Here is a 72,089-nt window from a genome sequence, read left to right as displayed (position 1 = left end):
ATCCTTTTGCTTGTATAAACTAGAGCTAAATTCATGTTTGTCTTAAGTATACCTCCTGTTCACAAAGGGCAAAGTGACGTTTCCTCCCACAGTGACGTGACGGACAAGAAGCAAATGCCTGTTAAGAGAAAGACTGGACTCACAACAACACAACTATTTAATTAACTCGGCCTGCTAGACAAAGGGACACGACAGCATAAGCTTTATGGAGACGGAGCCGCGGCGTAAGCTCCACTAACGACGCCACTTAACAAGAGTCTCTTGGCAGAAAGCAAAGCGCTCGAGCTGCTCCTCGTGAAGATCAGGACAGGGATTGAGTCGGATGTTAAAGTGCTCCACCCTCTCCTCGTGGGAACTGTTACAGGCCTGATGGGAACGGGGAAGACACTATCTTCATTCAGATCCAATCAAGACCAAGGATACTCCTCCAGACGCTGTTGACATATAATCTACAAACACTTGAAACTTGAGATGGTGAACGTGGAGCAGCTGCCCAGGGTGTAAAGCATCTCACTGAAAGACACACGACTGTTTTTCTCTTTGAATGTGCAGCTCTCAGATGAAGCATAACTTAAAAGTAATTACAGCTCCTTATAAGAATGGCTCTCAGAGTGGTTACCTCCACCAAGGCCCAACGCCTCATTCTGAAACCACATTTAAATCTGCTGGATTCAGATGCTGATTTTGATCTGCAGCGAAAATGCAAACACTTGAAGATATTGGTCCCCTAAATATGCCATATTTTTTGAAGATGAAGATGTCAGATCATGCCCTTGCAACCTTGCAATGATAAAGAAATCCACCCCAAAAAGTAATGGGTTCTTCCGTGGGCCCTGACCCATCCGTCCACCAGGTTTCGTGGAAATCTGTTATGTGGTTTTTCCATAATCCTGCTCACAAACACAGACACACAATAACCAAGCTAAAAAAAGGACAGGGTGAAAACATAACTAAAGGACACTCGGTTTTATATCACACACTGTTCTCAAAGGTCAAAATGGAAAACAGGAACATATAAGAAACAAGGAAGAATGTCTTTCTTCTGGAAATCCAGATATCAGTCAAACAGCTCAGATGAAACTGACCTGGCACATACAGCACAGGTTGATTTTGTCCCTGATACAACAGAAATAATCTTGTTAACAACTTGACCCAGTCTTCAGAACCACATCCACACTGAAGCAGACGAACCCTGAAAACCTCTTTTTATCTCTTGACCTTCAATCTGCTCTAATCTTTTTTTTTCTCACTGCTGAAAACTGACATTTTCCAAGGCGTCCTCAGGAGGTTCGGCTTTTCAAAGGTTCTCACACACGAGTCTCATCCTTTCACAGACAGGTTAGTGTTTCCACTTCTTCACTAATGAGCTAGTGTGTTAAAACAGGTGCACTGTTATTAACACATTCTCTCTGTGCTTCTACACAAAGAGGGGAAAGGTTAAGTAGTAATCTGTCATGTCATTCTCGTCCTTTTACAGCTTTGTAAACGGCACGAAACAAAACTCGTTACACATATAACCTGTTCTTTGTATTTCCTTAACATGAGGAAACGTTTTCCAGCCCCCTGGCAAAAACACTCAGGAATAAAAAAGAGGCGTCACACACGTAGGAGACACCGACAAAGCAACGACGTGGAAAGAAAACGAGATTGTCGATTAAGCTGTAAACAAAAACGACTATTCCCGTGTGCTGCCTCCTGGATACCAGGCGCCATCTCTAATCTGAGTGTTCTGCACATGTTCCTGTTGTTGTGAACACGTCTGACCCTGACATACTCCAGGTGCGTTCTGAGTGAAAAGCAAACTCTGGTAAAAAGCCTGGACCCAATAACACAGAAATCTTACAGAGAACCGCTTCCGTTTAAAAGCCGGCTGATAATGAAAGATGAACTGAAAGATGCTGAACTGCTCTGCTGCTATCTGGTTATTTATATTCCCCACATTTCATATGAGGAGTAAATCTTCCCCGGGAGGTGGAGGCCAGGACGATAAGTCCGGCGGCCGAGCTTTGAAGTGGTTTGTGAGGTCGTGTGAGCGGGTGGAGTGCATGTGTGTGTGCGATCACAGAGGTGGAGAGAGAGAGAGAGAGGAGACTGAAACTTGACCCCACTGACACTCGCCTCTGGACCACAGCAGAAAACGGATCGGGCTGACTCAGAATCTGTGGTTTGCTGCTGAAGCTGCCGTTCTGCCCTTCCACACGCCGACCCCCGTGCACGACCTGAGCTTTCAGCCACACACAGCATCAGCACTTCTCAAAGCTGCTGTGCACACGCATGTTACATGTGATCTCACCTCACACCACGGCAGCTCCCTGCGTAGATGGAGACAAACACGCATTAACACAAAATGCAGAGGCTTCGCAGCAACGGGGCAATTTTCCTATCGCGTCCTTGCTCACGTGTTCCCGTCACTCAAACCCTGTCACAATGGCGTTGAGCTCAGCTTCCCCCCCCCCCCCCCCCCCCCCCCGTGTCTCGTGCTGTAGAGTGCACCCACTGCAGCATCACACCTCGAACACAATCACAATCATTTCCTCAAACGATCCACTTCAGCAGTAAAAGCACAAAAAGCCCCGGATGCGTTGCTCCCATTTAGCAGCCATTAGCACGCCCCGCACTTACAGACTGTGGGATGCGGCGAGAGACGACATCTCAAGGTGAGCGGCACCTTAACTGAGGCAGAGAGCGTGATGAGAAAGTGTTGTACTCACTGAAGAGACCCTGAGGAGGAAAAGGGCACCTGCCACTTCAGGTAAGAGCGGAGAGGTGAGGAGTGAAGGAGGTCGTGGCTCTGAGTGGATCGGGGGGTTAAAGGGTCAGCACCGCCTCCACAAACCAGGGGAGGATGAGGAGCATCTCAGGAGATCCTCTGGGTGAATGACTGAGGGTCTCCGGGCCTTCTCCAGTTGGGCCCCTAGCTTAAAGTCAGCAGAAAGTCTGAAGGAACTGATGTGTGAACGCAGCAGGATCACCACGAGCGTGTTGATGAGGTTTCTAACACGCGACCGAAGCAGATAATCCATGTGCTGTTAGCGAACACACGTGACCTCCACCGAGGAATTCATACGCTGCTGCTCCAGCCCTCACCTGAACGCTTCAGAGTTCTGAGGAGAATCTCCGGTAGTGTTTAGCAGGAGTGAAAGGTAAACTTCACAGAAAGAGTCCCGACCCAACTCTCCAGACGTCAGGTCATGGGGTCATGTCTGAAAACGTCTCTATGGTATATAAAGACTAGAGCTGAGCAATAAAACAATATCAATAATCATCTGTAGACATATTGCTTATTGTGAAGTGAGGAGATATAACACATCATTCACTTAGTACAAATATGTTGCTGTTTATCAAGTGTTCGAGTAAAAACCTGTATTTAAACGTGAAAATAAATAATAATGTGACATTTATCATGATATTTATCGTTAACCGCTGATCTGAAACTATCGCCCGGCCCAAATAACAACACACATGTTGTGAGTGTCTGAAATAAGTATCACATGTTCTCAAAGAGATAAAACAACAGAAACACAATGAAGAAACTCTTTAAGGATAAATAACTTTGGCGTGTAGAGAAGTGTAATCATGTATTTTAAGGGGTTAAGGTGCTGAGCTGGTTCCCATCACTGCAGACAGCTGTGGTCACATGAAGCTACAAGAAGCACGAGACAGAAAGGCTACATTACCCAGAGATTCTGAGGAGAAAGTAGCTTTAACTCTTTTGCTTCTTGTTGTAGTTCTACTCTGATCACTAGTGATGTTCTTCTTCACAAGACTGAACCTGATCTGAGCCTTTTTCTGATCGAACTTTAAACCTGAAGGTCAGCAGAGCAGCAGCAGCAGCAGATGGGTTTTTCCTTACTGTGAGATCCGGGACTTCCTCTGCGGTCACTCGGAGGAAGATCTGCGAACTGCACCCGGTGTCCCGACATGTCCGGTGAACACTTCTCGGGTCACGGCTCCGGGAGGCGCACCGTGCCGCGGGCTGCTCTGCTCCGGGGGCTGGTCCCAGGAAATCCGGTTAACTTCCGAGCCTCTCACCGCGGGTGGAGGTAACCGCCTCACCTCGCCTCGCTGCCCGCCACGCTGCTCTGCTCACACCGGCGAGGAGCGTCCGTCACCTCCGCCCACTGTGAGGTGTTGACAGCCGGGAGTGAGTGTGTGTGAGCCGGGTCTGACACTGCGGTACCTGCCCCCTCCCTCCCCAGCGCTGTTCCACCAGAGAGGAGCAGGGGGAGGCTCTTTCCCTCCCCCATCACTCCTCCACCCCCCCCACCACGATACATGAAAACTACAAACTTTATTTCTCACGTCCACATGACCGCAGAATGACGTCACCACTACAGAGCTTTCATAGCTAATAAAGTTATTTAAAAAGAGATAAATCATAACTTTTAAAAAGTTTATTAAAAAAAAAAGAGGAATTGATTATAAATATAGATTATTAAATATAGATCTATTAAAAATAGATTATTCATAACTGTAAACAAAACTGTAAAAAAGAGATGAATAATAACTAATAAAGTTTATTTTAAAATGGAGATGAAGAATCACAGCAATAAAGTGTATTGTTTTGATAGGAGATAAATAATCGTTGTAATCAGATGTATATTTAAAAAAGGGATAAATCATAACTGTAATAAAGTTTATTTGAAAACTTGTTGAGATTCTATGCACAGTGTCCCGCCAGCAGATCCATTATTTAATATCTAACACCTACTCAACACCAGGGAACTTATAAGTCTAATTTAAAAAAAAAATCTATTTTATGAAATTTAAATTACAATTTTCCAGCATCCACTTAAAATCGAATCTGGAACATCTCATATTATAACTTCAGAAGTCTGAGCTCTGTGCATCTCATTTACTTCTGTGGGTTCAATAATAAACCGAGGTTGAATCAGATTGGAGAAAAAAAAATAGTAAATATAAAGTTCTCTTATGATACAGTAACGTTGATCAAGAGTATATGGGGGGCTACAACGCCACCTAATGGAAGAACAGTGCAACGTTTTCATAAGGAATCCAAGAGAGTGGAGGAGGAGAAGGAAGAGGCGGAGGAGGAGGAGGAGGAGGAGGAGGAGAAGGAGGAGGAGGAGGAGGAGGGGCACAAATATGTCAACAAAATACAGTTCACACAGTTTGATACACAGATGTTAGACTGTTCTCTTTACACCACCATGTTTTATAGTTTTTCTCTTTAGCACTTACCCATACATATCTATTTAACTAGCATATGTCAAATATCCCTTAAAATACAATTCTTAAATATATATTTTTCTCAAAGATTCACAAATCTGGTGGAACAAATAAAGTGAAATTACAAATAAAGAACAAAACTGTAATTATATAACAACAAGAGGTGAAACTGTACACATATAGTCTGGCTATATGAGTAATCAGTGACATATTTAAAATCTTCATGGAGGACTGAGCACACGCTCTTATTGCTAATATGTCTTTTAGTATCTAACTTCACTGTTTCGAGGGGTTATTCCATTATTTATGTATTCTTTATATATTAATTGTGTGATTTGATTGATTCAACTTGTTTTGATCCTGTTTAAAATGTGTAAAGCACTTTGCAGCTTTGTTTTGACAAGTGCTTTACAAGTTAGACTACTACTAAATTAACTCCTGATTAAGCTGTCTCCCATTCATTTGATAAAAGACAGAAACCAAACAGAATGAATGTATTAACTACAGGGACTTTTCAACTGAGACACAGCACAGGTCCTTTCTAATCTCCTTGTCCTCCTGGACCTCAGCCACTGAATACACTGAGCTGTGTGATCTGAAGGGAGGCTGCAGGCTCCAGGGTCACTGCATCCAATAGACTCCATCACTTTACCCTTTGTGACAGCAGGAGAGGAGGAGGACGAGTGCCCCACACATGACCTCATCTCGGCTTTGATCTAACTTATTAGACGGATTCCATCAGGGCTACATATGACGCACCAGGAACAACAGCTGATGTTATCATGATGACAATATCTTGGAATGTAGGGGAAGCAAGTGAAAACATTGCAAATCAGTTTTCTTCAAAACTTTATTTTGAAATTGTTTTGTCAGATGCCTTTTAAGAAGTGTAACCATAGAAAAAAACAGAACCCCTTGGAAAAATGAAACTCTCCGAACTAGTCTGACAGGACGTTTGTGCAAAAGAGAGCAGCTAAGAATGCAAACCAAGTGTCTCGGTACTTGAAAGGTTTTGGCGATGGCATCACAAAGCAAAGGAAATATAGAAAAATAACTGTTCTATAAATATAAATACTATAGACTCACTAGCACATGTACAGAAACAGTATTAACTCATGTTAGCATGATCCACACCATCAAGGACAAGCTCGCACACTTTCAAAACACAACTTAATCAATTAATCACAACTTCCACTAATCTCTCAGCGTTGGCATTGACAGAATCCAGAGTATGTGCACTGCACTTCCTTCCTCTCACAATATAAATCTTATAAAAGTCATTTTAAGTATATGTAAAACTAGGCAGGATCGAAGTTACAGCAGATTTCTATCACGCAACCCCATTTTGCTCAATGTACATTTTGGACAAGGAGGCAGCCATCGACTTTGCCAGCTCCTCGTCTCTTTTCCTCTGCATCTGAGAGTGTCTGCACCAGTCCTCGTACTCCGGGTTGGAGACACGTCTGTCCAGGAGGACGTCGTAGTGACCGTTGCTGAGCCAACTCAGCCAGAAGGCGGGTTTGGAGGTGTCCTCCTCACCGAGATAGTGCACCATGGTGGAGACGGTGGGGCTCTCCAGGCTCCCCCCTGTTGTCAGGTGGACGTTGACGTTCAGCATCTGGCTCATGGCGAGGAGCTCGGGGTAGCCGGCCCAGGCCCCATCCTGTGCTGCGTTGATGAGGAACTCGCCTACGTCACCTTCGATGATGGGGTTGAACTCGTCCAAGTGGTCGGCGATGTGATGGACGGTCTGCTCCCTGAGCTCCTTGTGCCTCGTCTGGTCCCCGTACGTGGCCTTGCACACAGCTCTGTACAGACAGTTGCCATCTGGAATGATCTGGTACCTGTATTTGTTCCTCTCCTGGAGGTACTTGTTCTGTCTCTCCACCTCAGCCATGTACCGAGTCACTTTGTCGTTGACCTCCCCTCTGTCTTGGCCTCTCTGTGGAGTAGACTCCTGCAGGACGCTGAGCTCGAAGGCCCGTCTGTCCTCTGACCCCGGATCTGCTTTGCCAACGCTCACATCATGGAGGTCTACCTCTGCTCTGTCTCCAGGCTGAGCTGCTGTGGATGGGACTGGCTCTGCTTCGTGTGAGGAGGCCCATCCATTGGTTCTGGTGGGAACATCAGTCACAGAAACCTCACCGTCCCCACTGGAACACTGTTCCATTATGGACCCACAGGTGTTGCTGCTGGGGAACATGTCAGGGAACATCCCCTCTGTCTCGTTTCTCAGCTGATCCATCAAGTCCACCATCACATCGCTGTCCCTGCAGAGGATGCTGCCCCCCCGCTGGGAGCTGGGGGGTTTGTTTTTGTTCTCCCTCGTCACATGGACGGGCACAGACCTCTCCGAGCCGTCGGGTCTGCGGATCAGTATCTCGGCGGTGGACGTGAAGTAGATCGGCCTCATGGATGACGCCTCGAAGCAGGAGAAGGCGGGCATGTTTGCGGAAGGAGCGCTTCCTCTCTCTGGATCCCCGCTGGCCGCTGAAGGGGCGTCTGGCTCGGGTGCTGCTGGTCGCTCGGTGTCCTTCGCTCCGCTCGGTCGCTCGGACGCCGCGGTCAAAGTTATGGTGAGTTTGCGCGACGACCTCGGGTAGTGTGTGAGCGCACTGTTGTACAGCTGCATTTTCACCGACGCCTTTATACCGAGATGACAACAAGGGCTAAAAATACGCGGCGTGTCATCAACAACAGCAAAGTTGTATGGAAGGTTTCCATGGTCCTGGTTCCTGTCACCACCGACGCTCAGCGGACCCTTTGGGCTCCTTGCGTCATCTGGATTCGGGGTCCTCCCTAATTTTAGACCTTCAGGACTGAAACAGGAGCCCGTCTGTGTTTTCACTGTCAAGTCACACAACAGGACACAGACACTGCTTCTGTTCAAAGGCTTTCACAATAAAACTGGTTAAAGGTCCAGTGTGGAAGACTCAGGTGACAGGGATCTAATGGCAGAAATTGATAATAAAATAATCCTAGAGATGTTTTCACTGAATTGTACAAGTTCTTGTTATTTTCTTTACCTTACAATGAGCATCTTTGTATTAACATCTGGAGTGGGTCCTCTCTACGGAGGCCGCCATGTTTGTTTACAGTAGCCCAGACTGGACAAACTAAACCCCCTATTGAGTTTGTATGACGACTGAAGGCTGCCAAAGGTTCTCCTTCGTGTTCGGAAGGGGAGGGTGAGGTGAGGGGTGTTCAGCCCACTGGACCTTTAAATAACACAAATAATACACTTTATTTATACAGCACTTTTCAAAACAAAGTTCTTTACAAAATCAAAACAAGATCAAATATGACAGGAAACAGGTAAATAAAACGGTTAGTAATATAAAATCAAAACCAAATAAGACCCCCAACACTTAAGTTATGGTTTATAGTCAAATGAAACAGAAAGGACATTTTGGAATGTAAGCCACCTGCAGATGACTGGGACATAACTTCAGTTGTCCAACTTTTCTGTACACAGTCAATTCTGACAGGATGACACAGAAACTGCATCGGTTGAAAGGCTTTCAAAATAAAATATTTTCTTGAAGTTTCTTAAAAAATACAAATGTACCCCAGTGGTGGGTTTGAATATGTGAATTATTGAATAATTGTCAACCTATATATTTTTTTAAACAGAAACAAATCCTATATTTTGTGGCCCAGCTCATCATCTAATGTATAATATATTACATGTATTATTCAGATTTAGGGTCCAGATAAAATAAAACAGAATGAAATACATACCATACCAAAAGCAAATATATTTCTATGTATATTTCTTTGTTATATATTTGTATATTATATTCATACATTTCAGTTATTATTTAGAATTAGGTGAAATAAATAATAATAACTATCACTATGACAGATAACACACAGTCTGGAGGCTGAAACTGGCTGATATTGACTTGATGGTAACACCAGGCTGTGGCTGTGGCTGCTGAGGATGCCTGAATTACTCATATCTCTATTTTTAAATCATTGTCTGACAGGTTCAACTTGTCCGGTGTGAAAAGGTCAAACCACTTCTGTATGCCCAATGACTCAAAATAGACTTTACGTCGGCGGCTATATATAAAGTTATGATGAAAAATGATACGCGGATCTGACATGACAACCCACTGACAGGTGAAGAGAAACACATTGATCCTGTCGTTACTGCGCTGTGTTCTGCTGGGAAACCTCTGGCCCAGTCATTCACCTCGATGTTCCTCTGACACCTACTCTAACATTGCTGAACAAGCGAACACGCCGACCTCAACGAGCATCTGTGGGAGGTTTCACATTCGTAGAGGCCTCACCATGAAGCCCTCTGGGCCCAAATGATCTGTTGCCACACACCACAGGAAAAACCCCATCAGGCAGGTGGTTTAAATGTGGCTGATCCGGTGTAAAGTTTAGATTTTCTGTGGTTGGATGCCTATTTGAATTTCTACTGACTTTATCACTTGCCTATACTGAAATATAACAACATGGGGCCTTTTGGTGACGTTTGTAAATAGTAATCCTTTGAGATTTTATCATGTTTTTTTAGAACATGGTGAAAATCCCTTGTGTTGAAGGTCCTCTGAACAAGCGTGATGTTAAGTCAGCTACTGTCGGTTGTTATCGAGGATCATCAACAGATATTAGCTCAATATTTGCCTGTTTTATCACAAGATAAGCTGATCAGATCTGCTTGATACACATGGATGAGAAATGTAATCATTTGTCACATGTTAAGTTAACACAAGGTCAACGGTACAATGAAAAGTGATACAGGTCAGCTCAGCTATGAGAGAAATGTCATAAAAATTATGAAATAGAGCTCAATATAAAATAAAGGTTATAGCTGTGTATAAAGCTAAACACATTTCATAATGAAATTTTATAAGGAACTATTTCTCTTGAGAAAAGCCTTAACTAAATTGGCCTTCTACAGATTAAACTGGCAATATTGCGTGTGGCCACTAGAGGGGACGCAACTACCACACTGTTCTGTTTATTTGAACTGCAGTACCACATGTGCACACCCGGAGGCGACATTTACCTTCAGGCAAAAGAGAAACAAACGCTCGCCTGGAACAAATGCATTCAAAAAAAAGAAAAGAAAAACGTTGCTCCAGCAGCTGTCGCAGGGTTGCGCACAGAATACAAATGAAGGCATTGATCGCTTCCTTCACCGAGCTGTTGTCTTCACAAACCTGGGCTGGTGCACTAACCTCCAGCTGAGCTCCACATCCCCACTGGGTGCATGGTGTAATTCACACGTTTGTGATAGATTAAAGCCATATCACTTAAAATAACGATGATTTAAAAACGATTCATTATGAATATAGAATCAGGGGGACGTGCTCCAGTGTGGTACTACAGCAGAATGAGCGATGTGACAGTCGGTGTGTGCAGAGGTGCAGCCTTTGTAGTAATAATAATAATAACATTGAATCCTTATTGGCCAAACACAACATTATAATGATGTATGTTTCTTTTATTTATAGCACATAGCGTCACCAGATGCTATTCTACAGAGCTGGAGCATTAATGTAACAATAAAAAAAAGCGCTGACACAAAATGCGCCAAAATGCTACACAAGAGGAGATCAAAGCCACAAGATGCAACAATGTAGCTAATTCCTGCAAAATGTCACAGACGCATCCTGTTGCGATGTTGTTGTGATTTTTCCCCGCGGTGATCATTTGTAGCTGGAGGACGTCACCACGAGGTCCGCAGTGCTCCCCGCGCGTCCACCAGCCTGTTGTTGTTGTTGTTATGGTTGATATTGTTGATATTGGGAATGCACGCATAAACATCAAAGCGCCACAATGTAACCGTTGTGTTGTTGTTATTTGTGTTGTATTTATTCTGCAGCAGGGGCGTAGATTAGCTGCTCGGTTTCCATGTCAGTGGAACAAACCATGCTGATGTCAGAGATTTCTCCCCGCGCGGTGGGAGGATCTCTCTCTCTCTATCCCTCCCCTCCCTCCCTCTCTCTCTCTCTCTCTCTCTCTCTATCTCGCTCTCTGTGCGTTGAGTCACGCAGCTGTCAAAGATAGCTGTCACCCACTTCCACGATCAAACACGCAGTCAATGAGGAAAAAGGCGCTTTGAGTCGCAGAGATCTCAGGTGACCCCCCCCCCCCCCTCTCTCCACCACCTCCACCTCAAACAACACCTCCTTCCTCCTCAAGTCTGCAAACAGGAGAAGAGAGAGCGGAGGAAACACACGGGGAGAAGAAAAAAAAAGAAAAGAAAGGAAGAAAGAAAGAAAGAAGAGGAGTTTTTCATGAATACGGATTTTTTCTCGGGATACGCGCCGTGGGGAGATTTATTCGGAGACAACAGGACAAACACGGGAGACTGTTTTCTTCTGCGCTTGAGGACAAAAGTGGACATGAAGACGAAAAAGGGTAAGAGATGCTTTTCGGGATTGAGAAATAAGATGCTTTATAAATAGACGGATTCAGCCGTTCCCCCCTCGCAAGCGAACCACGCAGCCTATTGTTTCCTTCCCCAGACGTGACAGGGGGCTTTTTTCTTCCTGCCATGTGCTGGCGCGATGTCAAAAGTCCACAAAGATGCGTTTTTGCGTTATCGCTTCGTATTTAATCCCACGTAGGTTTTTTCGTGTGCCACTTTCTGACACCACAACACAGCGCGGCGTCGCCATGCGTGTTTTTATTCCTCCGCGTCACCGTGTAATTAGGTTAACTTTAAAGGCAACGCTATAAAAATAAAAGCCCTACTTCAAACCACACCGAAGCTTCCTGTTTCTTTTTTTATTTACTCTGAAGCTGAGAATGCGACATTAGTTTCGACATTTCAGGGGGAAAAGTTGAAACAAGTTGAAGTGGAGGATTCGAATGTTACATCCTCTTGAAAACGATGCATTGTGTTGTTTTTTTAAACATTCGAACGCACGGAGCGTTTAAAAGGCTTTAAAATCCAAAAGTAGGCTAATGTTCATCCTGACCTCATTGTGGGAAGTTGCCTTGTTACATTCGCGGACCTCGTGGTGCAGCTCACACACGCACACACACACAGACACACAAAAGAAAAACCCTCGTACAAGTTGTGCAAACTCCCCAAAACGTCACCCTCTCATGGTTTAAACTCTTATTTCTGGCTCCACCACTGAGCGGTGACATTTCCGAGGGACCCGGTTTGCTGGGGAATGCGCAGTTTACGCGTAGAAACTTTAGGATTGCGCACAAAGAAGCACGCAGCCCTGGGTTCTTTTGTTTAGTCTGGAGACGCTGATTTGCAACAGGTCTCCCCTCCCCCCCTCCGCCTCTCTCCAGCCTACGTAATTACCTCATCCTGTTGGGAACTTTCTTACTCCTTTCCCACAGCTCGCTGCTACAGGGGTTTGTTCATTTGATGTCCACACAGTATTTTTTAGTGTTTCTGCAGTTTCCCTTATTGGCTCCTGTATTAGTGGACTGCTGCTGGTTGTGTTGTTCATGAGGGAAATAATATATAATCTTCAAAAACCTGTGTTTCTTCATTCTCCAGTGGAAGATCGAATGTCTGGTGTCAGTTCAACTCCTTATTGTCTGTGACATGTAATATCATAATCGGCTGAGAACAGAAGGAGGGCAAACTCAAATCTGATCACAGTTTGGGTTTTTACAAACACTTTATTTTATTTCCCCTGAATCTGGTTTGATGATTATCAGTAGGGTTTTTGAAAATTTAGAATTTTTTTTATTATCTGCCATGTGTCTGTTCTTCAAAACAAACCCCCCCTCCCTCGCCGGATGGTTCAGGCCGGTGTAGTTCACTGTACTCGGAGCAATGCAAGGTGTGCTCGCTGTCTGTGAGGTCGACCCGGCTCGTATTTGTCGAGGCAGGTTTTATAACTGACACAGCATCAGACCAGCCTTTGTGACGTCTAGCCCTCCATCCCTCCCTCCCTCCCTCGCTCCCTCACTCCCTCCTCCTCCTCCTCGCTCCCTCCCTCGCTCCTTATATGAATCACATGGCTGAACTTGACAGCTTGCTTCTGACACATCAGCTGCCTCCCAGACAGCTTGCGTTTGGGTAAAAGCGGCTGCGGCAGATTTGCTGGGTGACTGACATACACGATGGCACACCATCCTCCTTTTGTCCTGCTCTCACACACCCCTCCTCTTCACTCGGGCTTTGCCTGCGCAGGTTTGGTGATGCTGTCGGGGAGCGAGACGGACGACGAGGACAGCGTGGACGCCCCCCTGGACCTGTCGTCCAGCACGGGGGGCAGCGGGAAGAGGAAGCGACGAGGCAATCTGCCCAAGGAGTCGGTGCAGATCCTCAGGGACTGGCTGTATGAGCACCGCTACAACGCTTACCCCTCGGAGCTGGAGAAAGCCCTCCTGTCCAAGCAGACTCAACTCTCCACACTGCAGGTATGCTGACAGATATTAAAGATTACCACACACCTCCACCGCCTGGAGCTTGAATAGATCATTGTAGAAGTCCAAAGGAAGCAAGTGTCAGATTGATTGAATCATTTCCTGCCCGGATGGCAAACCAAACATGACACACAGTGAAGTGAAGGTCATCCCAACCAGCTCGATGTGGCAACATTAAAGTGCATGAGACAGCGTGAGTGAGTAAACTCGCTCCCTGTGTGTTTGTGGGCTTGGCTGAGCCACTCGGACAGGAATTTCCCTCCCTCCAGCCCCTTTCCATCCCAGCTGTCTGGGAACAATGCAGAGTCATTTACATAGTTAGAGCTACAAGGCTCCCTGAGCCAGTTACAACTAGCCTGCTGGACGGCAGAGACAAGAAGGAAGATGACCACGATTACAGCTTTGACCAAAGAGATGAGTTTCATTGGAAGCTGTTTAAAATACAGGATTAAGAAAACCAAACTGGATGTGATGTTTAGCTTCTCCCAGCTTGAGCTGTGATTATCATCTAGTGTAAATCTCGGGGGTCTGTGTTTTCATTTCTGCAGAGCTGAAATGATAAACAGGAAACGTTAATGGTGTGAAATATGTGGTCTCTGGTGGGTGCTGGTGTTTCTTTGTGGTTCCTCCATTTAGAACACAGGTGCAAACTGCACCTGGAGATAAGTGTACCAGCAGATTTGACTTTAAATTGCAAGGCAGAACGTAAACGAGCCACGTGATGCTGCTTCCTCAATAACTCAGCATGTGTCTGTGTCTTTTCCAGGTGTGCAACTGGTTCATTAACGCTCGGCGGCGACTTCTCCCAGAGATGCTGAGGAAAGACGGCAAAGATCCAAACCAGTTTACCATATCGAGAAAAGGCAGCAAGGCCGGCGACAGCTTCTCCGACAGCTCCCAGTCCCCGAAGCACGGCAGCCCCGCGGCCGCCATGGACGAGGGCTACGACAAACGCGCCCTCCACCCCTCCAGCTTCGAACAGGCCATGCCCGGCGTCCTGAGGAAGGCGGCGTCCCCCTCCATGCCCTCTCCCACCTCCTCGTGCCCCTCTCCGGGGCTCGTGCCCACCCGCCCCTCCGTCATCTGTCACACCACTGTCAGCGCGGCGATGCAGGCGAGCCCGACGAGCCCGACGGCCTCCCAGCCCTCGGTGCCCGGAATGAACTGCGACAGGGCGGCGGAGCTTCTGCAGTCGGCCCAGGCGCTGCTCAGGTGCCAGGATGAGGGGCTGGGCAGCCAGCCACACACCACCACCACCACCACCATCCTCAGCAGCAGCAGCATGGAGGGCAACCTGAGCCCCCGCAGCGGGCTCTTCAACACCCCGCCCCCCACCCCTCCAGACCTCACACAAGACTTCAGCGGCTTCCAGCTCCTGGTGGACGTGGCCCTGAAACGAGCTGCAGAGATGGAGCTTCAAGCCAAACAGCTGGTCTCCTAAAGGGAGAGGGTGACAGAAGAGGAAGAGTGAGGAAGAAGAGGAGGAGGCGGCGACGGAGACTGACTTTTGTGTCTCCACTATGGAACTCCTCCGAGTCCGAGTGACTCGTCTGCACGCAACACAGAACAAATCCACATGAAAGCCTGATCATTTCTATTTTTGGTATACCAATCAAATTGATGAGGATTGTTTTTTTTATTGAAAAAAGAAACCAACTGTATTGAGGTGCCTTGGCTGTACGTCGTTTATTCATTTCATATACATGTGTGTATGTATCTACATGTGTATCTTATTTGCACACAGGGACCAAAAATGTTAGCAGAGAAAAATGCTGCCTGTCTTATGTCTTTTTCCATGATACTGTATATCATCGTAGAGAGAGCTATAGAATCACGACCCCCCCCCCTCCTCGTTTCACGGGCCAATCGGAAGGATTGGTCGCATCCAGACACGTTTTTCTTTTGACTGTTTTCACATTTCAGAGATCAGTTTCTCGATTGGTCTGCCTCATTCGTTTGCACACTAAAGGCAGAGGAAGGTCATCTCAGTGTCTTAAACATACTTTTGCTCTTGGCATCTAGGACAAACGTATTCACTACTGTAGTAAATGTTATGTGTTTTCATGAGTTTAGTTTTGATTTTGTAATTTTTTACTTTTAGCTACTTTTAAAAGGAAAAAGAAACGTCAATGCTCTTTTCTTTTCTTTTTTTTTTACTCTTTATTTCCACCGAGGGATGTTTCAGATGACCAGTGTAGCAGGTTCATAGTCTGAACCTTCATCCCATCACTCAGCGAAAAACGACGGCCAGTGGACTGATGAATTTAAAACACTACAGATGTCTTTTCTGCATTTGCTGTTTGACAACCGGACAAAGGCAGCATCTTTTTTGAAATCACCAAAAACAACCATTTTCATGTATAATAGGACCATTTGTATAGTTAATGTGACACGATGCCCAATGATGTGATTTCTTTTCATACTGTGCAATGTTTGTGGCAAGTAGGGGTCACATGGGATTCAAATAAAGTTTTGTTTTTCTACATCTCAGAATCGGATAGTTTTTATTTGTTTTGTTAACCTCACAGCGGATCACTGAAATCTGACACACATCCATACACAAGCTCAATTCCTGTAAATCCTGTCAAACTTTGGGAAGATCCCAGATTTATCCCTGGAGGATCAGAAGCAGGACGGGAATAGGCTGTCCTTCCACGGGCCGCGGCTACTGGCATTCAGAGGCATTCCTGTGTGCAAGAGGTTTACAACAGCTCCCTCCAATTAGCATAATCCTGCATAAATTAACACCGGCAAACAGCAGACGTCAACGGTTTCTTGCCAGCAGGGTTGTGTGCGTCTCCGTGGAGTCGATGGAAGGCTGCTCAGAACTGAGCGAGCTGCTTCCTTCTGGTCCCAAAGCTTCTCTGCAGATCTCCATACGATGGGTGGTGTGTATTTGCTGAGGCAGCAATTTACAAGGAATAGAAATAGTAATTTTTTTTCTATTAAAATTGCTTTCAGTACTAGATATACTCTGTTGGGACCAGAGTTGGAATGAATTGGAGTCTATTTACTCAGGTACTTTAATTAAGTTCATGTTCAATTGATGCCACTGATACATTTTCTGTTGTACATTTTAGTCTAACAGATTTATTCTAATTTAAAACTAAGTTGTATTATTACAGATTCAATAAATAGTATATAAAATACATGCATCAGCACCTTCTTGACCAATCACAGCAGTCAAGTGAAGAACTCCAAAGACAGATGTACTTTATTGATCCCAAACCGGCAAATTCCTGAATAGCATTTTCCATAATAACAAGCGGGTGGACTTTGTAAATTTGTATTGATGTTGTCGTCAATAAAACATTTGCATATAATGTCATTTTTAGAATGTGTTTAATGCAAAACTTACTTCAACTCTAATATATTCAAATTGAGGTTTCTATGTAAGAAGAGTTGTGAACGCTTCTTCCTCCACTGGTGGGGACGGTTGGTTTTCAACTTTCTGAGGCTGGAGCATTTCCCCAGCTGGTCACTACCAAATGTTCAGAATGCATTTGAGTTTTCAACCTTTTGACAGATGATGCTTAAAGTGACGAGTCATATGGTGGGGGGGTCAGGTCCAATCAGGAAGATGTAATCACCCATAAGGTTTAAACAGACCTCCAGGCGCACAGTGGGCAGTTGCAGCCCACCATGGTAGCCCGTGTGCAGGATGAACTGACCCAGGGTCAGGCCTTACACAAAGCTGAAACCTACCCCCCCCTTTCACCCCTTTTCACCCACCCCTAAACCCTGTCCGCTGAGGTCAGTGTGTGCCTCCCCTCAGCCTGACTGATGTGTGAATGACAAATCACCAGGAGCTGCGTGTACAGCAGCGTTGAGGCTAAACCGAGGCCAGAAGAGCCGACTAATTATGGGGAGCCGCCCCTGCGGAAGGGAAATGCCCTTAAAAACACACCACGCCGGCCTGTAATCTCTTTAATTATATTCCAATTGAAAACACATGTGGAGGCAGGAAAGAAACCAACACAACAAAATTATGGCAATGATATATATGTATATATATATATATGTTTTAATGCTGATAAGAGCTCATACACGTGCCATAACATCAACAGTGTAATAACATTAATTACAAAATGTATATCTGCTTAATATGTCATTTGATTGGGTTCTTTTTTAGCTTACATTTACATAGGGAAACATTCATGTATGTACAAATGTTTATTTGAATGTTCTCTTTATTATAACTACATCACGAGTCGCCAGGTTTGCTGGAGTGTCTTTAGAGTTTAGCCACAATCCAACATTCTGGTTTCTAACTCCCCTGCTATACCAGGAGCATTATATTGATATGTTAATATAATAAAACATAAATAAGAAATGAAATCATTTGACAGTTTAATTCAAATACAAGTTCCAAAGTAAAAAAAAGAGAGAAAATCTTCATCTACATTATATGGCATTCAAGTTTGAACTATTACTTTTATGCACCCTCTCTAAAATGTACCAAGTAAAGGAAATACAAATCCAACTGTACGTTTACTTCATCACTGGAGTTCCTTCACAAACAAATCAATGAAATCTTCAGGCTGCGTTCAATAGGGGACAAATAGCAGGGATATAGCCTTTATCTATAATTATCCAATGGCACGAAACTCTGTCAGATCGATACAGGCTCACACCCCAAAGTCCTGCTGTAGTCTGGCATCAGAACATGTACGTGATTCAGGATTGTCTCCGTGTTCGAGCAGTGGACAGAAATACCTTGTTACGCTGAAGTGAGCAGGGCCCAGGTGTTCAAAAAACATGGCGTGGAGACTATTTCCTTTATTTAAGAACGTGGCCTGTCTTCAGGAGCGGTAGGGGGGGGGGGGGGGGTTATGTACAGTAAGAGAAAAGAAGCCATGGGTCACATACAGTCACATGAGGTCAGTCGCACACGCTCCTATCCTCAGTCTCACACAGTCTCACATACACAACACACATGCACACTCACTCCTTCCCCTGAGACTGCTGTTGTGCTCAACTATCATATTAGAAATTAAGGCTGATCACTGAAACAGAAATAAAAAAAAAAAGAAAGAAGGTGCCTGTCATGCTGAACACACAGAAAACATAAACACAGTAGAAGGGCCTTGTTGTCAGTGCATAATCATAATCACAATGTCAAGAAACAGTCATTGTTCTTCTAATCAATAAATTAAACATGAATACAAAATATTAGAAATTGTGTTTTTCTTTTGTATATGACCTCAAAATAATTGCTTCATTTGGAGGCAGAGATAGTGCACACACAGTGAGGAGGAAATAGTCCCTTTTCAGTCCTTCAGTCCATAAATCTCTCTTGTTTAAAAACCACATAGTAAAATATAGTACAACTACCAGTATTGTACCAAATATCAGTATTTTTTTAGCTGTCGCAACACGAGGAGCTCGAATGCAACGTGAGAAACGAGTAAACCGGTAAAAAATAAATAAAATAAGGACATAAATATCGGTTACCTTGTGTCGGCATGCAGGTCAGGTCGTTATACGCTTTGTCCTTTATACAAACGTGTGGCTCAGTTTAAAATGAGACAGGACGTATGGTCTGTTTACAGGTCGTCCATTCCGCTACCTTATCGGTCACAACCCGGGGCCGTGCAGCTCCAGAAAAGTAGGAAGCACTTTTTGTTAAATGAAGTTCGGAATCAGAAACGGACGCTCGAAAAACCACTGATTAGCTTTTTGTGGTGTTTTTAAGACGGTGAAATGCGGAGCTTCAAAAATCTGCTCCTTCGCCTCACCTGGAGGGGGGGAAACACGCCCTGACCCTTGACCTTTCCTACCGGGGTCGACCTCCTGCCACCGGAAAAGACCCATTTTCAGACAGATGGTGAACTGTGTCACTATAATTGCCTTGTCAGCTCTTTTCAACGAGGTTCTGCCCTGATGTTTACCCTCACTATACAAAACAAAACTATATTTTTCAGAATCAGAATCATGGGATTTTGTAAAAAAATAAATAAAATCAACTTAATAAATATATAAAATAAGAGTTCATGGGTCTGTTCTCTCTTGTGTGTGTTTGCATGTGTTAACAAACACACACACACACTCCTCGTGCACGTGCATGCTTCCTCCACGTTTCCCTGTAACACATATTGACGTGAAGCATTTCTGCTGTGCTACACCTGGCTCACTTATGTAACATCAGGTCACTTTGAAGAAAGAAAAGGATCCATAAAGAGACTTCTTTGGGAGTGAAGGGCCCGGGCGGAGGTACAGGAGGAAAGAGGGAGTGCTACATCAAGGCTGGGAGGAGGAAACGAGGACGGGGGGGGGGGGGGGGGCAGATAAATAAATAAATAAATATTGTAAATATACATTTGCCTGCGTCCTGACTGACGACCCCACAGTGATCTGGGAAGTCCGCAAATAATAGGATTATGTAGCGTTAGCACCCTAGCCTTACCATTCAGTGCTATTGTGTGTGTGGGACAGTGTGTGTCTGTGTGTGTGTTTGTCTCATAGTCTGGTCTGAGCCTCTGGGATATAAATCTCGATACTGTCTGCGCTCTCGGTGGCGGAGCTCTGCCGAACCGACGCAGCCCGTTTGGCAGCTAGCAGGCGTTTGCGAGCCTCCAGACGCTGGCGCTCATTGCTCTCCAGCGAGCGGTCCCTAGCCAGGGGAGGGTGGCCCTTCTGGGGCTTCTTTGGCACGGGAGGGGGCATCCTTCTCTCCTGGACAGGAATGACAAATAGTCTTAATGACACAGTGAGGAGCAACACAACTGCAGCCAGTTGGCGTATGGGTTAGAGAGAGCACCGGAGCTGTCTGCGGCGATATGGCGGAGCATGCATTTGTCTGAATGAGGTTATGGTTCACAGTGGCGGCCATTTGTGTGGGGTAAGAGAGCGCGGTGGAGGCCATTGCGTGAGGTAAAAGCGGCCATTGGAGAAGGACAGGCCCCAACGGTGCATGGCAGGTAGAGAGGTTTCTCAAAAGCAGCTCACTGTCGGCAACAAGACAAAACAAAACACACAAACACAGGTGGTGACGTCAGGCAGGCAACATGACAGTACACAACACACATGTGCATGTTACAACAAAGCTTCACCGTGAATCACTGGGACTCGCAGTAACAGTACAGAAGCAGCAGATCACATGCAGGTTAGTGAAGCCATTCAAAAAGCAGAACTAAGAGTTGGTGACTTCTCATCATTTAAAATGGAGGTTTCATGGATCTGGTTCTTGTCACGTGGGTCCGCACCTGGATTTCCGGGGGCGACAGAGGTTTCCAGTTGTTGGCTTTGAGTTGGTGGAGTTCGTCAAACTTCAGGCTGATGTTCTCGATGGACAGCTGGAGCATGTCCCAGAAACCGGCCAGGTCCTGGGAGACGGGCCGCGGGTGTGCGTTCGGGTTCTGGTACAAAGCAATTGAACAAATACACACACGTACACAAACACAAGATGTTCAAATATGTATCACACATTTATAATAATTCAGTTTGACAGCAGGATCGGCTCTAACGTAAGTGAAATGCACACAAAGTTATTGAGAATTCAAATGACACAAACTTATTTTTCAATAAATCAGGCACAATATTCTAAATTTGGAATCTAGGCTCGTATCCAGATTATTATGCAACACGTGAGATATTTTGACGAGAAAATAGAAGAATAAACATCTGCAGAAATAGGTTATAAGCTGCTTCAACACAAACAGTGTAAAAAAATCCCTGTTTCTCAGGCTCTAGTTTCCACACTGCAAGGTTTATATTTGAATGTCAGAGACAGTGAGGGTGAGCAGGAGCACACTCCACGCTAGATGCATAGTAAATGAGCACAGGCCTGTCAGACTGATTTGTGCAGGATGATGTCAGTGTTGGGGGTGGGGGGGTTGGGGGGGGGGACTGGGGCTGGGGCTGGGACCAGCATGCAGAGGATGAGGTGACACATACCAGATTCTCCTCACACAGCTCCCGGAACTGCTGGAACTTGTGGGACATCAGGAGCTGGGCACTCCCCACTGCACTGCGGATCTTCCCCAGGACTGCAGAAAGACGCAGACACACATGCATGCACGCACACGCACACACACACACACAGAATTCACAATGCAATTACTCACAGAACCGCACACTGCCGGCATGTTGCACCGCTAACAGAGAGGGTGCATTAGTAATGCAACAGAGACTGGTGTGCTAGAATCCTCTTTCATACATGGGGATCATTAAGGGAAGTAAAATTATGACTGAAATACGTCTTGGCTGCTAAAAGTGTCTTTTAAGAATCTAATGTTTTATTTCTGTCACGATAGCAGCTCGGCCGACTGATATATGAGCGAAAACAAGGCAGTGCTGCAGAACCCGACTCCGCCAGTCAGTCTTATTGACTCATATCCCTGTGAGAGGAACTGTCAATGCATGCATTAGTCAACATGAAGAGAATGGGATCAGAAAACGAGAGGGGGAGTAATGAATCTGCACTACAGACACAACCCCTAAGGAGGTGTGTGGGTGTGTGTGTGTGTGTCTGTGGTAGCCTGAGATCTGGGAAAACATAACCTTGAGACAGCCAGCCTGCTCTGCACGTTCTGTGAGAGAATATCTTGCCTGGAACCATAACAACACACTGGCTGCATACGTAATGACATTTTCAGTAAGACATGAAATCAGCTGTGCGGTAAGGACAGGTACAAATGCACTGCCTGCTGCCTGAGGCCTGCTCGCTCCATCTGGTGTGTGCATGTGAGTAAAACATATTTAGACCTGTGCATACAGACATGTGCTGCTGCTGCTGTGTGTTGCATTAAAATCCAATTGCTGCCTGTGAGGAGCACTGAGAGGAACCCCTTCACTGTGTGTGTGAGATCATTATATGTATCTAGAGGCCAGCAGCGGCCTTTAGATAAGTATGCACGGTATGTCTCTGGAGGCCAGAGGGCTTGAGACAGGAACAAGAGGCTATTGTGGTCCAGAGGAGAGGAGAGGGGAGAATAGACCTGATATCACAACAGACTTTCTTGTCTTCGTATCTTCAATATCTTTGGATTTAAATCCTGTGATCCAACTCACTCTCATCGGACAGCTCATTCTCCACCTCGTCCTGCTCCATCTGTCGACACCAGCCCTCCATGCGCTCCGTCTCCGCGTGCAGCAGCTTGAGGAACCAGCGGCCGTCGCGGGGGCACACAAACCGGCCGACGGCCTCCAAGTTGTCCGTCTCCGGCTCGGCCACGCTGTCCATCCAGGGGTCCGGGGGGGGCAGGATGGACGGGTCGAACCCCACGTCCCCGTAGTCGTCCCCGGCGCAGGCGTGGTAGTGGTTCCCCGAGCCTTGGATGCTGACGGTGGAGCTGGCATTGTCACGGGAGTGCTGGCGCGGCATGGTGGCACAGTGGCGAGGCGGCAGCTCGGGGGGGTCGTCGGGGTCGTCGAGGTCGGCCTGCACGGCCGTGGTTACACTGTTGGACCGGGTCATCCTGCGGTAACTGGGAGAGGAGGCAGGAGGAACAAAGATGTTTTGTTATGCTGATTTGATGCAGTGAATGATTACACATACTCATATTGTGCGGTAATAACAGATCTTTCCCTTTCGCAGTCATTCTGTTTGCTCCCTCTTCTCGGTGGTGCACCCAGTGTGAAACATTGAAATGATCACAGCGATCTCCTCACTGATAGTGATGACAACCTTTTGTAGTGCGGAGCGGCCTTTCAGCGTGTGTGTTGTGTCACCTGGCTCATTCAGGAGCAGCAGAGTGTGCAGCCGTCCACAAAACTCTGCTTTGTACGCACACAAAACGCACACATGTACACACACCTGGGAAGCTTCCCTCCAGCTTGGTGTGCCATGTTGCATTTGGCCCAGAGGCAGTGTGACAACTGCTGGGGCAGCGTTTGGCAGGTCCCTCCAAAACACACACACACACACACACGCTTACTCTCATGTGCAGAGATTAAATCAACACACACACATTTGGCTGCGTCCCCCCTGTAATGAATGGGTCGCCAGAGGGATGCGGGAACTGGTATGGAGGGGGGGGGGCTAGCTTCACAGCGATTGGACGAACCTGAAATGTCTAATCAGAGCCAGATTTCAACTCAAAGTGGTGAAAACAACAAATCATTTATTAATAACTACAAAAATGAACCAGAGAATCGCTGACTCAGAAAAAAACACTGAAAACATTGCAGCAAAAATGCACAGCAGCTACAAAGATGCACATTTGAACTCAGCACACAAGACCTCATGCAAACTTTGAAAATCTGGTGCACCAAGCATGCAGTATCCTCTGAAAAGCCAAGTCTGGGTTTAGGTTTCAACATCCGACTCTCTGTTTGCAACAGGCTGCAAATCAGTGAGCAGAAACAACTTCTCCACGCCAGATAAACGACCCATTAGCTGCACCGACAAACATGCGGACTATCCTGAGGCTGACCTGCCTGCAGCGTGACACACACACAAATGATCACAGCCCCGGCGAGCCTGCTTCAGCTCATCTCCGGACGCACGCTCTTCCTCCTCGCCGCTGCCCATTCATCTCTAACCTCCCTTTTCTCTCATTCATCTCTCCTCTTCCGTGAACACGAGAAGAAAAGGGAGAGGGAGAGCAAGAGAGAGAGAGAGAGAGAGAGCGAGAGAGAGAGAGAAAGAACAAGGGAGTGGCTTCGGGGAGATCAAACAAGAGTGTGTGTACGCTTTATGTGTACGTGCCGGCAGCCCGCAAGTGTGTGTGTGTGTGTGTGTGTGTGTGTGTGTGTTTGTGTGAAGAGCAGTTAAAGAGTAACTCCTCCGAGCAGGTGTTCAGCTCTAATGACCTCAGCCTGCTTTCTATCAGCCCAGCTAACAACTTCCTGCAGGGGCAGAGACGGGCAAGGCCAAACACAGCCCAGACAGAAAGACAGACATATCAAAAGGCACGAGGCAGAAAGAACAAGGAAGGTCCTCGAGAGCAAAGTCGACGTGTGGGGAGAGAAGAAAACTGAAATATGAGGAAGGAATGCAGGAGCGGGGGGGAAATGAAGCAAGTTAAAAAATGCCCAAAGTCCGTGTTCTGATTAGGTTCATGTGGAGACCATTTGTAGAGTCTTGTTTTCCACATGCTGAGTATGTCAGAGGACCACTTTAGATCCAGGTCTTGAGTCTACATCTGCTTTCAGGCTTGTATTGGACTTTCATTTTCAGGAAAGTGTCCGTACGGGGCTGTATGTGAGAACCCAAAAGTTAAAGTCAGTTGCTGTCTGGAAGAATCTGGAAAAATTATAAATATCACGGGATAAAAAGAGGAGCCAGACACTGGGAAGACGTCAATGAAGATGTCCAACTTGGAAAGACAATAAGATTAAAGAGCTTTTGGTGATAAGGCCTGATGCTTGTGTCGATGTGCTGTAAACAAAAACACATAATTTCCTCAGCTGACTTCTGCATGATCTGCCCAGGCGTTAATGATTGCTCAAGTCTCCTGTACCTTTCCTCTCATCTGCAGAATAATCTCAAAACAAACTTATTCTAATGGAGAAGGAAAGGCTACTTCACTTTTAAAGTATTTTGAATGACTGAAAAAAACAAACATCTAAAAGTTGCACAAGCACCCCCGAGGCGTCCTGTTTATTTGTCCTATGCCAGTAATGACGACGCCTCCGTTGACAGTGAGGTCGAGCCGGTCCTTTGAGTAAAGTTTTCAAGATGGTCGTGCATATGGTTTAGTCACTATGGGACCATGAGCAACGTCCCAGTGACTGCTGAGACATCTGGGGACCACCAAGCTCAGACCCTAAACTAGCAAGGCCCTAAAAAAAACAATAATTTACACATTACATTTTTAAGTTTTTTGCACAATAAAAAAGAGGTAAGTTCACTATTATACAATCAAAACACATCATTTTGATTGACACATTATTAGAGCGAGAGCGTGTGTAGCTCGTGTTCAGATCTGCCCTGAAAACACTTCTGTGTAAAGACAAGCATGTTTGTTGTGTTCGTCGCTTTTACAGCTCTCCTCCACTCCTACAGTTAATCCCTGTTCAAACAGCAAGGCGAGGTTATGACCTGAGAATGGTGCTTATAAACACACACACACATGCACGCACACGCACGCACACACACTCACAAGTCAGTTAGAGCTCTGAAGCGAGGCCGTAGGAGTTTGGCACTGTCACTGTCTGGAAATGTAATGAAGGGCCAGCATGCCTAGACCTCCCAGGTACACACACACACACACACACACACACACAGAAACATGCGCATATGCACACACACACCAGCAAGTAAACAATCAAACGTGCACCAACAAAAACACCGTCCTGCCTACTACACCCAAACACGAAGCAGAGTAATGCACCGGCTTCATTGCTGCACAACATCCCGGCCTCAGCAGACTAGAAAGTGTCTGGATGAGTTAATATTTTTCTTGGCAGCCACAGGAACTCAGTGCTTGGTCAGTCAGCTGAGTCCTCCCCTTTCAGAAAGCCCCTCACATTCCCTGACACTGTGTGTGTGTGTGTGTGTGTGTGTGTGTGTGTGTGTGTGGTGTGTGTGTGTGTGTGTGTGTGTGTGTGTGTGTCTGATGTGCTGCCCTCCGGCCTCGCTCCGTGACCTCTGATTAAAGGTGATGCCTCTCTGAATTCCTGCGGCGGCCACCGCGTGGAAACCTGTACCGGGACTGGATTTGTCAACTTCCTTCACCAAACATGAGCTCATTGTTTTGACAGTGGTGAATGAAAAACAGACAGCCTCGGTGCGTCTGGAGCGATGGGAGCTCATGAAACGGTCGTGCACACTGGGCTGCTTCTTCTCCGGCCGGGGGCCATGTTGCAGAGTGAGGGGCTGGAGCTGACAGCCCAGCAGTCTCCCTCTCTCAGTCCTCTGAACTAAACAAACCCAATAAAACTCCCTCCCCTTCTCTCTCTGCCTCCCTCCCACACGCGCACAAACACACACACAACCTCAAAGTAGCCTGACTCACAATGACTGCAGCAACAGATGGCTGTCAACTCACCCCCTCCACCTTCCCAGTCCCCTGCACCACATCCTCTGGCCCAGCTGTCACTATGGGGCCCCGCTGGCTGAGGGGGCTCTGACGCCAACCTCCCCCTGAACTGGGGACAGCTGCTGCGGGAAGCCAGCGCAGGGGGGCGAAAGCTTGTGCACTACAAACCGCTCTCTGTCTCCATAATTCCTCTTCCTGTTCGTGCTATCGCTGCCTCTTCCCTCCCAGTAGACCTATCCAGTTTCACTAAAACAACCTCCTACTGGTTCCCTCTTTCCTCCCTACTCACCATCGCTCGTCCTCCACCTGAATTCCTATCGACTGGAACTTGGACTGCTCCTCTGAGGGCCCCTCTTCCTCTGGGTCCACCTACGACAACAAGAGAAACTGTCAAAAGAAAAAAAAGACTTTTATTTTGAAACTTCAAATGGGCGCATCCACAAACCTGGATCCCTATGGAGAGGCACTTGCGGAGCGCTTCCCTCTGAGCCTTGCTGTCTGTGGAGACGTGTGCTACGGCGGAGGTGGTGGCGGTGGCGGTGATGGTGATGGTGCTGTTGGTGACGTGCTGGCTGGCGGGGCCGTGCACCTGAGCGTTAGCCGCCTCTATGGCCGCCGTCAGGGCCTTCATGCTGTCGATGCTCTCCGTGGAATTGGACAGGCCGGGCTGGGAGCTGATGCCCGTCCGCAGGCCCGAGCCCCCGTCCATGTAGGCGTCCTGGGCCGACTCCGTGCTGCTTTGGGCCGTGATGGAGATGAAGGGTTTGGACGGGGTGGTGCGTGGAGGGACCGGGGGAGGCGTCTTCTTGTAAGTGGTGATGCATGATGACACTTCAGGAGAAAGAGAGATAACACCTTGTTACACAATGCAAAAAATCTATCAAATCTCAATCAGTAAAAACTGACTCACACATCACATGAGGCCTGAGAACGAGTTGTATGAAGTCTTTTGAAACCCTGACTCAGATGATGGGATGAGAGTAGGGTTACCTTGCCCTCAGCTTCACTTTAACAAACAAACTACATTGGACTGAATGTTTTAAAGTTTGGAAGAAGCGGGAAAAGCTGGTGTTTGGAAAAGGAGAGTGTTTGAAAGAAAGGTACAACTGAGGGGCTTTATGGGAGATGAAGTGTTTTTGCAAACTGTCTAAGTAGCAGAAACTGTCTAAACATGAGGGTACTTTGTTTCTGCTACTTTGACACGACTCGTAAACATATTATTTTTGTGGGGTCGACCACGAGACACTTGTCCTTTCAATAAAGGCAAAAGGCCCGAAAAAATATAAATATTATTTGTATCTGTAGGGAAGCACAAATGCTCCAAACCATGGAAAACTAAATATATAAAAAAAAAATCATGAAGGGTCAGTACGTCATGTTTTTCTATGGTGCACAAACATGCTACCGGCAGTGGAAACATATGCTGTCGCTTAATGTGTTAGCTGTCACCAAATGGCTGTTGACAGTTAACACCCTGACAGCTCACACACACACACACACACACACACACACACACACACACACACACACACACACACACACACACACACACACACACACACACACACACACACACACACACACACACACACACACACACACACACACACACACACACACACACACACACAGGTCTCAGGTCCCCGTGATGGAGTCAAAATGGACAGTAGATTAGGGCCAACATTAACAAATCAGAGCGTCATCTAGTAATAGGATTAGTATGTCAGCCACTTGACCCACTGATCTAGATGGTTAAGCCCTCGACAGAGTAACTGTACAACACTCAAAACAATTTGATGGTGCAGAATATAAATATAAATCCTCCCTGTTTGCATGAATAGCAGCAAGTGAAACTCTATTATGGTTAAATGGTGTTGTAAGAGGCGGCTGGAGGGCTCAGCACAGTTTAAAGGCTTTTGGAGTTTTAAATCCAAGCAAATAGATATTTTAGAAATCAGGCGCTGCTCAGTAATACTCTGCTCTCTCTCTCCCCCGGGTTACAGCTGCAGGTTCGGCACAGACAATGGAGCCTCTCACACCAACCGACTCAGAAGTCTGGACGTCTGTGCAGCAACATGCCGACAAAACACAGCCTGTCTAAAGAAAGACGACCATCGGCCGCCTCCTCCTCAAATGACACTACGCCTCGGAATCTCCTTCCTCGCCTGGGCGCTATCGTCAAAACTAGGTCGCCCCTCTCTCTCTGTGCTGCAAAATCTAGGACAGCAGGTTTCCTGGATCCCTTTAATCCCTCCAGAAGACAAACATCCTACCGCATGCAGACAACTGTTGCTAACCACACCCAGCAGGAGCAGCCATGTCTAAAACTATTAGCCGCTTTTGGCTTCCAGTCTCACTGACAGCTCCAGAGGGGCCCTAACATACTGGGAGAAGACCAGAGGGCTGACTTCATCCTTCCGCCGCCCTCCATCCGTCCTCCCACCACGCCGCCAGTGATTGGAGGAGACCAGGTGAGATTGGAGTTCAGGTTTTGACAAGCTGGAAAGTCCTCAGACGGGATGAGATCACGGCTGCTAAATAATGTGAGTTTCTTTGATGGCAGCAGAGCAAAACCACAAGAGAGACAAAAGAAACGACTTGCTGCGTTTCCTCCTACAGCTAAAAGTCACGTGTCTTTCTTTTTGAGAGAGAACGTATATGGAGGAATTAGTGCCGAACACATCTGAGCATGCAGCGTCTCGACCTCTCACAGGTGTCGGGTGAATATGGGCGACATCCAGGGTTTTTCTCTTCAGAGAGGTCGACAAGTACAGACCCACAAGAGAACAAAAAAACACACACACACACAGTGAACACACACATGCACTCACACAGAGGGAGAGGCCGAGGTCCTGCCCCTATCAGCCGTGGAGGTTCAGAGGATAGAATGTCAGGCCCTTTCAGAGCTTCTATCCCCTGAAGTCATCTAAAAGTCAGTGTGTGTGTGTGTGTGTGTGTGTGTGTGTGTGTGTGTGTGTGTGTGACTGTTGAACGCATACTTCCGTGGGTGTGTGCTCCTCCTCATCAGCTCAATACAGAGCTGCATGAAACAGGAGACGACCCCGCTGCCACTGCGAGAGCCAGACACGCCAGAGAATGACAGGGGCTTCAAATGCCGAGACAGGTTAAGTAAACACACTCAGGAGTCAGAACATGCCCACGCGCACACACGCACACACACACACACACACACACACACACATCTGCATGCACACATGAGGCTGCAGAGGCACAAGAATAACGCTGACACAAACCAGCTCCACGTTTCAGCCTCTCCACATCAAGGGAGACCACAGACTTCCTGCCACTGATATATACGCTCCATCCATCAGGAGCCGTTTTTCAACAATGGCCTTTACCCAAGCCAGTGACTCCAGTGCAGGCGTGTGTGAAGACGTAACCAGACGTTTAGCAGAATAAATGGAAAGTAAAGCAACTGGGAAATAGATTCTTGTTGGTCTTTCTACAAAAAACAACTGGCCTGATAAGAGAGAGAGAGAGAGCGAGAGAGGCCAAGTTTCCACTTTCCACAGCAACGATAAGAAAATAGTTTGATCCTCTTGCAGCCATGAAAGCATCGCACAACATCGCGGCCCCCGGACCTCCCACACACACACACACACACACACACACACAGACAGACAGTCAAGGACACAGTGAAGTAAGAATGTGACGCAGGATTCCAACAGACCCTTGAGAAGGAATGTGGAAAACTCTCTTCACCAGACACTGATAAACAGCAGCGACGGCACAGAACTGTTCCCCTGTCAGTGTAATGTCAGGTTAACGCAGCTTTGATCATAGAATGAGAGAGAGAGAGAGAAGGGGAGAGAGAGGGACGTCATTCATGTTCTCTCGAGTGTGCAACAAAAACCGGGAACAACTTCCTCGCTTAATGGGAACGTCTTAGTGGAATTCCATCTCCACACAGAGGTGGGTGCAGCCTGCTGGGAGCATTGTCATCCTGAGGAGGAGAAGAGTTTGTGAATGACAAAACTCTAGTGGCCCTCTGCCAAATCCCTCTTTTGACAAATGCTTCAAACGTCCCATGCCGACAAGTTGGTGTGAATAGCGGCTCTTCTTGGCAGAGCTCGCCCCCCCACACACACACACCACACCCCTCCACCCCTGGGCCTGATAATATCAAAGCAAGGCCTCTTCCCTCCCCTGACACAAAGCAAAGTCTCCATTCATTTCGCCGGCTTTCAGAACAAAAAACAGACTTGTTGAGCCTCCTGTTTCTGGGCTCGGCTGATCACTGGTTCCCATTTGTGCCTCGTACATAGGTGTACGCCGTTTCCCTTTGTTTAATCATCGTGCTCATGCTGCTGGACAGATTGAAGGCAGGCGGCTGCCTTGTAATCTCCAATCTGTGTGATAGGCCACTTCAAAGAGCAGACGGTTTGGTTTAGGAGGGGCGAGCTCACGGGAACGGGCTCCCCCACGCGGGGGCCAAGGGCAAATCCACCACCGTCCAAACAAATACAAAGCCAGGAAAGGGGGCGGGACATTGACAGCTGAGCCCAGCTGCACCGTGTTTGGGACGAGGGTCTGCCAGAGGGGAGAGGACGGAGCAGAGCGGACAGAGGACGAAGAAGACGAGCGGAACAAGACTGAGACCGAGGAGGAGGAGGAGGAGGAGGAGGAGGAGGAGGAGGGTAAATCAGAGTTACTGCCCGGCCCCGTCTGCTCCATCTCTGTCCATTTGTCCGTCCCGCTCTCCCTGTCTCACTTCCTCACACACACACACACACACACACTCGCACAGAGAACCAGCTGGAGTCCTTTGTGACCGCATCTCCATGGTGACACATAGCAACATGAAGTTAGCTGGGAGGCTTGGAGTTTTACCAGCAGCAAGCAGAGGGGGGGGTGTAGGGGGGGAGCTTCTGTCGGCCATTTGTTTACCTTGACAGGGTAAACTGCAGCTGCACTGACACCCACCTCGACACCAGCCAACGAGAACACACAGCGGGAAGAATGAGCCCGCACAACGTGGAGCTCGAATATAAACACCGGGTCATCTGCATGGAGAGAACAAGGGAGCTGCTAATGACTTTTTAAATAATGTCTCTCGCCCCGGAGCCTGAGCTTTGTGCTGTGTCAAACTCTACAAACCTGTTTGTCCTGGACGCCTGTCAACAGGCTTGTCTCTGGGTTTCTGGGACAGGGTCACGAGATGAGAATAACCTGAAGGATTTAAACTGTGTGACGTGATGTTGCTCCTGTGAACAACAGACACATCAGCAAACACGTTCTCCAGTCCTTTAAATCACTGTTTGGATGATTTATTTAATTCCAATAAGTTTAGGTTCTGTGCTGAAATAACTCAAGATATCATATAATGATCAGCTAACGTTGCAGAGAGGAAACCAACCCTGCACACACCACACACAACAGAGCTTTGTCCTGTGAGTCACCTGAAAGCCTCACAGAGACCCTCATGTTCAATCAACGACGACACTCAGGCAGGAGGGGTCAGAGGTCACCGGAGAGGGTTTCTGCTCTCCAGATGCCTGAACTCTCTCAGACACAATAGCTCACTGTGTGTGTGTGAAGGTGGCCGACTGCAAGGGCTTTTTTAAAAGAAGCAAACTTAGCATGTGCGAGTCGTGAACATCCTGCACCGTCTCCTGCATACAAATTGATTTTTGTTTTGTCCTGACTTAAACATGAGGACGCATATCGGCGCCGAACATTTGTTAAATGTCCCTCGGGTGTCCTCGGGCCAGCGGCGCTATCGACACGGCTGTGTGCTCAGCGTGCCCCTTCTGACAGGAACCCGTGTCAACAGCGGGTAACTGCTCTGGCAGCCTGCGTCTCCTGAATCACCAGATAAGAGCGTGTTTACAACTGTCAGCCGCCGCTAAATCTGGCAGGCAGCTGCTCCCTGTTAGGCAACAGACTCACTTCACTTAACCCACTTTCCTGTGTTCCAAGTTCAAATAGAGAGAGCCTGGTTACCTGCATTCCTCTTTTATTGCTCCACACTCTCCACAAAAAACTGTCAATCAGTGACAGGCGGCGAGGAGACATGCCGAGAGGTGAAATCGCCAAAGGGGGCGGGGAGATAACAATTGAAAGTTAATTTTCGTTTTAGAGTTCACTTCAGGTTCTTTGTTCAATATATTTATCATGTCTTTATTTAACAGGGATAACATTCTTCTTTTTATATGCACCCGGTTAGAAGTCCCTCCAAAACATAAACATTTAATATAAACTGTGCAACTGCCGATGTCAACACTGTGAAAACCGGTTGGATGACATTCAGTGCAGGTGTTATCATCCAGGACTCAGTAGAAATATGTAATCCTGAAGTTCCTCCATGTACAGTACGGAAGCAATGGGGCCTAAGCTTCTGAAGGGAGGGGGGGGGGGGCTTCGAACGGCTCCAAGCCACTTCCATTGTTCTCCAGTGCTCCTCGGCAAAGGGCTTTACCCTGACTAGTCCACGACCACATGAAGAGACACATCAGTCTTTTGTTTCTGTCAGAAAGACCTGCCTGCAGGGGGCTGAAAGAGAGAGAACAGTCACTCAGCATAAAGGCAGAGGAGTTAGGAGGGGGGGGGGGAGAGATAGAGAGAGATAAAGAAACAACAACAGAGAGAGAGAGAAGTGAGAAGAAGTGAGGTTGAAAGAGGCAGGGGGGCAGGGGGGCGGGGGGGTAGTTTGCCGTGCCGTTTCCTTCGGTTCCTGTAAATTCCATCTGCTTCGCTGGGCATAAACCTGGGCATTAGGCTAAAGCTAACACACCCACACATCTCACGCATGCTTTCACTGCTCTCGTTTCCCACAGCGTTGCTCACCGAGCGGCTCAGACTGAGAGGAGCAGCTCTGCCGGGAGGAGTGACACATCGCATGTGCCGACAGTGACAGCATCGGCAACTGAAACGAGTGGTGGAGCCGCTCAAAGAACAGAGTCATGTCTCCTGGGGGAGGAGGAGGAGGGGGGGGGGGGGGGGGTGATCAGTTAGTCATTTAATGAAACTAGATGTGTGACTGAGCAGTGACTGGGTCGGCGTAACTCTCAGAATATGTAACTTGTGAAACACGAGAGCACAAAGATAGACAATGAGTGACAGAGAGGCTGCGCGGTGGCAGTTTGTGTTGCTGAGTGGATAACACAAGCCACTTAGTCCAGTGTGTCTGCTCGACTGTAAATACCCACAACAACGCCGCCATGTTGCCCCGACACTGTTTCCGAGCTTTTAAGCACAGCTGCCTGATAAAACATGACAAGGGCTGAGAGTCTGTGGAGTTACGGCCGGGTACAGGAAAACATAACCGCAGGCCTTGCAGGGGGGGGGGGCAAAGGAGGCCGGGACGGAACAGCCAAAACACGCAGGCAGACAGACTCGGCCTTGGGAGAGAGGGGCTGAGACACAATGCCGGTGTCATGTCATCACACGAAGGATCCCCGCTCGCCACAGCTGCTATTTACATATAAATGCAGCAGAATGTGGTCAAAAGTTCACCAAGCCCCCAAAAACACAGCAGGGATTCAATCCAGAAGTCATAACTTGAACGACTGGGCACTAAAAAGGAGCAGGATGGCAGTTTTTACAAGCGCCTGAGTTTACTCTTCCAGGAATGCCGTGAAACATCAGCGTCGGGTGTCGTTTCACAGTCCTGGGCCTTTTTTCTTTTTGTCTCCTCCCCTCTCCTCCGCATTCCTTCCCCCTTTCCCCCTGTTTGACGTTCTTTGTCCTGACCACTTGCACATGGAGGGGAAAGGAGACACTGGCGGCCTAATCCACAGCCAGAGGCATGCTAAAGCCATCTGGGCCCAAAACCAAACGTCAGGCCTTCCTCGGGTCTCCTATAGGAGGAGGAGGGGGGTGGGTGGGGGGGGGGTGGAAAAGTTAGGGGAGACGGAGAGGTAGGAGGTGCAACTGGGGGGGGGGATTTGGAACAAGAACCAGGCTACACTGACGCATTCTGTCTTTTGTGGTTTCCAGTCCTGACCCCCTGACCCTATACATCCTGTCGGAGGAGAGGAGGGGGCGGCAGAAGAAAGACGAGATGGCAGCTATAGGCTCCGGCTACATGTGTGTTTGTGTGTGTTTGTGTGTGTGTGTGTGTGTGTGTGTGTGTGTGTGTGTGTGTGTGTGTGTCCAAAGTAATGTGCAGCATGCATCGGGATTAATAATCACATCTCCAGCCTGAGCCGTCTCTCAGGTGTGATTTTTCACACCCCTCTTTCCTGTGTGTTTACATCCACTCCCTGCAGAAATTTGCAGAGAGGGGGGGGGGGTGGGGGGGGGGGGGGGAACAATGGTCTCTCCAACATTCCCACTCTCCTGCTGAGAGCACTCGTCTGTCTCCTGCATTCCTTTCCCCATTCATCTCTTTTCTCTCTCTCTCTCTCTCTGGCCCCTCCTGGACAGAGAAAACCCTCCTGCTATACCCTTAACACGGGGGAGGGGTCCGAGTGTGCTGTCTTAAACAGACCCCCCCCCCCCCCATATCCAGCCTCCTTGAACACAGACCCCCCACCCGCCCTCGTCTTTCCTCTCCGTTTTACTTGGTTAGTGAAGCAGCAAAGCTCAAAGAGAGAGAGAGGGAGGGAGGAGAAAGAGGAGATGCATTCTTTCTCTCCCTCTCTCTGTCTCTCAGTGTGTACCAGGGGTGAGTTGTGGCTTATTTTTAATGACTGGTTAAAAAAAGGAAAGAAACGAGGGAGGGAGGGAGGGAGGGAGGGCTGGGTCTCTTCCCCGCCGGCCACTTGCACACAGGCTCAGTCTCACACACACACACACACACACACAGATTACTGTAGCTGAGTCTGGGACTTTCACAGAGAAGTCTTTAATTTGCACTAGGGCCTGGCCTCCCACACTGCACAGCCCAAACCACCCACTTACAGCCGAGCACCATTCCTCCGAGTCACTCCGACGTGCTCCCTCCCCTTCCAGGGCGAGCGAGAGCAACATGAACTCTCCACCGCACAATTTAGCTGTCAGGAAAAAAGTCTCCAAACTTTCTGCAAAGACAACAGAGCATGTGTTTCTCCCACTCTGAAGAAAGAAAAGAAAAACTCCTCCATCTTCCTTTGGAGGAGATCTGATTCAACCCCTCTCATGTTTTTCATTCCCCCGGGGCTTTGGGCCCTGCCCAGCTTTAGCATGCAGGAGCCACGAGGATCATCCACAGTCAACGCTGAGGAAATCCTTTCGGGGCTTTGCTTTTCCTTTGGTCTGTGTGATGCCAAAACACAGACAGGAAGAGCAGAAAATACTAAAATAAAGAAGAGGGAGGAGAGGGGCCTACCTGAGAGAGCACCCCCCCCCCCTTCCCCATCCAATCCCACCCGTCCACCTGATCTAACCTGGGCATTGTGACATTGTTCGGGGGGGAAAGTATTCCTCAAGGTAAACCACAGATTCCTTCATGCTAACAGGGAACTCTGGTGGGTGTGTGCTCTCTCTGCAGAGAGTGGGGGAGACGGCGGGAGAGCACTGCCGCAGCCATTCTTTGTCTTTGCCGTAGCCCTGTCAGTTCCTCCCTGTGCCTCGCTCACATTCCCCCCCCCACCCCCCCCCCCCCCCCCCCCCTCTCTCTCTCTCTCCCCTTGTTTCTCAAACTGAGAGCAGGACGACAGGAGTGAATGACATTCTCCTGCCTTCGCTTCCTGTGTCAAGAGAAATCCAAATGCCCCTCTTCCTTCCTCAATGGCTGTAATCAAAGCATTGCGGGGCCATAACAGGCCGGGGACCAATTAAGTCGTAAGTTAACACAAACACCTAGCAGCCCCGCAAAGCAAAGCTCCAGGTCCTGTAGATTTATCCCCATTAACTTTTATTCCTGCTTGAGAGCAAGTACAGGCAGGAAGTCGACGTCTATTCAGGTCACGGAAACACACAATGAGTGAGTGGGATGCAGCAATTTCGGCGCAGCTATTCAGCAAGTGCCTGCAGGTGCAATTCAGCACAGGTTACTTGTGATCAGACCGGAGCGTCCTATTACCCATAATTTGGACGATATTCAAAACTCAGAGGCCGGATGAGATTACACAAAAGTGACTGGCAACAAGCGTCAGGGCAGATGAGGGTACGAGGACATCTAGTGACAGATTTTATATTGCAAGGAGAGAATTTGCCCCATTTCTGTTGCCCACATTCGGACAAACCTGATTTACTTTAAACTCAATTTGACATTTGAAGCAGAAAATCGTATTCAGCCGAGAGGCACAAACAAATTAAACTGACGCTATAAAAGCTGTAAGGGGCCGTAAATCACATGTGTGCGTTTTGAACTAAATGAAATCCCCCTGTTTATCCGATGACTAACTCTCTCAAGCGGTAGAAAAGTGATGTTGAGCGTCTCTCCCCCCCCCTTGTGTCAATGAAAGAGCGACAGTGCAAGTTCCCACTGGCTCGCATTCTCAGACGGCCGTGACAGGATGAAGTAATTACTGAGTGGCTGACACACCAGCATGGCGAGGATTTATCTCCTCCAGGAAGGGAGATAGCCAAATCACAGTTTACCCACATCGAGCTCGCAGCCCGGGCTTGATCCCGCAGCTGCGTGACACTGGAGCCACACACAGACACAGTGACACCGTACAGTCAGCATGCATGAGTGTGTGTCTGTGTGTGTGTGTGTAGGATTGAGGTTTCGGGCTGCCGACCACAAGCAAGAACGGCGTCTTTCTCCTTCCTAGTCCACATGTATAATGTGTGTTACCACATGCCTCGACCCGGCCCTCGTTTCCTGTCAAACACACCTACCAGCAGCATCAAAGCAGAGGGGAATGACAGCATTATGCAGAGAGGTGTGTGTGTGTGTGTGTGTGTGTGTGTGTGTGTGTCTGTGTGAGTGTGTGTGTGTGTGAGAGAGAGGGAGAATAGAAGACAGATGACACCAGAGTACTGGTTAATTTACATCCCCACCTTGAATAATAATTCCACCTTGGAGGCTGCCACTTTGATCCGCTGACACACAGGTGTATTTCACATGCACAGGCATACGTTGCTGAGACAAGGCTTAACCGTCCCTGTAATTAACGCCGGGGCAGGAAATAGGAAAGGAAATCTGTGTGTGTGTCTGTGTGTGTGTCTGTGTGTGTGTGCGTCTGTGTGTGTGTGTGGGAGAGAGGCTGAGGAACATGGCAGGAGGGGATTGATGGAGAGACATTCCTGCACAACGTTGTCAGTGAACCTCGTGTGATCTCATTGGCTCCCGCACATCAAGCAGAGCGTGCATGTCAGTCATGACTCAGGGGAGCAGACACACACTCTGATAGCTCACCTCCTCCTTTTGTCCATCACACACACACACAGACACACACAGACACACACTGCGAGTGTTGTTAATAGCGACGGTGTAACAAGAAAACGGTAGAAAGGGATCAAAGGATGTGAGGGGGGGAGAAGGGGACCAATCACAGAGGTGAGACACTGGCAGGCTCTGTTCTATAAGTAGGGATGCAGCTCCCTCTAGTGGGGAAAAACGAGGAGTTATGAATTATGAATTATTTATTAGAAAGTGAGACAGTGAAAAACTGGCAATAAATTAGTTTACAGCAAAAGCATGTTGTATGAAATAACAGCACATCTGTTTTCATTAATATTATGGTCTAGTGTATTTGTAACAGCATTGAAATATTCTTCAGTCTAGTCCAGAATTACAAAAGCAGATGTGTTTGGCCATCTCCATAATATTGAACATGAGGTTTACTTGGTTTTTTATTGTTCCTCAGACTGGGAACCACACAATCATCTGTTTAATAAGGTCAAATTAGAAACTGAGTTAAAAAAATATGGACAATTACCAAGAAAAAGTCACTTACCAAGAAAAACACTAAATAAAGACCTCAGGCCCAAATACACTGTGTGTTTAGATGTTACAATTAAAAGTAATCAAATTAAAGAAAATATTAGAGTGGATATTTATTTCTACTGAACAAACATTCAGTTTAATTTTAGCTGCCTAAATGACATTAGTGTAACTTCAGAATCATTGTTGCTGTTTGACCTTTGACTTTCCTGTCATCACATCGCTAATCGAAGTTACTGTAAATGCCTCAAACCTTCACCTGCAGACTCTAAGTGGGTCTTTCCCTTAGTGAGTGTTTCATCAGCTTTTCTTAAAGGTGAAGTCATGATAATTACTTCTTCATAGACACTATGAAGGACCGGGGGGGCGCTGCTGAAGTCTTAGCACCTGAAGTGAGAGAAAACAACGACTGGATGACTGACAGTGATCACTTGGGAATGTAATCACTCACTTCCTTTGCAGCAAACCAGTTCAAACGGCTCAGGACCAATAAACTACAACTTCACCTCAGCTTGGAATTAATTGCTAAAAGAAATTCTACTTAAATACTGTTTCTGTGTCAAAATCCTTCACTTACATTCAGAAAAAAAGGAACTAGAAGAGCACAGACCTCCACCGAGGCTGATTTATCACCATACTGCTTGTATTGTGATCAAGACAGACCTTAGAAATACATTCTGTGTATATTAATACTCTATATGTCTGAATTCTTTCCACAGTGAATCATGTATTACTCTTGAGAAATGTATGAAAATGTCAGAAGAGGTCTCTCCATGTTAAAGACAGGAGAAAATAATCCTGCATCAGCCCGTTTATTCAGATCCACTTTAAAACGAAAATGGCTTATTCTATGGGTCATGCCCCCCCCCCCCCCCCTCTACACAAAACTTCATGAAAATCATTTCTGTGGGTTTTGCATAATCCCGCTGTTAGTCAGACAAACAAATCCGCTTGTCGGAAGTAATTATCCCCCGTTGTTTGGAAGATGATGTTGTGTTTTGACTGTTCACTCGGTTGTTCTTGTTCTTGTCTTACTCTTTGTAACGAGGGCTGATGAGTCAGATGTTTCCCCAAAGAAATAACAACACACAGCGAATCAGAATGAAAAAATAAATAATAAAAGGACGTCAAAGCAGGAGGTGAAATCTAACTCAACGTGTTCCCTCTCTCTTGTTTTTTTTTTCATGAGATGAACAAGACTAAATATAGCAAACAGTAACTCTCCGCGTAGAGATGATCCTGCCTGCAGGGAACCGTCATTCCTGGAACATTTTATAGCACAAGCGCTTTAAATGCCAATGCCTTTAAACAGCTGGCTCTTCAGTAACGGGGCCCCCAAGAACAGATTCTTTACAGGATGAGCTTTTAGCCGCTACTTATACGTTGATTACGATTTGTGAATGAAACTGAGGGAAACTAATGATCCCACAGGGTAAAGTAGGTGCAGCAGAAATAATGTGATTCCACGGGAGAAACAAAAATGGCTTTAGAGTACGAGCACATAAGCCGAATATGAAGTGAGCAATAAAAACTGTAAAATACTAAAGTAGTAACTGTTTTACCACATTTTAGGAAGGTTATCGATTTAAAGTGCGACGGCTAAGGGCGTTAATGCCAAACAACATTTAAATATAATAAAAAAAACTATATATAATAATAAGTTACATACTAACGTCCTGATAACTTCCCAGTTGCTTTATTTCTTGCATGATGATTAGGTGTTGGTGACTAAAAGCTTCCTGGATCAGGGTGTTAACTCACGATCAGGACGCCTCTGTCAGTTACATGATACCAACATTAACCCACATGACGGTGGCCTAGTTGGATCGACAAACACGCCTGTGTGTGTGTGTGTGTGTGTGTCTGTGGTATGTTGCTCTCAGCAGGGTCTCGGAACTGGTCTGAAAATAGGGCTCAGAAAGCTGGATGCCGAGTAGCAACCGAGCATAGTTAACATCGGTGACGTGCACGGGGCCGAGGTGCGTGCATGACTCACTGAATCACAGATGGTCAGTGAGCAAGGCGAGGCCTCAGACTGCTCGTATGTCACACAGCCGGGCGTTTGCCCCCCCCGTCAACCCTCTCAGCCTAAAAGTGGTGAGTGGCACTGGTGGTCTCTTTTACCAATGAGCCCTCAGGGTGGGGGGGGGACTTAGCAACGTACCCCCTGTGCCCTTTGAGTGATCGCTTAAACAAGCACAGAAGTCTGGAGATGGACTCTGGTTCCTGGGCGACCCCCTTGCCGACCTGAATTACTGGACCCAGCAGAAGCATGTGTCGTGAGGCCGTGCCAGGCGAAGGCGCCGTGTGATGCACCTGTCGCCTTCCCCCCCAGCCCCCCCCCCTCCCACGACAGAGATATGAGACTGAAATAGAACGGAAGCTGGAAGGTGTTCAACATCTCTCAGCCCCTGTGAGCCGAGGGTGAAGGGAGAGAGCATTAATCTCAGTGTTGTTGTGAGCCAACTGGGATTTATGCTTTTGTCAAAGCTGTCATCTCTGATGGAGAAGCAGCTCCCACCCAAGGAGACGCAGGTCGCTCCTTCCTGCAGCTGTTACACTGTTTAACCAGCACCTCGGGTACTGACCTACAGGGAACTCAGGTTCAAGTCACTTAACTGTCCAATCCCATATACTGGAAATACTGTAAAAACATTTGATATATTATCTCTATTCTATTTCTAAATATCCCTGCATTCTTAGTGCCTGTTTACCTATTACTTCTAGTGATGTCTACTTTTTCACCTTCTCCTTTTTGCTGCTGCAACCCAGCAAAGGTCCAAACTGTGGGACTAATAAAAGATTATTTTATTTTATCTTATGCTGTTTTATCCTAACTTTACCTCATTTTAATCTTAACCTGATCTGGCCCAGGGAGGAGGGAGAAGAAGCAGCAGAGGGCGGAGCAAGTTCATTTTATAGCAATTTTAAAGCAGTTTGTTGCCATGTTTGATTCCACAGAGGGAGACATGTTGTTAAAAAATACATTTTAAATGATCTTATGTAATTTAGAAATACCACAAACCGTTAAATGTAAATGTTTATACATCCCTTGTTTTCTATGAATCATTATAGTTCTTATTTAATTGCCCCCATCATTATAAATGTAGTCATTATTGAACATAAACTACTTTGTAGAACATTCTTCCATTTTCTAGTGAAGCATGAATAAGCAGAAAGGGATGTAAAGCTAATCCGGGTAAAATCACTACTTCCGGTTTAAACTTTCACAACAAAAGTCTTTCTTACCGGATGTCGATTACGTATATTCCACCACAGATACAGTTGTGAGCTTTGTTAAACTATAATGAAACAGATTTGTCCCGTATGACATATTTTATCGTTTTATTACGACAGCTCGCTTATTGTTGCCCCAGCACTCGCGGAATTTGGCGTTTTATTGCGAAGGCCTCCTCTCCTCACTTCCTGCCTGTGCAGCAGCTTGACCATCGCAAACAACAGGAACATCTGCAGCTCGTACTCACACGCACGGATCCAGATGTCGCACATGTCGAGCAGAGCCATGAACCAACAGTGAAGCATGAGGACCGAGAGTCTGCAGAGCCGAGCCGAGCCGAGCCGAGTCGAGCTGCACCAGTGCTGCTCTGTCCCGCTGATACTGGATCTAATGTCAGGACGTGGACGCGCCTTGATCCCCCCCCCCCCCTCCACCCCGCCCTGCACTAACATCAGCTGTGGGTGGGACACTGACATGATGAAACTCCTCTGTAATAATAACTTTACCTTGTGATTTATATTCCGCTGCTGAATAGAGTTTATTAACCTATAATCTATGTGGCCTTAATGAAAGATTTAAAAAAACAAACAGCCTATTTTTAAAGCTACTTGTTCAGTTATTGAGCACATCACATAATTTAGTTGGTTGAAAAGAGAGAGAAAACAAATTTGTAAAAATAAATTGACTCAAATAGAACAAATTTAAAGGAGAAAAAGGAAAAACGTTAAAAGACAAACAAATATATAAAAAAATCATATTTGTAAGAAAAAATAAATAAAACCGAAATAAATTAGAAGGAAAATTTGTGAAAGGAAAACTATACTTTATTTTCTGTAAAATTATCTCTATATATTAAGGTCCAACTATTATTTCAAAGCTATTGCATTTAAGTATTTTTAGATCATGCTCTGTTTGCACAGGGCTCTATAAATCAGTCTCAAGTGGAAGTTTAGCTTAAGAACTTTCTCTGTGAGCCAATATAGATAAAAACAGGATTTAAAACTACAGTATCATGGACTGATACACTGTGTATTTCTACATTAGATACTCAGGCTTCTCATATATTTAAACCCATGTACACAAACACATCCTGCCAAACAGACAGTGTGCTTCATTAACCAGGCTAAAGACTGCCACCCTGTGGCTCAGCAAAGACTGGTGTGGTTTGAGGATATAAACCAGTGGTTCAAGAATTTACTGCACAGGCTTTTATTATTGCTGTGCTTATATAACATAGTTGATAATTGTCTTATAATAGGGGTGGTCACCTTGTGGGGATCAATACATACAAACTAATGTCACCAGGGTCTTTTCTACTTAATTTTGTAGAACTGAAACATGCAGAACTGATCACCAGTCAGTTTTCAGTCAGTTCTGAGCTGACCTCCAGCAGCAGCTGAGCAGACGGTCAGATCCACAGGAACTGACAGAGCCAAAGGAACAAAGAAGCTCAGCTCAGTGTCACCAGGACCTGAATCTGTCAGACCGGATGTTTCCTCAGGGGCCTTTCACCTGCGCTGCTCCTCAAACCCACCTGGAGAGGAGACCCTCTCCAAACAAGTTAGACAACACACACAAACAAACACAAATACACACACACAAACAAACACAAACACACAAAAGGCCCCGAGCAGCCTTTTCGTTCGCTTTTGTGACATATGAGTCACCCTGACATATGACAAACAAATTTCAGCCTGGCTACTGGAAGTTCTACGTGGGCTGGTGGAGGTGTGTGTGTGGGGGGGGGGGGGGGGGGTCCGATGCTCGGCCTGATCCTGATTCAAACAGACTCCAGCGCTCTGTACTCCTGCCACTTCGGTTTACCACAGTGGGAAACCCAGAGATGGTTATTCTCACGCGCTCTCTCGGAACAGAAGTATCGGAAAAGTGCCAGTGATGCCAGTGATTGTTAATTGGGTCAAGCCGTCTGATAGTTCTCATCCACCCACTCTCACAGCTACTGTAAGAGGACGAGGGCAGAGAGGGGCTGCTGTGTTCCTCTGAGCCCCCGGGGGCAGTGTTGTACAGGCTGTATTTCTGCTGTATAGGAGGTGGAACACATGTGACTGTGACTTCCAGACTAAAGACAAACTGAGTTCTGTAACCATCATATCTACCTGGGTTACATTTCTGTTTTTAAATCTGTTGAGGTCAATATGCTCAGTTTTTTTGGTGTAATAAGAATAAAGTATACAACTAGAATGTGACTCAGTAGAGCTCATACATCCGCCAAAGCCCAACAGTCCCTTACATTCAATCAAGACAACAGAGACAACATGACACCTGCATGAGAGTCAAGACACATTTCAGATACTTGCACGGTTCTCAATGTCTCTTGGCTCCACCGGCTCATTCTCTCTTTTTCATCCAATCACAACCCGACACGCTCGCTTTGAGCCAATCACCTGTGAGCTGTCGTCGTTCTCCGCCGTCATTCAGCTGTCATGCCCAATCAGAAAGCCCGTCATCATCAGACCTCTCAACTTCATGTTCCATTTTCTCCTCACCATTAGTGTCAAAGCTCTGCGGGGGGGGAAGTCTGTCTCATATCCGAAACACCTCATTCATGAGATCGTTTCCTGGGAGTTCTACTTCCTGCTGAGGTCTAAGCAGCAAATTCTATTCCTCTAGGTCTAGTTCACAAGAAATTAAATTATATTCTAATTTACTCACTTATTTATCCAGAAGTCTCTTCTGATTTAAAATACTTTAAGTGAATCTTAAGTGGTAATGAAATATGACGACTTCTGGCAGCATCTTTAGAAACTTCCCCTCCTCACTCTTTCTTCTAAGTGTTTCCTGACACCTGAACTTATCAGTGTTTTATATATCTGTGTTTTACTGGCTCACAGATAATCCCTGTTATAAAACGCTTACCTGAACAAATGCATAAATCATTTTCCTATTGTCATTAGTTGAATCTCAGATATTTAACCCCTTTACGCATTTATTAGCAATACGAGATCTTATCAAACTGGTGGATTGTGCTCTTCTTTCATTACACATTTACCCCCAAAATGACCTCTAAGAGCTCTACAGCATAAATCTGTAAATGTTGGTTTCGTACATTACGAGCAGATGGAGAACGGTCGCCCTGAGCGGCGTCAGATAACGAAATGAAGCGGTGGTTCTCCACAGAGCGTCTGAGAGCAAAATGAGCCACGAGCATCCCTCAAACGTTCACACGAGGAATGCTTTATCGAGCGCAGTGTCTCTGTTCGGGGCTCAATCAGACGTTGTCTTGTAGCCGGTTAGAAAAGAGCTGCAGGAGGAGAGAGACGTTTTTTTTTGTATTTTCTCTCCAGCCAATCCCTGTGCACCTCTGAAAAACAGATGCTGAGGAAAATGAGGCTGGATAATTGACATCAAGTCAGTGAGGCAGGGAAAAGGAGGTTTAGAGAAAGAACAACAGAATCTGTGGCACATTTCCTCGACATACGATCTGTGTGTGTGTTTGTGTGTGTGTGTGTGTGTGTGTGTGTGTGTGTGTGTGTAAACTCCAATTGAAGGCAAGTCCCTCCTCTCAGTGACACAACAGGCTGGAACCACCTTGTGAGAAGGAAGGGGTGATGAATATGTTAACTGGAGAAGACGTGGGGTGGAGGAGCCGGAGATTAGAGGCGGTGAAATCCGCACATTAAAAGATTGCTATGGATTTTCCCCGAGATTTAGAAAGAGGATCTGCTCCAGATTTTGGTTAAACCGATCCAAAGGAGCTGATGTCTCGGTCAACACGCCTATCCAAGGCAACAGCTCTCTGTGTGTGTGTGTATGTGTGTGTGTGTGTGTGTGTGTGTGACCGCAGCCACTTGGCGTTCAAAGAGACAAGATCAAAGTGCGGCCCCTTACTCCTGCCTCCTTCCTCCGGATTAAAAAGATCATCAATAATAATGGGCTAGAGCAGAGCAGTGGGCGAACTGATGGGAGACGCTGATAGGTCGCTCTTCTGTGTGTGAGTCTGTCTGTGTGTGTGTGTGTGTGTGTGTGTGATGTTTTGCCGAGGGGACTAGTCGGAGCAGCACCATAAGTGTGGGACTGTTTTTCTCCAGCTGGGACCTGAATCGTTCTTCAGAAACATCATGAAATATTCACCTCAGCCATGTCTTCACTTTTCATGTCCCCGTCGATTTCCAGCAAAATGTACAGTGTGTGTGTGTGCGTGTGTGTCTGTGTGTTTGTGTGTGTGTGTGCGCTTCTCTGTTTCTGACTGTTTGCCGGCAGGTAGTTACCACGAGAGAAACTTCTTATATAATCTATATGAGATTATATAACACATATTGTTCAGGCCTGTTCATCTGCAGCTATTATTCTCCCCGTGGGTATTGTGCGTCCACTGCAGAGCGAGCGGCGTCCGGGGATGTTACTGCACATCTCCATTATGGGAACATGTTACGAGACGTCTGCCTCATGTCTGACGGGAGGTAGCGAGGGGAGTCGCTCCCGTGTTTACGACCTGATAACGGTTTCGCATCGTTGAGCAAACTCGTGATGGTCGCCGCCTGTCACATCGTCCTGTCCTCTGTCACTGTACCTTCTAGTTTTCATGATGTGGATTCGATCAACAAACACTAACAGGAGGTCGAGAGAGAACAATACGACTGTGAAATGTAAATCAAAAGGGATTTGCTAATTTAATGGGTAATGGTAGTGAAAATGAATGTTGCCGGGTTTGACACGTGACTTTCAGAACATACTGTGCATCATTAATACAGATCTGTACCTGTTATATGAGCTGAGGCTTCAATTAAAGCTCCGATTTTTCTTTTCATATTGATTCAAATAGTTCTGTAATCGACTGTAATTGACTATTTCAAGTTATTGTTGTTGTTTTGCTTTTCAGGCACTCGGGCGACATTTAGTTCTAAATTAAAAATATAAAAGCTTTTAGTCAAATAAAGCTCAAATGCAGTTTGTATTATTACAGTATGTATAAATAAGGACGGCCATTTCACATATGGACTTGTTTATGTGTGTGGATGCAAATTAGACATTTAGAATAAGCAACAGAAACGCTATGTCACAACATTTGTTTATTATATTTATCATTTGCATTTGTTTGTAAGGGCAGATCCACTTGTGTGTCTATAATAAGAGTAGTATTAATAAGTAGTATTCAGATCTTCTAAAAGTCAAATAAAACATGCAGATTAATTACAAACAAAAGTCCTGCAGTTATTATCAGCAAGATGCAAATAATTACATCTATGAAGAAAGAAAATATTGTGACTGTTACATTACTATAATATTATTCTTACTCTAATCATTGTATGTCAAGTCGTAATCAGCAGCTGGAGTTTATAGTACCAACTCCAGCTGTTAATTAAATGTATAGGAGAATATTTCCCTCTGGAGATATTAATTAAGGTTTAGTGGATTTAATTAAAGGGTCCTCGACTGCCTGCAGACCCTGAAGCTCACACAGTGTGTGTGAGGGTGAGAACACACAGTGCACTGCATAAGAAGGTGGAGGGGTAAACAGTCAAAATAAAATCGGACTGAGATCTTTCTCCTCCTCTCCCTCCAGTCTCTCCTTCCTCCTCCCCTCTTTAATCACGCTCTTCCCCCAGGAGGAGAGAAAGGAGAGGGAGCTAATTAATTACGGAGACTGACGACTCAGTGGTGAACATCTAAGGAGCTGATGAATTGTGCGGCGGTGTAACTATGACAGTGATCTGAATCAATCCCCTTCCTTCACGACCAACCGCAGAGCAACCGGCTCACAACGCACCACGCCGACCCGCTCGCCCTGTCGTGTTCGTTTGAGCCGGATCCACCATATAATAAGGTCAGCAGCAAATGAGGGTCAAAGGTCAGAGGAGGAAGACGTCAGCCAATCACAGCGAGGTACGGAGGCCGGCCGGGAGACTGGTCACAGCAGCATAATGTCAGATCATCAGCAAACACAAATCAGCTTGATCCCTCTTCTCTCAACGTCATCACACAACAAACTCAGGGGCCCGAAAAATGGATGTTTGTTAACTCTGTACCAGCTGAGAGGCCCCAGCTGCAGATGTGTGCGACTGACACACACACACGCACAAACACTCATGCCTTAACTGAGTAGAGTAGTAAAGGTGTTCACATTCATAGCAAATGATCACAGATGGAGGAAGTTGCACCTGCAATGAAGTGTGGTAGAGTAGTGGTGGGAAATACTATAATAACTATGTTTGATAATAATATATATAACTGCAATATAATATTCATCACTAGCAATATTAATAAAGCTTAACATAACTATTGTAGTGACGCCAAAGAGTCTTGATCGCCACCTGCTGGCTGAAAGCAAAGGTAAAAAAAAACTGCCTCATCCATGTTTACCGATGGGACATGGACCAAACTAAGAAGTCAGAGTAAACAAAGTATACCCAGTTTTGCTTCATTGCATCATTAATCTCTCTCTCTATATATATATATAGGAGGAATAGAAAGGCTTTGATGATATATAAGGGTTTGTCAAACTTGAAATAAATGACTTCAACATTTATCGTGATAATTACTGACATATATCAACATCTTTCAGTGTTTGTGTCCGTGTGACGCAGCACCACGTGAGAGACACAAGACAGATGGGAGCAGGAGACAGAAAGTACCTGCACCATGTGTAGCAGCAGCAGTGGAGCTGGAAAACCAGAGTTAGGTCCCTACACCGCTTCATCTGATAGATGGTTTTCATTATCTCCTCCTTCCTCAGGGGAAGAGGCTCCGACCGCCCTTTCTCTTGATCTTATCAGTCTCCTGTTATAGATCAGTAACTACCAGCGCACAATAGAACACTCAACTCAATTCTCCATTCCCCTTAATTGTGTTGTTCGCTCGAACTGTCAATAAGATGTTTGATCGTAAAACCATTCGGTGCAACTTCATATTTTGATTCCAGTTACTAACTGGATAAGTGGAGACGGACGTTATAGTCGTGAAGAAGAAGAGAGAGAGTTTAAGCAAATTTTAAACAGCATTATATAAAGGTTTGCTCTGAGTCAATTCAAAGCCGTTAGAATTGATTGAACTAGTTTTGCCATCCTCTCAATTTGCAGTAAATGCCTTTAATTAGCCGCCTGTAGCCTTGTCAGCTAAGTTTGGGGAAACGCTGTCGTTTAATTGGCATAATTAAAAAGGAACGGAGGAGAAGGCCATTGTGCGTCAGGCGACGATGACTCAACGTGCACGGTGTAAAGGAATGACGTCTGGATTTGCATCGGGGAACGCAGAGGCACCCAGCGCTGGATGCCAGCACCACTCAGCATCAATACTGCATGCAGTGATGCTGGGAAGCCAAGCGCTCCAGACCATGAGGCACACAAGTGGGCTAAAATAAGACCCACTGAGCTTTACAGCCCGAATAAGCTCATGTGGGGTAAAAAAACACACAGTTCTGCATTCATCATATTGTATCTGAGAGGAAAACTGGGTCAGATGGATAAACAAGCCGAGGGTTTGAGTCCGAGTTTGCAAAGAGGAAACAACTCAGAGGGCAGCTTAACAAGGTGAATCAAATCAAAATGAGAACATTTGATTTGTTGGCATTGTCCAATCTTTATGCATAAGGATAAATCTCCCTCTGCAGTAACTGCAGCTCTAATTTATTTATCCTTCTCGACTGACACTATACACATGCTGCATACATTTAACACACAGCACACGTATTAATTCATAATGCGGATGTGGATTATGCATGTTCACATGTTCACGAGCACAAGTGCATGTTCCCACCGACCTGTGCTGCTCTGGATGGTCCTGACCGTGGTGGTCGTGCGGGGGGGCGAGTGGCTCCTCCGGCTGCCCAGCGCGGCCCGGGCCTCCTCCTCCTCCTGCGTGCAGCCCTTCTCTATGGCACGCACGTAGCTGTGGCTGCGCATGCGGAAGCAGCCGGCCATGGGCAGGTCCAGGGCATCCACCGCCTGCGACTCCATCTCGCTGAACACCGACTCGCACACCGCCTCGATCTGCCCGTTCACCTCCACCTCGCTCACCTGCGGAGGGGGGGGGGGGGGGGGGGGAGGAGGGCAAACGCGGACATACGGCAAACGCACGCACACACCCAGATGAGTAAAAACACCACACACACACACACACACAGACACACAGACACACAGGAGCATATGTGACCATGCACAGGGAGAAACAAAAGTGAGAAATAAAATTGCACAGGTGCACCATGGGAATTGCCTTTTGACTAGAAGCTTCTCTTAGTGCCGCTCCCTCTTACACAGCTAGTCCCCAGTTTAAAGCTTCACTAGGCAGGAGTCGTATATAAAAACTCCCTTAAATCCCAGAAATAGGAAACAGTTATAATAGATTCAACAACTACAGTGCAGCTTGGTGCATGTTGCTTCAGATTGCTCCGACTTTGACCTCCTCCACCATCTTGTGAAGCTTTAAGCCACGTGGGGGAGTTTTGCACACAATTAACAGAGAAGTGTATCGAAGAAAACTACAGGAGCGTCCGAGCAGTGCAGAGGGGGAGGAATCACTGTGGGATAGAACACTTCAAAGGGGCAGAGTGAAAAACTACAAGTGTTGTTATTTAAAGGTAAGAAGAAGAAAGTGTCAGAACTAGGACTACTGGGATTTGAGACGAGACTCGAGGAAATCTCACTACGTCATCGGCGAGTTCGGCTTGTGTTTCATAACAGGGTCGAAACAGGGTCTGAAGGGAGAGAATGAGAAAACTTTAAAAAACTCTGGGAGATGGATGTGTGGAGATTAGGATGCGTGAGGGCAGATAAACCTGAAGCTCCATTCCATTCCCTGAAGCCTCTGATCCAATAACATCAAAGTTTGCAAAATGTCTGCAGGGGGAGGCAAGCAGAGGAATGGGATGTAGCCACGGACCAGAGCTGAGAGTGCAGGTGTTTGTCAGTGAAGTATAATGTCAAACCAGAGACTGTACGTAAAGATGGACGACATGGCAGCTCCTCCAAAAGTGAAGCCGATCTGCGTTGATCGCCCCCTGTTGGCTGGCTACAGCACTCCATGTTAGTGGATGGGACAAGGACCAAACTTAAACCTCAAGGTTCACATTAAATACATTTTTCTCACACACTGATTCGTTTGGATGTACATTTTTCTGGTCAGTTTGGTTTGGATACATAATTTGGTGCTATGAGACCAAGGTGAAACGTCATGATTGACAGCTGAGGCAGATTCTGATGACGTCAAGATGGCGGCACCCCGTATCCAGGATATTCTAGAGATGTGTCGTCCATCTTTATATTCAGTCTGTGGGTCAAACAAGTGGGAGTTTACGCTGAAGAGCTTGGAGTCAGAAGGGATTGTGGACCTCGGATTTGGAGCCTCTGTACTTTCGACATGAGAGTGAGTGAGTGAGACAGAGAGCCCAGCAGCACCTTTCTGTTCAGAGGCGTCTCTGCAGGCGCCGGGTCCAGCGTGTCATCGTCCCCTGGGCTCGAAGGGACGTCTCTGGGGGCGATCGTTCAGTCCACGAAACAAAATGTTGCCCCAGGGCTTTGGAGAGGGAGCTCGCGGCAAAAAAAGGTAAAGCTCTCCTGTCACTCCACAGAATGTAGAGAGTGAAGCCGTGTTCAAAAACCAAAATGACCGATATTCTGTTGAAGACGTGACGTGAGGTTTTCCTGGCAAACGCTCATCACCAGAGAAGCTAGTTCAGTTCTTTAAAAGAAAATATAAGCCTTTAACTAAATGTCTTTTCTGTTTCTATGCATTTTTTTTATTTAATTAGATTTTAAATGTAATCTCGACATGTTCTTTTTTATTCATTTTATATTTTGTTATCATTATATCATTATTTGGTGTTGATCCATATTTCAGTTATTCATAAAATTCACATGGCTGCATCTTAATGGTTGTTCTCCATCTCTCACACAGCAGACGTCAAATTGAAGAATCTTAAGCTGCTTGTTTTTCTTCCTAACGTATGGCGAGGCAGACGGAGGACATTAGGGTGAAGGAGGGGACCTGCGATCACACGAGCTCCAGATGACAGCGAGCAGACGAACACGCTAATTGGGGAGATCGGGGGGGGGGGGGGGGTCGTCTTTTCTTCACCGGGTGGTGACCTGATAAATCCTGTTAATTCAAGGCCCGAGGACGACTACGGACGGGATTTCCTCCCCCCCTGCATGACCTGGTTGGACATAACAGTAGAGGTACAGGGGGCGTGCGAGGGCCAAGGCAGAGAGGCTCGGGGGCCCCTGGGTGCCACTAACCTGGCTGATGGTGCTCATGGCTCTCATGTAGCTCTCGTTTCGCGAGCGGAATTTAGGCGAGGCCAGCAGCCCTGCTGGGTCCAAGCTGTCCAGACTCCTATTGATGGAAACCTCACTCACCGCCCGCAGATAGCTGTGGCTCCGGATCTGCAGCTTGGGCGAGTGCTCCGTGGAAATCCTGCAAGGGAAAAAACACAGAGAGAGAGAGAGAGAGGGGAGGGAGAGAAAATACATATATATGAGCTTGACTGAACGGCGAGAAACAAATCGAGAGGGAGACAAAGGAGCGGGGGAGCGAGAGATTAAGTGATAGAAAGAGGGTGAGAGAAGGACTTTGCAGAGTACTTGGCAGTGTGTGCGAACCCAGAGATATGGATCAATCCTCAATTGCTTCAGGAGACACCGTTATCTAATCAACAAGCACGGTACTACTGAGGAACACTGGCAGTGGCTCAGGGAGTCTGCCCTTGAAGCACCTTGTACTTTGTGAGGCAGCGTACAGTGAGAACACACAGATGGAATTTCATTCTCATAAAAACCGACATAGAAATCGACAAAACACACACACACACAGACACACACACACATAATTGCTCCCGTCTCCGAGGAAGATGAATAGGTGTCTCATTAGCTCTCACCTGCCTCCAATCAGATCTCTCAGCATGCTTCACGCCGACGTGCATGTGTGTGGTTGTGCAAAGTGTGTGTGTGTGTGTGTTTGGGTGATGCAGCAGTTTGGCGAGAGCTAAACAATCCATTAATCAGGGGGAATAAAAGCTGAAATAGCTGACTCATGCTGCTCTTGACAAACAGTGTGACCTACTAAACCAACTCAGAGGGAACAAAGTGCAGCGAGAGAGAGAGAGAGATGAATATGATGCCGATTCGAAAATCTATCGTCAGATCATAGAACGATACAACGTGGATTTAACACCCTGGCTCTCCCCTTCTCAAATGACATTTCATCAACACAAACACAAACACAATAACACCCACACACTGTATACAGACACAGACACACACTGTATACAGACACAGACACACAAGTCTGACTCTGCTGCCTCCAGGTCAGGTCTGCTTTAATTATGCATTTCCTCCTAAAAATAGAGCGTTGTTTTCCACAGCCAAGCAAACGGGACTATTCTTTCTTGGGTGGAAGACAGAGGAGGGAGGACAGTGGAGACAAACGGGGGGGGGGGGGGGGGATTGAATGACAGATGAGCTAATAGCAATTTAATCATAATGCAGTAAAGAGACAAAAAAACATCTCATTTATTTATTTCAAAATATGTCACTGTGTAAACCAGATATAATTGCTCCACGTCAACTGACAAAATGGAGAAAACCCACACAGACACGGGGAGAGCATGCACAGTGTGCTGTGAGGCGATGGTGCTGACCACTGTACCACTGCGCCGCTAGGTAATGGTTATTAATATGGTTTGGTTGTGGTTTTGGAAAGATGTTGATTCATTTTAAACGAAAACAATGCTGAATACTGAGAGACGGTAAATTAACATTAAACCTCCCATGATGAAATCTACATTTTTTCACTTTATGGCTCAATAATAAGGTCACATTACTTCCTTCTTGGTTCCTGACTGTGTACAGTTTAAGCTCCTGTGGTGATCAAGACGACTGAGTGTAAAAAAAACATTTCCATGAAGATTTATAAAATATATCTTTAAATATCAAATAATTAAGATGGAAATTGACAATGAAATAACTGTGGTTGGTACAGAATTGTTTTTAAAATAGAAAATATATCTTTCCAACATCCAATCTATTGATAACTTTTCGCACTTTTTTATTGATATCACAGCTAATTCTTTACAACTCCTTTTCCTTTTTAGGTCTTGGTTCGTGTTTCATGTTTTTTTTGTGTGTCTCTTCTCGATTCTCCCCACACAGCACATCCCAAGTTTTTTTCTTTCTGGGGCACCACACTCGCTTGATGACTGAGATGAAAAGGTTTCAGCTGTGAAGCCAAAAAAAGAAATCACAACGTATATATCCGGAGCCTCGGAGATTTGTGTGAATCCTCCGCATCAGCCACTCGGAGTCTGTGACGGAAGAATAAAGTCAAAGAAGCATCTACCTACAGCCTCGTCTCTATCCACTCCTGCTCTTGATTTCCCCGCGGGGCTGATTATAGGCAGCACCGGTGATTTCTATTGTGGCAGCGTGAATGGCAGAGTCGGGCTGTAATCAGTGCCACCTATGGGGGGGAGGTCAGCCTGTCCCAGGGTGTCCATCCATGGAACAAGTGACATTAATGAACACATGCTCCTCTGTCAGTCGGGAATAAAGGCTGCGTGAAGCCCTCTGCTGATTCCTGCTGCAGAATCTAGATTCATCTTTTTCTTTATCTCTCCTCTTCCCATTCTTCTTCATCTTCAACGGCACTTTATCTTAATGATACCTTAACCTCTTCTTCTCTGTCATCTCGGTCCAATATCCTCTTTAACCCTCTCCTCTTTCTTCCATCTGTCGCTTTCTTCTTCTCCAAATAAAAGTCCTGAGAGCGAGGACCACGGGCGGAGGGGCAGAAAGACGAGGAGATGTGAACCTATTAATAAAGATGTCTGTTCTCGGTGAGATATCAAAAATTGCCCCCGATACAATCTAGGCCAGGAATAAACTAATTTGTGGAAATTTGCTGTCGGTGAGTGAGGGAGGGTAATCTTTTCCTTGTTTGTTTGCCAGGAATAATCCCCACTGCTTAAAAAGGAGCTTTCTCTTTGCACTATGTGTCTTAAACAGGAGGAAGGAGGTTACGCTCGTCTGAGGGTAGAAAAACAACCGCACAGCTTCTCAGGAACGACTCGTCACGAGGAAGGAAAGATCAGAGAGTGGGCTCCGAACCATATGGAACAACAACCCTGATTTCTTTAATCACAACGGGGTGTAACACAGACTTGTCCCCGGAGTGTAGAAACAAGATGTCAGCTGCCTCGTCCTCTATCTCCAGTGTGCAGCACCGCGGTTGGGTTATATGATGGCGTACCGGCGGCCAAATTCAAGTCATTAGTGGGACCCAGGCAGCAGCACTTGCACACACAGTACACGTGGGTGTGTGTGCATGTTAGTGCGACTAGAAGCCACAACCGCTAATCGATCACAGCCCGTCTCCCTGCAGCATAAGACTTCTGCCCCCTGTCCTTCACCGTTTCATGGCTGCATGAGTGCAAAGTCTAAGTGAATGTTTGTACCAAATTTGGAAACCTTTCCTCAAGAAGGGGATGAACAGACAACCCGAAAAGATAACACCTCCTGCCACTGGGTGTCGCAGGTGCAGAGACACACAGAAAGTAAATAACCAATATAGAAACTACTTCATCCTCAGCACACACTCACTGGAGCGTGGTCATCTCTGTGAGAGACGGCTGCGTGGCCTTCAGGTAGCTCGCCCGCCGCGCCTGGACCTTGGGCGAGGGCTTGGGGCTGCCGTCCGAGTCGCCGCTGTCCTCCTCCGCCATGGCTCGGATGTAGCTGCCGCTGCGCATCCGCCGGCACGGGATCTCGTCTTCCTTCCCCAGCGGAGAGAAGCTGCCCCAGTCATCCTGAGGCACCTGTGGAGATGGAGTGAGATAAGGTAAGAGGGGAGCGAACACAGGTCGTGCTACAGGTCATGAAGATAAACCCGGCAAATAAGAAATAGACACAGGGAGGCTGCAGTATTTTCCTGCCCTGTTCTGATATAACACCGGTATCACACAGTGCACGTTATGCCTTTAAAAAGACAAAATGGCACAAGTATCAATGCACAGTCGGCCTTGATCATACCATGAGCCTGCGAGTGCCCGAGGCCTTCCTTTGTCTGTCCTGTGATGCATGCGGCATAGCAAATGCAAGGAATTAATTATTTCTGACAAAACGTTGCAGTGGCTCGGCCTCCGTCTGCTTTCCAGACACTCTAATGAAGGTACAAAATAAAAAAAGGAGGCAAAACGATCTCCCGTCCCCAATCTAAACGAGAGAGAGAGACATGGAGAGAGGTTGGGTGGGTGGGGGGGGACAAAGGGAGTTTTGTTCGGCCGAAACCGCTGCAGTCCCCGACGTGAGTGGCTGTAAGGGCACCGGCTCTGAAGCAAAAAAAGAAATGAGATCCAGAGCGAGAAGAAAGTGCAGGAGAATCATTCAACAGAGCGTCGGTAGCTAGGAAACCAGGCTGACCTTGATGTCAGGGGCAACCACACACTGTGTTAACATCTCGGGAAAAGATCGGGTCGGTCATGACGTCAGAAGAATTGAATTACTGCGACTGAGGAGGAGAAAAAAGCCATAACAAAAAAAGAAAAAACTAAATGAAGTCACGCTTTTTAATCCTGTTGCCTTCGCAGTGGAGGAGAGAATATCTCAGATGTTCTAATCTGTGAATTCTGCCTAAATGCATGAGATTAAATTAGGTGAGTGTCTGTGTGTGAACGCTGGATTACAGGAGCCCCATCCAAGCAGGGGAAGCAAATGACGTGTCGGGTCTTTGTTGCAAGGCTTCAGAATTTAACTCACTTGTCAGGCTTCTCTACTTGAAAGCCTGTTTTTTTCCATCTGTCTCTCTAGAATAGAAGCAGTGGCTCTTTTGGAAGTGGGAGAAATGTTGCGACGGCAACACACTTCCTTCATGTGCTCGCTCCGCTCTCACGGCCGGTTAGAATGCACGGCCACGCAGAACTTCCTCTTTCTTTTATGCTCCCTCACTCTCGCTTTATGACTTTTACTTCCCCCCCATTCACACCGTCCGCTTTTGCCTTTATTTGCTCTCTTTGGTCCTTTTCCTGGAGCGCACACAGACATACACACACACTCACACACACACACACACACTCTCTCTCTCTCTCCTTCAACTCCCTCCATGCTTATATTTTGAGCTCGTCCTGATGAGAGGACCTGTGTGCAATCTGAAACACTTTTATCTTCCCCAACACAGAACAAGAGAAGCAGGATCATGTGGGCTGATGTGTGTGTGAGTGTGTGAGTGTGTGTACTTGTGCGTTTCTGAGTACGTGTGACAACTGAGTTTTGGGACTGGTGCATTTTGTCTTTCCTTTCGTGATGTGCTCGCTCTCTCTCGCTCTGATCTCATAGTTGTGCAGGATGAAAGTCTTGTGCTCTGGTAGCTGATAAGATGGGTATGTCTGATTCATCTGTTCTGGGGCTGTATACTGTAGAAAATAACATACATGCTGGTTTGCGGTGATGCTACATGAACCTGACCGGTCAGAAAGTAGATATAAAATCCTCTTCCTGTTTGAAGCTAAACCCAGGATCCTGCGACTTCTGCAGTACAGGAGGAAATGAACATAAACATCCACCTGCTCATGTGTGTGATTGTTTCCATGCACGTCGACACCAACACAACAGAGGAGTAGATGACAAGTGATGGTTTTGGTTCATGTCGATACGAGGGATTAAGATGAGGGCGATGATCATGCGAGACACACTGGAACATGACGGGACACGGGCCAGCGCCTCCCTGATCAATCTCTCTAACTCACACAGACACACACACACACACAAACACACACACACACACACGTGCAGGAACACAGCAGCATGGAGGAGCAGCTGCCGCCCGGATGATGCATGGAGGATGACATGCTGGTGGTGGGGGGGTTGCAGTAACTGTCCTACCTGTAGGAAGTGGCAGGTGCGTCCCTGCTCGGCTTTCACTAGAGCTTTATCTAGGTTGACTGAGGCTTTCTGGTACACCTCTCTTGCTCTGCTCACCGTCAGCGTAGAGGACCACGAGCTCTTCTTCAGCTGCACCTGGCCGTCCAGCGAGCTCACCAGCGGCAGCCCGACGCCGCCGCCGCCCCCGGAGCACGTGGAGCACTTCACGTCGTTGTTGCTGCGCGACGTCTTGAGCGAGTGGGCACTGATAGTGTTGTAGGACTCCATGAAGTACTGCGACTGAGATTTGTCAGGGTGGCGCCCCATGGTCATGACCCCAGAGGGGAGGCCTCCACTGGTGCCCCCGTGGTGATGGTGGTAGAGGCACATCTCCCGGTCCAGCGTGTCGTCCGAGCTCCAGTAGCCTGAGATGGCGCTGCGCATCTTGGGCTCAGACTTTGAGCGGTCCTTGCTCTTGCTGCGTTTGCTGTGCTTCAGGGTGCCGGAGGACGAGGGCGGGTCGTCAGGACTGGACTTGCTGCCGTTCATCCTCCCGCTCCCTCCTCCCCCCGACGGCCCCTCCAGGGAGTGGGACTTGGTGAAAAGCTTCTGGACGGAGTGGACGAGATGCCGGATCCGACCGGGGCTGTCGCTGCGTTGGTGTTCTACCGCGGTGCGCTTGTACTGCAGCGTGTGGTAGCCCTCGTGCCGCATCGGAGCCTGGCCCTCGAACTGCTCCAGCAGGTTCGAGGAGACGCGGCTGTTGCTTCCTCCGGTTCCCTTAACGCTTCCCGCTTGCCCCGTATAAGGCACCAAGGCGCCGCACTCCTCCTTGAGCTCATGGTGGGAGCTGTAATGTCTGCGAGGGAAGGTGCAGCTGGCCAGATCAGGGTAGGCGCTGCACTCGGACTGGAAGGAGTTGCGCTGGGGGTAGCAAGGGTGGTCGGCTGAATGCGCCTCGCCAGGGTTGAGGAAGTAGGGCCGGCGATCCGAGTGCCCCAGGGTCATGGAGTCGTAAGAGGGGTCACATGTCACCGTGTGATGGTGACTGCGGCTGCTGGACAGGCCTTTCATTGTCATCGTGGCTGCGTCGACATCCAACTGCCGCGGCGGGAAGTCTGCACAGGCCCCAAAACTACTTCTGTAGAGAAACACACAAACACGAGGAAGAGCAGACAAACAAACAAGAAGAGACTTATTAATATCTCATATTTGCATACACTCAAAAACAATGTGGCGCATTCGTTCGGCTTTAATTTGACGGAGATGCTTTTTGGCACCGTTTCACAGATGAGGACATTTCCTCATGTTGTCGGGACTTGAGCCGATTCTTTCCTGCAACCTTTTATTTTTGTCCTTCAAAACTTAAAAGAAAGAGCGGCTCTAAATATAGCAGCGAGTTGGCATGTGGTCCCTGACATCCATATCTATCCTGCAGCTTCCTCCGCCACCGCTCTGCTCGCTCGGAGAAACAGTGACAGGGGATTGAGGAAAACAAAGCGAAGGCGAGATATCAAGGAGAGTTCAAATGTGTTTCCAGCTCGAGTGTTCGCTGAAACACCCAGCAAAAACTGTGGTGTGATATTGGTGATATCCTGAAGAGTCTCAGGCTACATCCATCATAGGTTTTAGTTTTATTTAAATCTGTATTTCACTGTACACCTGCTTAACGTGCATGCACATCCCTCACTAGCAAAGACCATAAATGATCAAACGCTTTTTCCCTCCATCGTTCCCGGCTAAGGCCAAACTAATTGGGCGGTAAAACCCTGGCCCGGTCAAGGCAACCGGCAATAAACGACCTTTCCCTTACACGGTGACATGAAAACAATGGCATCCATCAGGGCCCTTAAACTGCCTCCCGCACCCATCTGGAGCTGCGCCCGGCTACAGCCGCTGAACCCTCACCGCTTCCAATGGACTGGAGGTGAAGCTAATAAGAGCCCACGCTCGGCGCCGCAGCTCGGTGACAGCGCTGTGGTCGAGCCCGGGAATTCATTACCGCGATTTATAATGCGCTACCAAAGGCCACTGAGGTAAATGTAAAAATATAAAAAAGAGGAAAACTAGGAGGAGGTAGAGAGGGGTGGGGGAGGAGGAGAGGAAGTGAAGGGAAAGATGATAAGAGAAAATGAGGGAGACAGAGCGGCGGGATGAAATATCATGTCAGTTCTTTACATAACCAGAGGACACTGTGCATGCTGAATGTATTTATGTGCACAAACACAGGGAGGGTCTGATTTATTATTTTCTTTGACGTTCCAGTAAACCGGCTGCTGGCTTAATTAAAAAAATTGGGGGGGGAATTATTCATGCAATTTCCCCGTCTGTGGAGGATCTGGAAGAGAACTAAACCAATATATGAGTCTTGTATTGTTCGGGGGGGGGGGGGGGGGGGGGGCATATAATGGTCAATCCCATCCCCCAGCTGCAAGATGCTGAGGCCACAGGAGTGAAGTCACACAAAGCAGCTCGCACACTAGTACAAACAGCACAGGCACGCACAGTGTCCACTTCTTGCAGGGGCACTTATAAAAAGTGGGCTGTGTCAGACTGGAGGTATTCATTGCAGTTGACGGAGATCCCTTCTGTTGGCCGCTGAAGCACAGAATGTGACCTAAATAAAAAAGGCCCTCGCGGTGATCCACAGCAGCGTGTTTGTGGCACAGCTGTCTGCAGCCCCGCACTAAAGCTGAAAAGCTGAAGAAGTTGGGTCATGCTGGCTTCCTGCCTGCTAGCCACACACACACAGACACACACACACATGCACACAACCTGACACAACCAAATGCGTAGTGTAACTGACAGGCTGCATGTCCAAGCTGAATTCCGACGCTGCGAGCTTGTAAAGTGCAGTTTATCAACATGGAGGAGAGGATCTGCTGGTTCCGCCGCGTCTGTCACGTCGGCTGACAGTGACGGGGGGGGGGGGGGGGGGGGGGGTCGTGGACAGCTGTGGTTATGTATTACGCTGTGTTTCCGTCACAGCTGACTGACCCAGTTGTGTCTCTACCTGTCTGTCCAAGCCAAACTGGGAAGAGCACATAATCGAGTGGACGCAGCACATCACAACTCTGAGGCTCTGGCAAAATATTTATATACGACATGTTTATAAAGTGTAATGATGCTGAAGTAATCATTTCGGGTTGTAATTGATGTTCCCATGCATGTTGTTGATTCTTGGTGGCATGTTGAGACATTTTAACGAAGCAAATACGATGAATTTAAAAATAATTCTATATTCTTGATTTCCGGTGATTCAAATTTTTCTGACTGCAGTGACCATCGATGGAATCTTTAATTGAAAAACCCTGTAAAAGCTTTAAATATGCACTTGATGTCCACATGCATGACATCAAACTAGAAGGAGGAAGCTAACAGTATCAGGTAGCATAAATTATTAATAAATCAGCTGTAAAAACACATCACAGCTTTATCAAAATGTTATTTTTTTACTTAATAAAAGTTGTGTTGCTCTGCAGGATTTATTTTTTGCGTGACTCCTTTGTGGCAGCCTGCCCCGGCATGTTGCCACATCGATTCACATGAATGAGCGTGCGTCCTGTCAAATGCTCAATTTGACAAAACGCATGCAATTTGTAAAATATGCCATAAAAACAGCGGCACAGCTCGTTGCTCACTGCTGAGGGAGCCTACCTGCTGAAAGTGATCCTGGCATTAGTTATGCCACATCCATCATTGTTAATCCTGGGCTTCTATAAATTGTTTAACTGTTAAATGTGCGAGTTATAAAAGATGGAGACAGAGGAGGGGGAAAGAAGGACTGATTTAAGATTTCATTCTGTCAGATGTTTCTCTTTTTTTTGCCCCTCCATTAATATTTCAAATCGTCGTCACTCGATCCAGATGAAGCGTGTTAGGAGATTTGGAGTATTGAGGAGTTCCCTGACACGTGGAGACCGGCCGATCATCCCAGCAGCTCGCGGTCTGGCTCCGGAGATAACTGACCAGCTGCCGGTCCGCTGGAGAACAGCCTTATCTCAACAAGCCCCTCAGTAACTTACCGTCGGCTCCGACATTCTGAAATATGTTATAATTGCTCTTGGAAGATAAAATTTGGTCTCTGAGTTGAAATATGATTTTTCTTTCCTGTTTGTCTGAAGGTAAAAGCGGAGTAAGGAATAAATACAGAATTTATTGGACAGTTTAAGAAACGGCATTTCAATAAGGGTTTGGTGTTATTCTATCAAAGGGCAATTAATAGGCTGTGCAGTCTACATTAAATGTCACTTTATTTTACCTCTGTCAAGGAAGTTTTCATCTGCGTTAGTTTGTCAGTAACAGGATTAATCACAAACCACTGGACAGATTACCATTCATCTCAGTGGGAGGCTGCGGTATGAATAAGGGAAGAACTGGTTGAATTTTGGTGTAGATCCCAATCAGTGTGGGGGGGGGGGGATTTACATCTATCTTGATGAAGAAAATGAAGGGATGTTTATGAGACTGCTATCTGTGAGTGTGTGCAATTAAGCCAAGTAAAAACCAGGATCGAGTGAATTTAAATGTGCTTTTATAAAGGGACTGATTAGCCTCGTGGAGATAAACATCTTCAATATATATGTTCCATGTATATTAATGATTGGATAGCATCTTATTTTGCTGATTGCGCTTCGACACTGTAACGAGCATATTGTGACAAATTCATCTTTACTCAAACATCCATGAAGTGACTCTTTCGAAGGGATAAAAATCAAATTGACAAACTCTCCAAATTCTATAAACACAAATCTCACTTCAACATGCAGGGAAATCCAAAGCTGGACAGGCCGGCCACAAGCTATGATTGGACAATCGCTGTATGGCCGACGAATTCAGCAAAGGTTCCATCATCCCTGTGGGATTTCGTCTGAATGAGCCAAAGTACATCAGACCCACAGTGAGAACTACAGCACTTAAATGCAGCATGACGCCGACCAGAGAAACACATTTAAGAAAAAAACAGGAGAAATCCCAAACAACTGGCTCCTTGTGTGGAGAGGCGCCGAGACTTCATTACATTTACAGTGATTGTGTGCTGAACAGCAAGGTGCACAGGAGCAGATAAAACAAGGCAGGCTATGAATGCTAATGTCCATTACCACCTGCATTGCATCAGCACGGCAGGCTCGCTTCTATTCTCGGTGCCACGTTTCCTTTGGGCCGAGAAAGATGAATGGAAAATGGATTTTTCTTCTTCTCCATCATGGAGCACATTAGTCGGTCTGGGACGTGGCCTCACAGCGGTGAAATCTGCTCGCAATCTCAGGTCGGAGACTCGGTAAAGCAAACAAACAGAGGTGGGGAGAAGGAGTAACATTGACTCCCGTTGCCCATATCATCTTTGTCGGGAAATGGCTGAATCAATATTAACCTGAGGGTGAGAAGTCAGCAGCAGCTTCTCTGACTGGGAAAATAAAACGCCGCCGTGCAGGTTGCAGTCGGTCTATCGACGTCAAACGCCGGCTGCAAGACGAAGCTACAAAGAGTTTCCTCTTTTCCTCTGCAGCCCGGCGGCGATTTCTCCAAAGATTGAGAGCTTTACCAATCTCCTCTCTGCGGGGAGTGAAATCACCTCAGAGGAAATGCTGCAGCTTGTGTTTGTGTGTGTGTGTGTGTGTGTGTGTGTGTGTGTAAGAGAGGAAAGACTACAGCCGTTTACCTCCAGGTTTCAGGTCAAGTGAAGTTGTGATCGTGATCATTTGCAGTGCGCGGCTGCTGCATGATATTACCACCCACACTAATATAGAGGTGAAACTATGGAACACACAAAAACCTGTGTCTGTCTGGATGGGTTTATATGTCCCTGCACTGTTTACTGCATGTACCTGGATTTGAATAAGGAAACAATGCACCCCCCATCCAGGCTTGGTTATGGTTCAGCACTGAATAGTGTCACGGTGGAAATAAAAAAGAATAAAAATGCTAATTCCAGGACCTGCTGTTTCCAAACTGACAGAGTTGACAGCTTCTCTTGCACATTTGATTGATGTGGCCAACGTTCCACTTCCATTTCCAAAATGCTGGATGGAAAAAGTGTTGCTGAGAAATATGGTCTAAAATGTCACTTTGAGTTTTCTGTTCTTTCTAAGAGTTTCCGTGCTTTTCTGGGTCGGTATCTCTGCACTCGTGATCTGGGATGTTCTTACACTCCTGGAATGGGGGAACCGAGCCTTGCATTTATCTCTGGTTCTGTTTACTCTGGTATTTCAGACAAACTGCTGCAGAGACCTTTACTGCCATACTGGTGGAGGGAGTTTTGTTTGTGTCAGTTGAAGTTGGCATCCGGAAACAATGTTCATGTAACAATCCACAGACTTTTGTGATGTTAGTTTTTAAATTCAAATAAAAAAAATAAATTAAAAAAAATCCATTTCTCTCTCAATCATCAAACACGTTTTTTGGAAGTCACACCAGTGGATGAGTGTTTCCTCACTGGCCGTTGCATGAATTTGCCTGGACATATTATTATTATTATTATATCTGAAGGTATTAACAATCCCCGGCTTAGCACCTTTGTCAACAGATTTACTTTTAACAGCTTTTTATCAACATCTTTTGAAGATACTTTCCGGCCTGAGAGAGAAATTGGGGGAAGACAGACGGCAAATGGACGAGTTGGAACAGAATTATTTTACTAATTAATTATTGGGAATTCAGCTTCATTCAAATACAGTGTATGTGAGATCAGAAAAAGGGCTGAACCCAGATCATGGGCTACAAATATTCATCCACAAGTCATTCACATTTCTTCCACAGCAGACTTTTCAACTAAGTTCTGAATGTTGCACGTTGGCATGTTTCAGCCTAACACTCCATTTGGTTTAGTCTGGTTTTTTAATTGTTTTGGTAATTTGGGTGAAATGACCCTTTAAAGGTCAAGAGCAAAAAGATAATTGAGGAGCGTGTTCCAGAATAAACAAGATAATTAGAATCATGCCTTTCCGAGCGGAAGAGGTCAATACAGTGGAAAATAAAAATGTTCTCTGTGAAATACCGAGTGACATAAAAACAGTAATAAACGCTCTGCTGTGCTCACACAGACGTAAAAACACAAACACACACAAGCTCTACTCAGATATTCTGTGAAGCCACTTTGACAAAACTCATCCGTATCTATTAATATTTAATTACATGAATATTTGACGCTTTAATATCTCAGAAATAAATCACAACCACACAGGAGCAGCTGGCGGAGAAGCAGTAACAGACGCAGAGAGGATTTCAGATTGTGTGCGAATGTGTGAACGGTGCATTTAAAAGAAATACAACTTATCCCCGAGAGAGTGATGTTAAAGAACATATTAAAGTCAGGCAGGGGCCAAAACGCCGTTGAGGAAACAGGTAATTTTTTTGTGTGTGTCCCCGGATTATGTCGAAGTGGCTTTTTAGAGATGTCAGGAGAGGCTGAACCACCAACTTTAATGCCTGGCTGTTAAAATGACTCTTAAATGATGGATGAGTCCCCCCCCCCCCCCCCACCACTGTCCTGTCTGGCTGCAGCCGGGGAAACATTTTCGAGAAAGGCTGAAAATGATTGCTTCTGATCTGCATAGTAAAACACATGAAATGATAAAAGTCATATTAAAATGGTGGAAACAAATTGCCTTCAGCATTCAATTAATTTCTTGCATGGGGATATTCAGAGTGAATTAAGCCATGTGTTGAAAATAAAGATGGACGACATTAGGGCATATATAGAAGTATATGAACAGTGACAGTTCCATTGTTTGGTTGCATCTCTTTTCGCATAAATTTGCCTTTTGTGAATGGAACACGGACGAAACTAAAAAGTCACGTTAATTTTCAGGGGTTCATTTTCACGTCTCTGACATTTTCTGCGATTCTTCTCACACTGATGTTGTGTGAATGTTCTGAAACATCATGGTCGACAGCTGAGACTCACTGAAATTGGTTGAGCGCCTGCATATCGAGACGCCGCTCCACAATCACTACTTCAGAATCTGGCTCAAAGGCACAAGATGGCAGCTCCCATCTCTGTGGGGGTGTTTTGGCTTCATTTTTGTTCAATAGGAGGAAGAGGAGACCATCTTAGTTTAAACATATTTGTAAATCAACACCCTGCAAGATAGGGAGCCAGGCCTCATATCTTTACTTTATCAACAGACGACAGCTTAAGCAAAGCGTTTCCTTTATGAATTGTAAACGAGCTAAAATCAAACACTGACAAAGACAATCTGCCGAGCACATTCACAGCTCATGTCTGAAGCTTTTCTTCTTTGACCAAACGGATCATTAGTCGATGCAGTTTCAACCCGACGTCTAACAGGCACATTTCCACTCACTGTATCGCTGCATTATGAAAACATATGCCCACACGGATGGATTGATGTTCCCGGTTTCCACAAGACAGCTCCTTCGTCACAACCAAACTAATTAGGCCGACTGTCAGGGTCTCTCTGACAAATGGAGTGACCGTGTGGAGTTATAGCTCCGGAGCCGTCGAAAAACACAGTGTGGAGACAAATTCCTCCAGTGATGAGGTCTATTTGATCAAGGTAAACAAATTAAAGGCATTAAGACCAGAGGAAGCCGGGGCGTTGTTTGTCTCAGGCAGAGCCGTCACCGTGGCGGTCGCTTATTGCTCAAAGACCTCAGAGAAAAATAAAAAGTGTACCGGCTTTGTGAAGATGCAGCCGAGCGTGGAATTGGAAGGTCATTTTAAAGTTAAGTCGGTGACTGTGGGGTTTGGAGAGAGCGTTTATATGTTCAGCTCGGCCAAAACGACTCGAGATTACAAGTCTGTCAAGTGTAATTTCTAAGTTTTCAGTGACAGACATGAGATGGAAACGTTGTAGTTTTACCTGTGTTTATTTTTGAAACCCAGTGAAATCTCTTTTGATGGATTAATGTCAACGTTTAATTATTAAAATGCAGGGATAGAATAATAGAAAAGTTCTGACTGTGAAAGAGCCAAGCCGCCCAGCCTTCTTCCCCGTTTTTCATAAATCCGATGCACTCATTCAGGAACCCCTCCATCTTTGAAGGAAACTGATTGAGCTGAATGGATCTGACACTCGGCTTTGACTCCGTAACAAAAGGCCACGGCACCACGGAGATTGCTATTGTACGGCTTAAGGTTGAATCCATCATGAGGCGTGCAGTAAGATTCAAGGATAAAGGAGACAGCTCCTCTCTGTTTTACTTACAGTGGGATCAGATATAAAAGTCTTTCATGATCTCTCACAGGAATTGGCTAAACACCAATCTTAATCTTGAAGAAGTGTGACACCAAAAGCAATTTTACATAAAGACCTGTTGACTGTCACATCTGTCGTACTCTGAATATGAAGATGAACGATGCATTTCATTTTTTTTCCCTGTTGTGCAGATCTAAAGCTGAAAGATAGGGGTGACGCCATCTTGCAGTTTTTACGTCATTTGGCGCCAGAGTCTGCAGAGTAGTAATCGTGCGGTGGAGTATCGAGGTCCAGGTGGCAATCGCAAATCTGTCTCTGCTGTCAATCAAGAATCAGAAAAAACAATCAAACATATATCAGTGTAATAAGAACTACCTGAAATGACAGAAGCCACCATTTTTGGTCCATGTCCCATTCACTAACATGGAGGAGGTGGCGTTAAAGACATACACTGCAAACGGCCACCAGGGGGCAATCAAGATGATTTGGTTTCACTTTGGAGAAGCTGTCATTTCGTCAATTTGTATATAAAGTAAAAAATACCAAATTTAAATTCCTGTTTTGGATTCAGAGAGCTACGACTACATTTTTTTGTGTTAAATAGCTTAACACAAAAAAATCAACACATTTTAGAACAGATTATGTTGTTTGCAATTGAATTGAAAGCTACTTTTCATTTGTATGGATAAAACAAACAGATAATGTGGTGGAGAGAGTGGAAACACACACATGAGGGATTCCTGATTGTGGAGGTTAATTCATCGCCCCCGAGTCGAACCACAGTAAGTGGTTCAGAGGATACAAATGCTCTCTGAGTAAAAGATCACATCGAGCCTTTCTCCGTGCGATCAACCTCCACAGACCTCGATATTACAGAGACTGGGAAAATTACCGACTCGTTTTCTCCCTCTCCTCTTTTTTAATAAAGTTCAATAAAGCTATCCATAAAAAGCAGCCGAGGAAATTGGACAAGGGAGGACAGCGTCACCATGGAAACAAATGGGTTTTCTGGTGGAAAACAATGTGTTTTTTGCTTCGGCTAATGAGAACTCATATGTCCCAGTCGCTCTGGGATCACACGTGTGGACGGCAACAGGAGTTTCTATTTCTTAAGCTTTGTATCAGAGAGAATTGGGAGAAATGACCGAACCCCGGACTTATCTTTTTTTTTTGAAGAGAATGAAAATTTTGATTTGTGGCAGAAGATGGATGTGGGCGACTTATTGCTTTTGAAAGGTGTAATGTAGAAAAATACTAAAGCTCTCTACTAAAGAAGAACACTGCAGAATTCACCCAGTATTCCCAGTGTTACCCAGTTGTACGTGTCACACAGTCGGTCGGCTACAAAGTGATATCGACCTCTTGCAATTAATAGATTGATGAACAACAAGGAAACAATAAATGCATTGTTATGTATTACAATGACGGTTTAGAGAGAGTAAATGAGGGTGAACATAATGAGTCATTGAGTCTGATGGCTCTGTTTTGTTGTAATGGGGGCATTTCTATGATATGTTGTTTTGCCTTCAAAGGAACAGTCACTGATAATCAATACTTGGGTCCCATAAGAAAGAAAGATCCCCGATAATCAATACAGAGCAATTCATAGTGACTGATCTCCCGTTTAATGGAAGTGGTCTCTTACTGGACAACAATTCTCCGATCCTAAGAGGACAAGAGATTAAATTGCTTTATTTGCATGAAAATGATCATATATGGCATAAATACAAAACCTATAGGAGATGCATGCACCAATTTACATTTATCTAAATCCACCTACAGCTTTACAACATCAGAATTACACTTATTTAAATAAAATTGTTAGATTGAGTAAAATGCAAAGTTGCACTTAGTGAATATATACAGTCCTGTAGAGTGAAACCCTGGAACTGTGTGTGTGTGTGTGTGTGTGTGTGTGCGTGTGTGTGTGGTTGTGTGTGTGGTGTTATCCTCATCATCACATCTCTCCTTCCCCTACGAGTGAGAGCTGTTCCTGTTGCCATGGTACAAAAGTTATTAACACCAATATCGTCAATTTTAAATTACATGCCAGAGTATCACTGCTTCCTTTTCAAGCGTAACCTGACCTCAGAGAAAACCTTCCGTCACAATCAACCAAAAACAAATCAACATCTTCTCAGAAAAATGGTGTTGATCCCTCGAGTGGAAACTCCAGGGGATCTGAGCCAAGTAGCACTGAAGCTAGTGTGGAGGCCTCGTGAAGCTCATCACCTTCAAGACGACACAAACACCCTCATCACATGACGTGGGGAGTGTATAATATGAGCAGGTGGATGGGGGATTAATCTGTTGTTTATGGCTTCGCACTAGAGTGAGAACATATTATAAATGAAGCGTGTGTTTCTGTGGTAGGAAGATGAAGCCTCTCGCCTAATACACATTATATCACAATTTCCTCTCAAACTGGGACACTGCAACATTCAAGCAGCTATTCTGAGGCTGCCAGCGCACATGCTAATCAAAAAACATCAGGTGAAAGGCACCCGCCTCTGTTTGGATGTGCACATTTCCAGCCGCGCTCACACAGAATAATAACCTTCATGTTTATATTATCTCTGAAGAGCTGTGAAATCTGGGGCGACTAATCCGTTTCGTGGAAGCGCTATAGTGCCGTGACGATGATAACTAAATTGAACCCAGGAGAGACGTGCTCTGTGTGTGTGTGTGTGTGCTAGTGTGTGTGTGTGTGTGTGTGTGTGTGTGTGTGTTTGTGTGTGTGTGTGTGTGCAGCATCTCTGTGCATGTTCTATATGACACACTGCAGCCTCATCCTGCAGCTGCACCCATGACCCACGTGTGAACAAGTTGCTAATGCAGCTGAAGGCTGGAAACCCCCCCCACCCTCCTGGTGGCCTTGTGTCCGTGCACTTGTGGCTTCGGCGTCTTCGTCACATCTGCTGCTTCCAGTCGCGCACTTGCTTGAGCAGCACGTGTGTCTTATCACGGACTATTTAACTTTATATCCAGCTGCCTTAAATGTATGTTTCACGCATGGACTGAATTAAGATGGACGAAGTGTCTCCACTTCCTCCTGTTGTACAAAAATAAATCTAAAATATGTTGTATACAGGAACCGCCATCTTGTTCTTTTAACGTCATTTGGAGCCTGTGTCTGCGCAGTAGTGATCGTGGTGTGGAACTGTGGAGCCATCAATACACATACATGCATGATAGATATATATATATATATATTAAACTTCTGTAATATTGCTATTGATTAAAATTATACTGTAATTATAGATTATTACAGATAATTATTTTGATTTTGTTGCCAACTTGCTTTATAGAGGCAACTTCCTCCATTTGTGAAAGATAGCACCTTTAACACTTTGTACTTTTTAGTTGGGCTCATGTCCAAATCACTAACCTGGAGGAGGTGGGGTTTGTGACATACTGCAGCCAGCCACCGGGGGGCGATCAAGAGGATTTGACTTGTCATGTCGTCCATCTTTATAAACAGTGATTGTGTTTTTAATCTTCACCATAAGCGTCACTTGCAGAACCTTCATACAGTTTAGAACAGGCAGTGTGTTAACGTACATGCATTTGATTGTTCACTATGCACGATAGAGTCACTTGCCACTGTCGTTCAGCGTTAGTGTCAAACTGCTGCCAGAGGCCTCCAGAGTGTCAGGTGGTTTCCAGGGACTGATTCTGTACTTAATTACATGTCAGGAAACAGAGCTGACCCCCGGAGCTAACATGCGTTTAGCTACCGTCGTCTAACTACCAACGAAAAGAACTTTGCAAAGCGAATCATCCGACTTTTATAAGACAACGTGTGCTAATGGAGATTAAATAATGTATTAACGAAAGCGCCGGTGAAACCTGATACCGAACAATCATTTCTGATTTGCATATGAATCAGTAATGAAATAACGGCCTTCGGCTCAGAAAATAATCAAGCTTCGAGGGGAGAAGAAAGAAAAAAAAGGCGACGTCAACAGAGCTGCAAGAAGAGACCAGATTGAGCCGTTTGTTGCTTTTGGGGAAAAATCTTTACATAATCAGCTGAAGACCAAGTGAAGCCTTTTCACGAGATTACCTCGGCTCCATCTCTAAGACTAATGCGAGGCTATCTGCTTAACTCGTCAGGGCGGAGGTCGCGGGGGCTGGTTCCGGGTGGAGCTCGGGCAAAATGCTGAGGAAGGGGCCGGCTGATTTGTGCCTCTCCTCCGCCGCCGCCGCAGGGGGGGGGCACGTCACAATGAGGACATGTCAACAGACGCCTGACAGAACCGGGAGTGAGATCCAACTGAGCAAGAGGTCTGCGGAGGAGGAGGGAGGGGGAGTCTAACCCACTGTCTCCTTGCATGAGCGCTAGTGGACGCATATCCAATGTGACGCACACACACACATACACAAGGCAGGCAAATCACAAATACAGATACAACCCCAACGGATACACACATATTCAAGCAGGAGCTGGGAGGCATAATTCCAGCCCCCCCCCCCCCCCAATGGGGAGATTCAAGTCCAAACCAAACATGCTGCCTGCGTAGCGAGCAGGTGTCGGACCAGGAGAGCACCGAGCTCCCAGCTGACCTCACATCAGAACTTGGCGAAACGGGAGACAGGGCACAACATGTTTTTTTGACTAAATGGAGGCAGCAAGGCTTGCGTAATCTCAACGGACTCAATTATGTCTCCTGTCAAACCGGGATGAGCCGACGTCCGTCAACGACTCAGGACCGAGGTGCTGTCGCTAAACTGGGATTACTGAGACCATTCCCCTCAGCGGCCGGGCTCTGGTCCCAGGTGAACTCGCTGTGGTCGACATGTTGCGTCTTTAAGGGGCAGACGTTCGGCGGAATCCATAATAAATAGCATCAATAATAGAGGAGGTGACAGATGGAGAAATTTACTAATTTACCACAAAGCTAGTGCGGCAGAGACGTATCCAGATTGATGTGAATGTCTTCTCCTAATTAATTATTTTTGTTTGTGATTCACTAAAGAAACAGTTATATAAGCAGATATCCTAAAACACAGTAGCTCTCAGTTAAAAGGCTTTGAGAATATATGTGCAAGTCAAATCTATGTACGTGTCTCTTTACTCTTTACATCGTTTTTTAATTATACGATCAGACCAATGTTATATATTCATTGTAATTTCTGTTGCATATTAAGTTGTGTAAGTGTTAGTTTATCATATGACTAAATATTTCACACAATTCTCACAATTTGATGTATTTTAATGTGTATTTAGTTTTTTTATTTACATTCTCCCTGTTCTTGGCTCCTACCTAATCTCTCAACGTGCGGATGAGAGATTAAAAAGTTGGCTGTTAAACCCGTCCTGTCGTGACGCTGCTAATTCATGAGACTAGCCTGCGTGTTACCAGAGGACATGACCCGACCAGAGACCAGGGCTACACATGTGTAGTATGTGTGTAGTGTGCGTGTGAGAGGCAGAGAACATGTCACCATGTCCTGTTCGGCCCCTTCGTGGTTTTAGTCTTCATGGAAAAACTGTTATTTCATCATCATCCACCACAACCTGCAAAGTGCTGATTTAATTTAATTTCCGATTTCCACGAAGAGTCCGTGTGTGACATTAAAATGAAAGAACAGACTGAACATTGTCAAATGAATATTGTTGAA

The 72,089-nt window shown here is 46.3% G+C and overlaps 3 protein-coding genes across 4 annotated transcripts; 1 reads left to right on the top strand and 2 right to left on the bottom strand.

The window, feature by feature from the left end:
• Positions 1–6,022: 6,022 nt before the first annotated feature.
• LOC128425694 (OTU domain-containing protein 1) lies at positions 6,023–8,059 on the bottom strand. The gene has a single exon (XM_053412425.1). The coding sequence runs from the start codon at positions 7,820–7,822 to the stop codon at positions 6,521–6,523; it is 1,302 nt and encodes a 433-aa protein (XP_053268400.1). The 5' UTR covers positions 7,823–8,059; the 3' UTR covers positions 6,023–6,520.
• Positions 8,060–11,162: 3,103 nt separating this feature from the next.
• tgif1 (TGFB-induced factor homeobox 1) lies at positions 11,163–16,042 on the top strand. Its single transcript, XM_053412315.1, has 3 exons — positions 11,163–11,574; positions 13,322–13,551; positions 14,324–16,042. Exons 1-3 carry the CDS (start codon positions 11,451–11,453, stop codon positions 14,996–14,998), a joined length of 1,029 nt encoding a protein of 342 aa, XP_053268290.1. The 5' UTR covers positions 11,163–11,450; the 3' UTR covers positions 14,999–16,042.
• A 3,974-nt stretch (positions 16,043–20,016) lies between these two features.
• Positions 20,017–58,383, bottom strand: LOC128425719 (disks large-associated protein 1). 2 transcript variants are annotated; one of them, XM_053412475.1, is made up of 10 exons: positions 57,325–58,383; positions 55,048–55,262; positions 51,691–51,868; positions 49,218–49,473; positions 26,929–27,314; positions 26,773–26,852; positions 22,570–22,985; positions 21,454–21,545; positions 20,763–20,915; positions 20,017–20,232 (listed from the first exon to the last, which is right to left on the bottom strand). In XM_053412475.1, exons 1-10 carry the CDS (start codon positions 58,381–58,383, stop codon positions 20,017–20,019), a joined length of 3,051 nt encoding a protein of 1,016 aa, XP_053268450.1. The 2 variants fall into 2 exon arrangements, with proteins under 2 accessions (XP_053268450.1, XP_053268449.1); XM_053412474.1 differs by having other exon boundaries at positions 26,929–27,338; positions 57,325–58,377.
• Between the last annotated feature and the right edge of the window lie 13,706 nt (positions 58,384–72,089).

The sequence above is a fragment of the Pleuronectes platessa genome, chromosome 20 (assembly GCF_947347685.1).
Source record: "Pleuronectes platessa chromosome 20, fPlePla1.1, whole genome shotgun sequence".
Classification (NCBI taxonomy): domain Eukaryota; kingdom Metazoa; phylum Chordata; class Actinopteri; order Pleuronectiformes; family Pleuronectidae; genus Pleuronectes; species Pleuronectes platessa.
Note: the sequence above shows the minus strand (reverse complement) of the source record. Positions and strands in the feature narration are given on the sequence as shown.

Coding starts and splice junctions, on each gene's coding strand:
- LOC128425694 (XM_053412425.1), bottom strand. CDS start 7,822: ATGCAGCTGTACAACAGTGCGCTCACACACTACCCGAGGTCGTCGCGC.
- tgif1 (XM_053412315.1), top strand. CDS start 11,451: ATGAATACGGATTTTTTCTCGGGATACGCGCCGTGGGGAGATTTATTC. Junction 11,575..13,321: donor GGACATGAAGACGAAAAAGG/GTAAGAGATGCT, acceptor TTGCCTGCGCAG/GTTTGGTGATGCTGTCGGGG. Junction 13,552..14,323: donor CTCAACTCTCCACACTGCAG/GTATGCTGACAG, acceptor TGTCTTTTCCAG/GTGTGCAACTGGTTCATTAA.
- LOC128425719 (XM_053412474.1), bottom strand. CDS start 58,377: ATGAAAGGCCTGTCCAGCAGCCGCAGTCACCATCACACGGTGACATGT. Junction 51,869..55,047: donor ACAGAGATGACCACGCTCCA/GTGAGTGTGTGC, acceptor TTTCCCTTGCAG/GATTTCCACGGAGCACTCGC. Junction 26,853..26,928: donor GCCTCTCCATAGGGATCCAG/GTTTGTGGATGC, acceptor TTGTTGTCGTAG/GTGGACCCAGAGGAAGAGGG.